The sequence below is a fragment of the Venturia canescens genome, unplaced genomic scaffold (assembly GCF_019457755.1).
Source record: "Venturia canescens isolate UGA unplaced genomic scaffold, ASM1945775v1 PGA_scaffold_15__1_contigs__length_3012046, whole genome shotgun sequence".
In the NCBI taxonomy this organism is placed as follows: domain Eukaryota; kingdom Metazoa; phylum Arthropoda; class Insecta; order Hymenoptera; family Ichneumonidae; genus Venturia; species Venturia canescens.
Window position 1 is genome coordinate 2,682,584 of NW_025108584.1, and position 72,089 is coordinate 2,754,672.

General features: G+C 37.7%; 1 protein-coding gene across 2 annotated transcripts; it reads right to left on the reverse strand.

Annotated features, from left to right (window-relative positions):
• Window positions 1-46,297: 46,297 nt before the first annotated feature.
• LOC122418598 (uncharacterized) lies at window positions 46,298-50,557 on the reverse strand. Of its 2 annotated transcripts, XM_043432871.1 has the most exons (3): window positions 50,463-50,557; window positions 50,332-50,399; window positions 46,298-50,239 (listed from the first exon to the last, which is right to left on the reverse strand). In XM_043432871.1, the coding sequence occupies exons 2-3, from the start codon at window positions 50,369-50,371 to the stop codon at window positions 46,311-46,313; spliced, it is 3,969 nt and encodes a 1,322-aa protein (XP_043288806.1). In that variant the 5' UTR covers window positions 50,372-50,399; window positions 50,463-50,557; the 3' UTR covers window positions 46,298-46,310. The 2 variants fall into 2 exon arrangements, with proteins under 2 accessions (XP_043288806.1, XP_043288805.1); XM_043432870.1 differs by having other exon boundaries at window positions 50,332-50,475.
• Window positions 50,558-72,089: the final 21,532 nt, after the last annotated feature.

Genomic DNA, 72,089 nt, shown 5'->3' on the forward strand with positions numbered 1-72,089 from the left:
CTCACGGCCCTGGAGAGAAGCCAAGGCAATGTTTTTTCACTTCCAATTTCGTGGAAAAACGAGTTTTTATCATGAAATTGTATGTTATAAGGCGAAATTCATGCCTCCGCTGGAAATCGACCTTCCACCATGACCTTCAGTTCCAAATAGGCAAAAGAAACTGAAGAAACAGGGAAAAATTTGTCATTGCAATCGAGACACGCCAATGCAACGTGTTTTCACTTCGAATTTCGTGAAAAAACGAGTTTTTATCATGATATTGGATGTTATAAGCAGAAATTCATATCTCCGCTAAAAGTCGGGAATCTCCCATGATTTTCTATTTCAAATAGGCAAAAGGAACTCAAGAAACGGGGAAAAAATCCTCACGGCCCTGGAGAGAAGCCAAGGCAATGTTTTTTCACTTCCAATTTCGTGGAAAAACGAGTTTTTATCATGAAATTGTATGTTATAAGGCGAAATTCATGCCTCCGCTGGAAATCGACCTTCCATCATGATCTTCAGTTCCAAATAGGCAAAAGAAACTGAAGAAACAGGGAAAAATTTGTCATTGCAATCGAGACACGCCAATGAAACGTGTTTTCACTTCCCATTTTGTGAAATAACGAGTTTTTATCATGATATTGGATGTTATAAGCAGAAATTCATATCTCCGCTAAAGGTCGGGAATCTCCCATGATTTTCTATTTCAAATAGGCAAAAGGAACTCAAGAAACGGGGAAAAAATCCTCACGGCCCTGGAGAGAAGCCAAGGCAATGTTTTTTCACTTCCAATTTCGTGGAAAAACGAGTTTTTATCATGAAATTGTATGTTATAAGGCGAAATTCATGCCTCCGCTGGAAATCGACCTTCCACCATGATCTTCAGTTCCAAATAGGCAAAAGAAACTGAAGAAACAGGGAAAAATTTGTCATTGCAATCGAGACACGCCAATGAAACGTGTTTTCACTTCCCATTTTGTGAAATAACGAGTTTTTATCATGATATTGGATGTTATAAGCAGAAATTCATATCTCCGCTAAAAGTCGGGATTCTTCCATGATTTTCCATTTCAAATGGGCAAAAGGAACTCAAGAAACGGCGAAAAAATCCTCACGGCCCTGAAGAGAAGCCAAGGCAATGTTTTTTCACTTCCAATTTCGTGAAAAAACGAGTTTTTATCATGAAATTGTATGTTATAAGGCGAAATTCATGTCTTCGCTGAAAATCGACCTTCCATCATGATCTTCAGTTCCAAATAGGCAAAAGAAACTGAAGGAACAAGGAAAAATTTCTCATTGCCCCTGAGACACGCCAAGGCAACGTGTTTTCACTTCCAATTTTGTGAAAAAACCAGTTTTTATCATGAAATTGTATGTTATAAGGCGAAATTCATGCCTCCGCTGGAAATCGACCTTCCATCATGATCTTCAGTTCCAAATAGGCAAAAGAAACTGAAGAAACAGGGAAAAATTTGTCATTGCAATCGAGACACGCCAATGAAACGTGTTTTCACTTCCCATTTTGTGAAATAACGAGTTTTTATCATGATATTGGATGTTATAAGCAGAAATTCATATCTCCGCTAAAAGTCGGGATTCTTCCATGATTCTCAATTTCAAATAGGCAAAAAGAACTCAAGAAACAGGAAAAAAACCTCACGACCCTGGAGAGAAACCAAGGCAACGTATTTTCACTTCCAATTCGTGAAAAAACGAGTTTTTATCATGATATTTGATGTTATAAGCAGAAATTCATATCTCCGCTAAAAGTCGGGATTCTTCCATGATTTTCATTTCCAAATAGGCAAAAGGAACTCAAGAAACGGGGAAAAAATCCTCACGGCCCTGAAGAGAAGCCAAGGCAATGTTTTTTCACTTCCAATTTCGTGGAAAAACGAGTTTTTATCATGAAATTGTATGTTATAAGGCGAAATTCATGCCTCCGCTGGAAATCGACCTTCCATCATGATCTTCAGTTCCAAATAGGCAAAAGAAACTGAAGAAACAGGGAAAAATTTGTCATTGCAATCGAGACACGCCAATGAAACGTGTTTTCACTTCCCATTTTGTGAAATAACGAGTTTTTATCATGATATTGGATACTATGTAATATTTTATTTTCGTTTATACAGGATAGATTTCAGCACATTTTCTTATATGATAGTCAATTACTTATAATGTTGTGTGATTCAATTATTCAATAATAACTCGGAATGTGAGATCGAAAAATATTATAAATAATGGAAGAACGAGCGTGTACAAAATATCGTCATTGAATATGTGGTCAAATCCGGAGTATGCAAATATAATTTAGAATTGATGAAATTGATGATAAATAATACATTTGTTGATATCATTCAAATTATATAATACATATCTTTGGATAATACATATCTTTTCTTTCCTTTTTTGTGGTTTTTGTGAGAAGTTGTAATTGAAGAACCTTCTATTTGAGTGCCAGGCCTGGGCTACGATGATTAACACGAAGGAACTCAATTCTTAACTGATAATGCTTGTTTCGATCTCGATTGTCGACGACCAACTGCCTAAAATCTCGATCCGGGATTCTAGGCTCGGATGGTGATTCGGCGAATTGAGGAGTGGGGAAGAAGCAGCGAGTTAGGCTCGTTACATGATCCCCCTTATTTTGACGTTAATAAATCAACATGTTAACGACAAAATACCGGATATATATAAACATTTTTTTTTTTTTTTTTTTTTTTTTTTTGCATTAGACTACGATGTAATGACTCCATCCCACGAAGGATCTCGTCCTAACTTAAAACTACTGATCGTGACTCCATCCCACTAAGGATCTTGTCCTAAAATGAAATTAATCGTGCGAGATTCAGTTCATTACAAATGACATACATGAAATACAGATATAGTAAAACCACAGGATTTGGTCGATTAGAGAAATAAATGACAAAATTTGACCCATGAGCCAATAGCGCTTCGAGGTATCAATTGCTTAGAATTTCGTCAACGATACGGATATAATACAACAATCAGATAAATTCGTTTAACCGCCGAAAGTTAGTCCTGAGCCAACTGGTAATATTTTCGCAGACTAATTCGATTATAGGTACCTTTTATTTTCGTTGGGTCATCAACAGTACCAAGAACAAATGTATTACGTCCCAATACCCGCACAATAATGTAGGGGCCTTCGTATAAATGAAAAAATTTATGCGTAACCCGATCGGAATTACTAGAGATATGAGGAACTCGCAACAATACTAAATTATCGACTCGAATATCAATTAGAGATCGAGATTTTTGTTGATTTTTTCGTCTTTCAAAATTTTCAAGAAGTCGTTCTTTCGCTAAGATGAGTTTTTGATTATGCGAATTTTCGTCACCTTGCGGAAAGCTAATCAATTCCTTGATTTTGTCATATGGTTTCTCACCATAATGTAGTTCATACGGAGAATAACCCGTGCTACAATGCGTCGCATAATTGAGCATCGTTTCAATTGTTTGTATATATTTGGCCCAACGAGTGTGTTGATCCGCACATAAAGTTCGAAATAATCTTCCTAATTCTCTCATCACTCTTTCAGTCGGATTCGACTGGGGGTGACGAATGGATGAATGAACGACTCTAATGCCTGACTGTTCTAATTTATGATTCCATGCAGCGGAAGTAAATTGAGAACCATTGTCAGATAAAATACGTTTTGGACTTCCGAATTTCACGATAAAGTGATCAAAAATCTTTCTCAGCACGATAAGAGTGGTGGCTTTTTTAATAGGGTATAAAGAGACCATTTTTGAAAAAGCATCTATGACTACAAATATATACTGGACGCCGCCAATCGATCGTGGCAAGGGACCATAAAAATCGACGGTGATAAGATCATTCGGATGCTCTGATTTTACGAAACAATATTCACCTTCAACTGCACGTGACAAATATTTCACCCTTTGGCATAAATCGCATGCAAGAACATATCGCTTTACGTCTTTGGTCATTCCTTTCCAGTAGAAAAACTGTTTTAAATGGCCAAGAGTTTTATACACACCCATATGACCAAAACGATCATGTTCCGATACGACCACCAATCTTTGAAGACTCGCCGGTACGACTAAACTCCAATTTTCTTTAGCTGAATTTCTATGAAACCATATGTCGTTATAGCGACAAAATTCTTGACCATCACCACTGGCACTCCCCTGAACACAAAATCTTTGCAACTCCATATCATCCTGCTGTAATTTGATTAAATTTTTTAATTGCGTTTTCAATATTGGATCAAGCTCCAAGTGACAAATCAGTGCCAGTGCATCGACCCCAAAATTGTGCTTTTCATCAACACCCCGAGAGACGATCGCAGAAACAATAATCTTATCACCGGAATCATCTTGAAATGCTTTGTTAGGATTTCTGCTCAAAAAATCAGCCACGATATTATCTTTGCCGCTACAATGAATAACAGTGAATGTGTATTCTTGCAGCAACAGATTCCATCTTGATAGTCTGGCTGTTTGAAATTGTGTTGTATTGAGAAATGTCAACGCTTGATGATCAGTAATTATGTCAAAAGGATTGCCAATGAGGTAAATCCTGAACTTGGTAATCGAATACACGATTGCGAGCAATTCCTTTTCGGTCGTATTATAATGAATTTCCGCGGATGTAAGGCAACGACTTACTACAGAGATCAACCGATGATCTCCATTAATTTCTGTTTGAAACAAAATCCCGCTTATACCAGCGTCAGACGCGTCGGTTTGAACTCTAAATCTTTTAGAGGGATCGTAATGTGCTAATTCGACAATACTCAAGAAGTTATTTTTTAGAGCCTCGAAAGCTTTCGAGTGTTCACGATTCCATGCCCATGGGCTATTTTTTCTTAACAGTTCCCTAAAAGGTTCAAGAAAACGTGAATGACACAAGCTAAACTGCCGATAATAATTACATACGCCTAAAAACTTTTGTAATTGTAATTGATTGTGCGGCTCAGAAAATTTTCTAATTACATCCAATTTGTTCGGATCAGGTTTAATTCCACGAGGTGAAAGCACGTACCCAAGAAACGGAATTTCAGATTGACACACCATTGCTTTGTTAAGCCGTAACGTGAAATTCGATTCTTGTAGCTTTCTAAATATCAGGTCTAAATGATAGAGGTGCTGCTCAAAATTGTTTGATGCTACAAGCACGTCATCTATATAGAATGTGACAAATTCGTGGAAATCCGTGCCCATAGCCAAATCTAGGGCGCGAATAAAACCACTCCCCGCGGTTTTCAAGCCGAATGGAATACGTTTGAATTGGTATAAAGTGGAGCCATGCAAGAAAGCGGTGTATTGACGCGATTCTTCGGCTAATGGGATCTGCCAATAACCATGCGTTAGGTCAAGTGACGAGAAAATTTTCTTTCCATAATGTTTTTGCATAATTTCGTTAATCGGTGGTGGTGATTCATTGTCACCCTCTATCGCGTCATTGAGGAACCGGGCGTCGAGACATACACGAACATTACCGTCCTTTTTCTTAACAATGCGTAACGGATTACAATATTGACTCGACGATCTCTCGATTATCCCCCCTCTGAGCATGGAATCTATCTCCCTCTCCACCGCAGCACGATATGACAATGGAATAGGATACGAACGCCGTATATAAGGTTTTATTTTTCTTAATTTTATGTGATGTTCATACACTGTGGTACACCCAGGTTTGTTTGAAAATAATGGGCGATATTTTTGTATGACGTCTAACACGGTGCTCGATTGAGTCGGGGTCAATGACGTGAGCATTCGCGCGACAGAGCCGAGATCTGCAGGGAAAGATTCATCGCTACCAATGCATGTTTTATTCTTCTGATCAATCGAACTTTCTCGGTTTACACTAACGAATTCAACTTTAACATTATTGCATGCAATATTTTGTTCATGCATTAAGTCCAGATTAACATGTTCCACGATTTCTTCACAATTTTGATCAAAAATACATTGTAAATCCGTTGAAAAATCATTATCTATATTCACATCCCCCTTTTCACCTGGGGTTATTGTTTTGTTGACATCGATTGGAATACAGTCGTCTGTCTTGTTGATAGTATTCGACTCGTATTCAGAACAACTTTCACTATTTCGAATAATTCGAATGTTTATTTCGCTATTATTGAGCGTAGTTTGAATCCTCTCTACCGATCTCCGCTCAAACGAAACGGCCCCGGAACTCAATCGAACGTTTCTAATTTCAATCATATTCTCTTTATAATTTATTACTGCTTCATTTCTTTTTAACCAATCATTTCCGAAAATTATCTCGGAGGTAAGATATGGCACGACTAGAAAAATAGTTTTCATTTTCAAACAATCCACCACTGTGTCTATCCAAATCTGGCGTTTTACCGATGTTTTCTTTTCCCCAACAGCGGTTGTAACATAAATGTTTGTTACGGGCAGCTCTCCAACTGTTTCATTTTTGATTCTATTATAAAAGTTTTCGGAAACACACGTTATTTGGCTACCAGTATCTACTAGCGCATTTGTGTAATTATTATTAATTTTCACTTTAATCTGCGGGCATATTCCAATCGGTATATCTGAGTCAGGTAAGTATGCTCCGTCTATATCTGATTGTAAGTCCTTAACCAAATCATCATAACTATGGCACGGAACTGGACTTTTTTGGACCGCGCCGACCTTTAGTTTAAATGTTCTGTATTCTTTAACGACTTTTGTTGAGATTGGCTAATAATATTGGGCGGAGGAAAACGAGTGTCGGGCAAATTTTGTGAGAATCCATAGCTATAGTATGTTCCGGGCATTATTGGCAGATTTGTTTGTGGTTGAAACGCATAAGGAGGATAACCTATATTTTGATTTACGTAAGGATTATACTGACTTGTATTCACGCGTTGAAGATGATTAAAATCCTCATTATTTCGCTTATCGTTAACACCGCGACGTTTATTCCGACCATTTTTTTCATTACCGTCACGTGTTTCATATTGCATCTGCATGCTGTTGACTTTAGTTTCTCGTTTCCCGTTATTAGCGTACATATTATTTCCGTCACTCGATGCTCTCCAATTGCGTGAATCGATATTATTTTGTTCGCCTTGCACTCTATCGAGCTGAGAAAGAGCCTGTGCGACCATATTCGTATCCGCAAAATCTACTACTGCCAATGCGGTTTGAACTTTATGTGAGAATTGTTGCACAATCGTAAAATTTATTTCATATGGAGTTAACTGTGGTTCAAAATATTTTGTCTCTTTCAACTGTTTATAAAAATACGAATGCATGCTACCCTCATGCGCTCTATAGCGACGCGTTGCCCACTGGCTTTTTACACGCACTCTCGTTTGAACGGAGTAAAATTCATCTTTGAACGCTTTCTTGAAATCATTGAAACTATTAATATCGACTTTGACAACCTCATACCATATTTTCAGTCGATTTTCCATTAAACTTTCCACGACCAACATTTTTAGCTCTTCGCGTACGTTTTTAAATTTAAAATATCGTTCGAGTTCCTCGATAAATTCGATCGGGTTATTCTCTTCTACAAATTTAGGTAGCTTAATATTTATATGAAAATTTTGCAAATGGTTTACCAGTCCGCTCACTAACTGCTCATTCGGCGCGCCATCTTCTCGATCTTGCACGTTTTGCACAGGTGGTGTTGGCATCTGGGTTATACGGCTGCGTAGCTGAGTTATTATTTCGGTTTGTCTATCTTGTTGCTGCTTCAGTATTTCGGCCTGCATGGCTTCTACTTCAGCTCTCTGTTCGGCGATGTCTTTCTGCATTTCTTTCAAACGTCGCCACTCCTCTTCCATATCCTCACGTGTTAATACTGTTTCTCTTTCTTTGGTCATGTTTGTTTCGTTTAATATTTCTGGTGAGGAATTCGATTTACTATTATTATTCTTATTAGATAGATTATTCTTATTATTGGCAACGCTCTTCAAAATTCTGTCTGAATTTTCACTTTGAATTATTACTTGATCACGTATATTACTATTCAATCTAGACTTCGCTCTAGTTACTCGATCACACGTTACTTTTTCATTTGTATACATCTATTGTACCTTGTGATTGAAGAGCTCAAGGCCAAACTTCGTGTTCACGTTCGGGCGCCAATGTAATATTTTATTTTCGTTTAAACAGGATAGATTTCAGCACATTTTCTTATATGATAGTCAATTACTTATAATGTTGTGTGATTCAATTATTCAATAATAACTCGGAATGTGAGATCGAAAAATATTATAAATAATGGAAGAACGAGCGTGTACAAAATATCGTCATTGAATATGTGGTCAAATCCGGAGTATGCAAATATAATTTAGAATTGATGAAATTGATGATAAATAATACATTTGTTGATATCATTCAAATTATATAATACATATCTATGGATAATACATATCTTTTCTTTCCTTTTTTGTGGTTTTTGTGAGAAGTTGTAATTGAAGAACCTTCTATTTGAGTGCCAGGCCTGGGCTACGATGATTAACACGAAGGAACTCAATTCTTAACTGATAATGCTTGTTTCGATCTCGATTGTCGACGACCAACTGCCTAAAATCTCGATCCGGGATTCTAGGCTCGGATGGTGATCCGGCGAATTGAGGAGTGGGGAAGAAGCAGCGAGTTAGGCTCGTTACAACTATAAGCAGAAATTCATATCTCCGCTAAAAGTCGGGATTCTTCCATGATTTTCAATTTCAAATAGGCAAAAGGAACTCAAGAAACGGGGAAAAAATCCTCACGGCCCTGGAGAGAAGCCAAGGCAATGTTTTTTCACTTCCAATTTCGTGGAAAAACGAGTTTTTATCATGAAATTGTATGTTATAAGGCGAAATTCATGCCTCCGCTGGAAATCGACCTTCCACCATGACCTTCAGTTCCAAATAGGCAAAAGAAACTGAAGAAACAGGGAAAAATTTGTCATTGCAATCGAGACACGCCAATGCAACGTGTTTTCACTTCGAATTTCGTGAAAAAACGAGTTTTTATCATGATATTGGATGTTATAAGCAGAAATTCATATCTCCGCTAAAAGTCGGGAATCTCCCATGATTTTCTATTTCAAATAGGCAAAAGGAACTCAAGAAACGGGGAAAAAATCCTCACGGCCCTGAAGAGAAGCCAAGGCAATGTTTTTTCACTTCCAATTTCGTGGAAATTACAAGGCGAAATTCATGTCTCCGCTGTAAATCGACCTTCCACCATGATCTTCAGTTCCAAATAGACAAAAGAAACTGAAGAAACAGGGAAAAATTTGTCATTGCAATCGAGACACGCCAATGCAACGTGTTTTCACTTCTCATTTTGTGAAAAAACGAGTTTTTATCATGATATTGGATGTTATAAGCAGAAATTCATATCTCCGCTAAAAGTCGGGATTCTCCCATGATTTTCTATTTCAAATAGGCAAAAGGAACTCAAGAAACGGAAAAAAAACCTCACGACCCTGGAGTGAAACCAAGGCAGTGTTTTTTCACTTCCAATTCGTGAAAAAACGAGTTTTTATCATGATATTTGATTTTATAAGCAGAAATTCATATATAAAAAAAATACAGAACAATTCGAAAAAAATTTCACAAATCTTGAAAAAGCATTATCTTTAAAAAAAACTAAACTGTATCTATTTTTTAAAGTGTTAAAAGAATCAAATAACAAGTAAAAAATAAAAACCGAAAAATCGCGCTTGAAATCATTTTGGAAACCGATGCCTCATTCTTCTTATTTGATTCGAAGGGCTAAATCAATTTAAAAGAATTCCATCTAATTTACGTACAGCATTAAAATTTATTATATCAATTCGAGGCCAAGTATTTTCTAATAAATTGAAAAAAGTTACCATTTGAGTTACGTGCAGCACTAAAATTTATGATATCAATCGAAGGACAAGTAATTTATGAGTAACTCCAAATTTCAACATTATGGAACTTTTTTAAGAAGCTTTTAAATCCAAAAAAATCACATGCAAGCTAGTCATTTCTTACTCTATGGTGGCAGAGACAATCGATTTTTTTCAGACTTTCAGGAGCTACTGATATTATTCACAATATTCGACGTCGATTGGATCGATAGAAATTATGTTTAAATATGAGTTAAAAGTACTTGTCCGGCCCATCACTTTTCATTTAAATCAAATAAAAATCAATCATAAAAAAACGAAACTGTACGGGAGAATCCGGTAAAAAATTTATTGAAATGCGATTTAGGTTAGTTATGCCGAATGAAATTCGTTCGCTAGAAGAAGTGAGAAGTAAAAACTGCCGTCATAGCAATACAAACTGGGGAGTTCATTTGGAAGCTTCAACATATTTAATGTGCAAAATGTTTTTTATTTATCGATGCACAATAACATCTTTTGTATATTACAGGAAAATTTGTTTCCATTCTTATTAAATTAGTGCAAATAAGAGAAAATTACTTGAAGATAACTCTCTAAATTCCCTCTGCATGAATATTTGTGCTCCAACAATTCTAAAAAAGCCCTGATTTTTATTTAAATATAATAAGTTAAATGGAAAGTGATGGGCCGGACAAGTACTTTTAACTCATATTTAAACATAATTTCTATCGATCCAATCGACGTCGAATATTGTGAATAATATCAGTAGCTCCTGAAAGTCTGAAAAAAATCGATTGTCTCTGCCACCATAGAGTAAGAAATGACTAGCTTGCATGTGATTTTTTTGGATTTAAAAGCTTCTTAAAAAAGTTCCATAATGTTGAAATTTGGAGTTACTCATAAATTACTTGTCCTTCGATTGATATCATAAATTTTAGTGCTGCACGTAACTCAAATGGTAACTTTTTTCAATTTATTAGAAAATACTTGGCCTCGAATTGATATAATAAATTTTAATGCTGTACGTAAATTAGATGGAATTTTTTTAAATTGATTTAGCCCTTCGAATCAAATAAGAAGAATGAGGCATCGGTTTCCAAAATGATTTCAAGCGCGATTTTTCGGTTTTTATTTTTTACTTGTTATTTGATTCTTTTAACACTTTAAAAAATAGATACAGTTTAGTTTTTTTTAAAGATAATGCTTTTTCAAGATTTGTGAAATTTTTTTCGAATTGTTCTGTATTTTTTTTATAAAATAATTTTTTTGCCCATTTTTTATAAAAATTTTGTTTTAAAGTTTTTTTCATGGATGGAATTATCAGCAAACAAGGGACCATCAATGTACTTGTCCCAACCTTTTTTTTCCTAGGGGAAGTTTATGGTTTGATATCACGTCTTTTTTCTCAAAAGTTCCTTATTTATGTTCAGTTGACTATGGGATTTTAGTTTAAATTTCTATGAATTATTTATGATTTTCGTCTTATAATGTTGGTTTTCACGAAAAAAAACCTATTTTTCGTCAAAATTGTACTGGACATATTTCGTCACAGGTCTGTCCTCGGACTTCGGCGATTTTTTCCCTTGTACTCTAATATGTTTTGTCAATTAGGAACCCAAGAGCACGGCCGCAAGCGGGTTGGAGGCCGGGATATGAATTTCGGCTTATAGCGTAGGTTTCCACGAAAAAAGACCTATTTTTCGTAAAAATTGAACTGGAAATATTTCGTCACAGGTCTGTTCTTGGACTTTGGCGATTTTTTTCCTTGTACTCTAATATGCTTTGTCAATCAGGAACACAAGAGCACGGTCGAAAGCGGGTTGGAGGCCGGGATATGATTTTCGACTTATAACGTTGGGTTCCACTAAAAAAGACTTTTTTTCCGTAAAAATTGAACTGGAAATATTTCGTCACAGGTTTGTTCTTGGACTTTGGCTATTTTTTTCCTTGTATCTTAATATGTTTTGTCAATTAGGAACCAAAGAGCATGATGGAAAGCGGGTTGGAGGCCGAGATATGATTTTCGGTTTATAACGTTGGTTTCTACGAAAAAAGACCTATTTTTCATCCAAATTGTACTGAAAATATTTCGTCACAGGTCTCTCCTTGGACTTTGGCGATTTTGTTCCTTGTACTCTAATATGTTTTGTCAATTAGGAACCAAAGAGCACGGTGAAAAGCAGGTTGTAGGTCGTGATATGATTTTCGGCTTATAACGTAGGTTTCCGCGAAAAAAGACCTAAATTTCGTCAAAATTGTACTGGAAATATTTCGATAGAGGTTTGTTCTTGGACTTTGGTGATTTTTCTCCTTGTCTTCTAATATGTCTTGTCCATTGGAAACTCAAGAGCATGTAGCAATGCGTGTTGCGGGCTGAGATATGATTTCCGGCTTATAACGTTAGTGAAAAGAAAGGAAAAGAGAAAAGATAGATCAAATTCAAGACACAACGAATACAACAGAATTGGCCATTTTTAAATGTCGTTTTTGCATTCTGAATCTAGACATTTTCGTGTCATCCAAAATATGCCCCCGATGAAATATATTTCCAAAGTTTGCAAGTGGCCGCGGAGATCCAATTATCTACAGTTTGATAGTTGCAGAAAAAAGGCACCCGGAAACATTTATTATGTCAGAATTCAAAGAAGTAAAAAAAACTGAGCGTACTTGATTCAACAGAGCAACGGAATTCAAAGACGTTTAAGGTACCTGCATTGGTTGTGGAGGAAAACAATTTCATTTCAGGATAATTTAGAAATAAATTAGGAAATTCAGAAATTTAGCATAGAATTTAGAAAAAGGAAAATTAAGATAATTAGTAAAGTTGAAAACTTTTGTGATGAATTTTTGAAATTACATGTTACGGTTGGAGTAAAAAATTTAAATAATTGGCACACATGCTGCAACACAAAAATATCAAAGTTTGAATGTATTCGCTCCATACCGCAGTAATACAAACTTTAATACTATTTGAAAAGAAATACTTTAAAACTTGCTGAACAAAGTTCCATTACATATTACCATAAAGATAGGGGGTGATACTTAGCACATATACTTATCCACAGAAATTTCCAAATTCGCAGGTATCTGCTGCAATTCAATGTATCTGCGCAATGAGTTTGGAAGACAGCAATTTCAAATCCATCCATAAATGAGCAACTGAAGACTTTTGTAATGAATTTTTCACTTCATATTTATGTTACGGTGCGAGTCAAAAAATAAAATGAATGGCACAGTATATAAATTTTATAGTTTGCAGATTTTTGCTGTATTTCAATGATCCAAATCTATAGTATTAGAGTGGAAAGTTGTTAGAAGTCATGATGTTACATTGAAATGACATAGCGCACATAACATTCAAAAATTCTGTAGGTTTCCATGATGTTGGCAGGTATTATACTAAATCGCATCGAAAACTGAGCAACTGTACACTTATCGTAATGAATGTTTTCACCAATAATTCCACATTTGCAGTTTGCAGAATAGGAATACTCAACATACACGTCATTTCATAAGTATTGTTGTCAATATTTGTGTTTGCCTACCGCATTCCGAAGATTCAACTTTTCATATTATCAGCAAAAAAAGCATCCAAAGACTTTTTGGAACAAGTTTCAAAACTTATTACTCGACAGACCAGGTGGAAAAAGAATAACTACACTTATATCAAGACCAGAAACTGTTTTGAGAATCTGTTGTACAAAATGTGCGATTGATGATCATAATTGGAAACCTCTTGAATCACGTTACCACAATCAGCATGAAGAAATAGTAGAAAATCCTAGGACACACATATTAGACAACCAATTAATAATATGCATCGATCCGCTGCAAACCGATGGAGTCAAAACAAGGATCGGCAAGAGCAGAGCCATAGTTAAAAAGAAAAAAGACAGCGCAATTGAAAGAGAACAGAAATCAAAATTGTTTCATGTATCTGTGCATTAGTTTCTGAAGACAGTAATTTCAGATCTATTCAGAAATAAGTAGGTGAAGACTTTAGTAATGAATATCTTCGTTAATCAAGAGACTCGGTAGAGTCTCGGGACAAGTACATTGACAGCCCTGTCGTCTGCTGGCCCGAGGCTCTCGCCGAGTATACTTTCTCTGAATAAAACGATTCGCCGTGGTGGGGGTAAAATTGGCAAGTGATTTTTTTGAATTACCGAAGTTATGAGTCATCTGAGGCTTTGAAAATCGAACTTTCAGCTAATTAAGAAATTCTCTTTAGATTGCGCCCAAAATCAACACGATCGGTGGCGTAATTGCTGAGAAAAAACTTTGCACGGGCTCAAGATTATGCAAAAGTTACTGACACATCACGAGTTCGACGTATACGTATACGCGTTTTGACGTAGTTAGTGGTAGTAGAGTTGTTGCCTCTACGCATTCTGATTGGCTCAACGATGTCGGCTCCTTCAGCTGCTAGGCCGACCGCGGGTGAGGCTCAAGTGTTAGAAGGCCTAAAATAGCGAACCGGCATTCTGTATATCTATATATGCGTTATACAGAATGCCTGTTCGCCATTTTAGGCCGTCTAACACTGTGTGGAATATATAAAAAAAACTTTCGTCATCTAACGAAGTGCATAGTACTAAAACCTGTGGAATGCTAAACTAAACCCGTATAAAAGCAGGCGCGTAAATGTAGTCTGGTGTGTGAAAAAGAATAAAATAAAAAAATACGCGGTGCATGTCAACGAAACTTTTTAAGATTTCATTAATTCGTTTGACTGAAAATAAGTTTATCATTTATATCATTTGTGAATATAGGTTATAAGATATCAATACATCGATACGCACATCCGAAACCACCCGAGACTTGTTTTCATACTGAACGTCATTTTGACAGGTGAGGTTATGATCCCCAAAGTGCTGTTGTGTGCGGACTCTAATTAATAAATGAAAATGGTTAGTGAAAATTGGTTCAAGAGACTCGGTAGAGTCTCGGGACAAGTACATTGACAGCTCTGTCGTCTGCTGGCCTGAGGCTCTCGCCGAGTATACTTTCTCTGAATAAAACGATTCGCCGTGGTGGGGGTAAAATTGGCATGTCATATTATTCAAATACGAAACTCATAAGTCATCTGAGACTTTGAAAATTGAACTGGAGATTAATTAATAAATTCTCTTTCGATTCCGCCCAAAATGAGCATGATCGGTGGCGTAATTGTTGAGAAAAAACTTTGCACGGGCTCAAGATTATGCAAAAGTTACTGACACATTACGAGTTCGACGTATACGTATACGCGTTTTGACGTGAGTTAGTGGTAGTAGAGTTGTATCTCAACGCATTCTGATTGGCTCACTCCATCTGACAGACCACGTTTAAACTCCATAAACGTATCCACGGTCACACTCCATGAACGTAACCACGCTCAGACTTCGTCAACGTATATATGTACAACCATCTGTCAGTTTTTGATAGCATCATGAACAAACGTAGTTTCGACATAATAAAGTGCGGTCTAAATTCAATTTTAAAAAATGTTTGTTGTTTAGTAGAGTGCATAATATTTATTATTTTAGTAAAAATAGTGATGTGGTGTCATAATATTAAGAAAACCGGTCTTTTAGTGAATTAAACCGGTATAAAAGCGGCCGCGTAAATCTAGTCTGTGATCCGTGTGTTTTTGGGTGATGCAGATTTTATTATTTCGTTCGATTGGAAATAAGTATTAATTCCTTCAATTGAACCAGTGTGCGAGGGATATTGTCCAGTGTAAATATATCGTCAGTTAAAGCATGGTTATATGTCATGTGTGTAATTAGATTATGTATACGAGTTCGCTTTGATAGTTGTGTGTTAACGAATCAGCCGGCGTTTGACGTTACGAAGGCGCGACAAATGTAACGAACGTCCGTATAGTTGGTAAATAATATAAACTTTCTAAGTCAAATCAGTTAATCGAAAAGAGTTCTAAAAGTTCAAAGTTGTGAGGAAAAACGTGTGTCAACCTATAACCTCAAATTTTCTTTTTGATCTGAAATGACATGGTTGATAAATAATTAATAAAACAAAAACACACGGAACTGTTAGTATGATGTTAGAAACTTCAATTGAATAAATGTTTTCTAATTTATTTCTTGTGTCATCATTATTTTTGAATATTCCCATATTTTGCTTCCTATTGAGTTTGGCTCTGCTCTATCCGATCCTTGTTTTGACTCCATCGGTTTGCAGCGGATGGATACATATTATTAATTGGTTTCCTAATATGTGTCCTATGATTGTCTAATATTTCTTCATGCTGGTTGTGGTAACGTAATTCAAGTGGTTTCCGACTATGATCATCAATCGCACATTTTGTATATCTGATTCTCAAAACAGTTTCTGATGTTGATATAAGTGCAGTTATACTTTTTCCACCTGGTCTGTCGAGTAATAAATTTTGAAACTTGTTCCAAAAAGTCTTTGGATGTTTTTTTTGCTGATAGTATGAAAAGTTGAATCTTCGGAATGCGGTAGGCAAACACAAATTTTGACAACAATACTTATGAAATAACTCGTATGTTGAGTATTCCTATTCTGCAAACTGCAAATGGGGAATTATTGGTGAAAACATTCATTACGATAAGTCTACAGTTGCTCAGTTTTGGATGCGATTGAGTATAATGCCTGCCAACATCATGGAAACCTACAGAATTTCTAAATGTTATATGCGCTATGTCATTTTAATGGAACATCATGACTTTGAACAACTTTTCACTATAATACTATATAGATTTGGATCATTGAAATACCGCAAAAATCTGCAAACTATAAAATTTATATACTTTGCCATTCATTTTACTTTTTGACTCTCACTGCAACATAAATATGAAGTGAAAAATTCATTAGAAAAGTCTTCAGTTGCTCATTGATGCTTTGAAATTTGATTTGAAATTGCTGTTTTCCAAACTCATTGCGCAGATACATTGAATTGCAGCAGATAGCTGCGAACTTTAAAATTTCTGTGGATAAATATATGTGCTAAGTATCACCTCCTATCTTTAATTATGGTAATATTGAGTATTCTCACTTTGCAAACTACAAATGTGGAATTATTAGTGAAAAGATTCATTACGCTAAGTCTACAGTTGCTCAGTTTTGGATGCGATCAAATATAATGCCTGCTAACATCCATGGGAACATACAGAATTTCTGAATCCAATGTTCGCTATGTAATTTCAACATAACATCATGACTTTTACCAACTTTTCTCTATAATACTATAGATTTGGATTATTGAAATACAGCAAAAATCTGCGAATTCTAAAATTGATATACTGTGTCACGCATTTTACTTTTTAAAACTAACTGTAACATATATATGAAGTAAACACTCATCACAGAAGTCTTCAGCTGCTCATTTATGGATAGATTTTAAATTGCTGTCTTCAAAATTTATTGCGCAGATACATTGAATCGCAGCAGATACCTGCGAACTCTGAAATTTCTGTGCATAAATATGTGTGTTAAGTATCACCCCCTATCTTTGATTATGAGAATGAGTAATAGAACTTGGTTTAGTAAGTTTTAAAGTATTTCTTTTTAAATACTATTGAAGTTTGTATTACTGCGGTATGAAGCGAATACCTCCAAACTTTCATATTTTTGTGTCGCAGCATGTGTGCCAATCATTTAAATTCTTTACTCCAACCGTAACATGTAATCTCAAAAATTCATCACAAACGTCTTCAGCTTCTCTAAATTCCTAAATTTTCCGTTTTCTATTTCATTCTGAGTTTTTAAACTTTTAAATTCATTAATGAATTCTCCTGAAATTGTTTTTCGCCAAAACAAATGTAGATACCTTAAACGTCTTTGAATTCGGTTGCTCTGTTGAATTAAGTACGCTCAGTTTTTTTTGCTTCTTTGAGTTCTGACATAATAAATGTTTCCGGGTGCCTTTTTTCAGCAACTATCCAACTGGATAATTGGATCTTAGCGGCCACTTGCAAACTTTGGAAATATATTTCATCAGGGACACGTTTTGAATGACACGAAAATGTCTAGATTCAGAATGCAAAAGCAACATTTAAAAAGGGCCAATTCTGTTGGATTTGTTGTGTCTTGAATTTGATCTATCTTTCCTCTTTTCCTTTCTTTTTCCGAACGTTATCAACCGAAAATCATATCTCGGCCCGCAACACGCATTGCTCCATGCTCTTGAGTTCCCAATGGACGAAACATATTAGAAGACAAGGAGAAAAATCACAAAAGTCCAAGACTAAACCTCTATCGAAATATTTTCAGTACAATTTCGACGAAAAATAGGTCTTTTTTCGTGAAAACCAACGTTATACGCTAAAAATTATAAACAATTCATAGAAATTTAAACTAAAATCTTACAGTCAACTGAACATAAATAAGGATCTTTTGAGAAAAAAGACGTGATATCAAACCATAAACTTCCCCTAGGGAAAAAAAAGGTTGGGACAAGTACATTGATGGTCCCTCGTTTGCTGATAATTCCACCCATAAAAAAAACTTTAAAAAAAAATACAGAACAATTCGAAAAAAATTTTACAAATCTTGAAAAAACATTATCTTTAAAAAAAAAGTAATCTGTATCTATTTTTCTAAGTGTCAAAAGAATCAAATAACAAGTAAAAAATAAAAAATCGAAAAATCGGTCTTGACATCATTTTGGAAACCGATGCCTCATTCTTCTTATTAGATTCGGACAGCTAAATCAACTGAAAAAAATTCCATCTAATTTACGTGCGGCATTAAAATTTATTATATTAATTCGAGGCCAAGTATTTTCTAATGAATTGAAAAAAGTTACCACTTGAATTACGTGCAGCATTAAAATTTATGATATCAATCGGTGGACAAGTATTTTATTAGTAACTCCAAATTTTGACATTATTAAATTCTTTTAAGAAGCTTTCAAATCCAAAAAAATCACATGAAAGCTAGTCATATGTTACTCTATGGTGGCAGAGACTTATAAGAAAATCGACTCTTCTCAGACTTTCAGGATCCTCTGGTATTATTCACAAAATTCGACGTCGATTGGATCGATACAAATTATGTTTAAATATGTGTTAAAAGTACTTGTCCGGCCCATCACTTTCCGTTTAAATTGTTTATCCAAATAAAAGTCAGGGCTTGTCTAGAACTGATGGATCACAAGTATTCATGCAGAGGGAATTGAGAGAATTATCTTCAAGTAATTTCTACTTAATTGCACTAATTTAATAAAAAACGGAAACAAATTATTCCGCAATATAGAAGGGATATTATTGTGCATCGATAAATGAAAAAAATTGTACATAATGTATATGTTCAAGCTTCCAAAATAACTCTGCAGTTTACATTCGATGACGGCAATTTTTACTTCCCACTTATTCTTCCAGCGAACGAGTTCCATTCGGAATAAGAACTAACCTATAATATTATTAAGAACATTAAATTAATAATGAATCGCATTTCAACAAACTTTTAACGAGATTCTGCCGTGCCATTTCGTTTTTTTATGATTGATTCTTTATTGAATGAATAGTGATGGGCCGGACAAGTACTTTTAACACATATTTAAACATAATTTGTATCGATCCAATCGACGTCGAATTTTGTGAATAATACCAGAGGATCCTGAAAGTCTGAGAAGAGTCGATTTTCTTATAAGTCTCTGCCACCATAGAGTAACATATGACTAGCTTTCATGTGATTTTTTTGGATTTGAAAGCTTCTTAAAAGAATTTAATAATGTCAAAATTTGGAGTTACTAATAAAATACTTGTCCACCGATTGATATCATAAATTTTAATGCTGCACGTAATTCAAGTGGTAACTTTTTTCAATTCATTAGAAAATACTTGGCCTCGAATTAATATAATAAATTTTAATGCCGCACGTAAATTAGATGGAATTTTTTTCAGTTGATTTAGCTGTCCGAATCTAATAAGAAGAATGAGGCATCGGTTTCCAAAATGATGTCAAGACCGATTTTTCGATTTTTTATTTTTTACTTGTTATTTGATTCTTTTGACACTTAGAAAAATAGATACAGATTACTTTTTTTTTAAAGATAATGTTTTTTCAAGATTTGTAAAATTTTTTTCGAATTGTTCTGTATTTTTTTTTAAAGTTTTTTTTATGGGTGGAATTATCAGCAAACGAGGGACCATCAATGTACTTGTCCCAACCTTTTTTTTCCCTAGGGTATATTCCAGTCGGAACCAAAAAGTTAAAAGATTGGCATACCTGCTACTTCACAGAAATATCAAAGTTCATAGGTACTTGCTACGTATCAGTTATACAGACTTTGGTGCTATAGGGAAAAACACTTCAAAATTACATGAACCACATTTTTGAAACTTATTATGACACATTCAAAAAAAAAGTGACAGATACGATGCATGTTGAAGCAAGCAAAATGCTGTAATTTTGTATGTCTCCATGGTTATCCGCGGATAAAATATTTGATCACATCCAAAAATGATCAGGTGTAGACTTACAGACATGAATTTTTCAACCCACAATGCCAATCGCAAACATGGTCTGGAAATATTCAATATACATGTCACTTCATCACTTTGTCGAACTTTAGAGGTGTTCATTGCATTTCGAAGATACAAATTTTGATATCATGAAAATTAAGCACCCAATGACTTATTGAAATAAATTTCCAAATTTATCATGTAACAACTCAAGTGAATATATCTATGCATTTACATGGCCCAAAGATTTTTCAAAACTTGGGTGTATAAACAAGCAATCATGAAGGCATTTTGTTATAAATATTTCAAATTATCTTGTTGAAATTAATATAAAAAAATAGAAATACGAATATCTCTCGTATTGTCTGGAGAACAAATAGAAATTGGTATGACAATACACTGTAAGCTAAGGAGGTGGAAAAAAGGGACCGGTGAACACAGCCAAACTAAATGAAAGAAATTATGACAACAATACATTGAATTACTTGACCAAAGTTTTTTAAAATTTATTTGAATTCGTTTAAACACAACCATCCACATCTTTCTTTAATGTAATTACACAACATAGAATTTCTGTTTGGAAAGAATGTTTTAGAGGTTATAATGAACGAAATTTTTTTTTCTCATTGTTATTATTATTATTATTCAACACTAATTAGTCACGTCATTAATAATATCGATTCCTTCCACTTTTCAATAACCACTTTTATTTTTTTACACTCTGCACGCAACAGCACTCCGGCGGTCATAACCTCAAACGTCAACATGACGCGAAATCTCGCAAATTTGCTATCTATGTATATATTACGATATCGAAGTAGAACAGATAATTCTTAATTTTCACGACACACATTATTCACCTTTTCACTTCTCAACATTAAATTTTACTCACTTTCAGTACACTGTATGAGATCAATTAATCCACTTTTGAGGTTTTATTTATTATAGATATTATTGTCGTGAATTGGGCTCGAAACTTATTGAAACTTCTTTTATGAAAAAAATAAAATTGATTATATCCACTGCTATTTCCAATAATGTTTTATTTATTTAAACGAAATTTGCAAATCTTGCACCGTTGATCCACGGGGCTACGATCGCAATCACTTTATAATAACATAACAGACGATAACAGACGGTATACAAGAAAACATTGAGGACTATCAGAAACTTTCTCATAGGCGATTGGTCGAGAGGGATAGATTCTCACCGGTGATTGGTTATGATGGGCATCAAGAAGCCCTTGTATGTATCGGTCTGAACCCATATACGGATACGTCAGCTGCGTAAATGTGTTGGTACTTTTTGCATAATCTTGAGCCCGTGCAAAGTTTTTTCTCAGCAATTACGCCACCGATCATGCTGATTTTGGGCGCAATCGAAAGAGAATTTCTTAATTAGCTGAAAGTTCAATTTTCAAATTGCGACATAACTCCTGAGCTTCGCAATTCAAGAAAATGACATGTCGGTTTTACCCCCACCACCGCGAATCGTTTTATTTAGAGATAATATAGTCTCGGCGAGAGCCTCGGGCCAGCAGACGACAGGGCTGTCAATGTACTTGTCCCGAGACTCTACCGAGTCTCTTGATCTCCGCTAAAAGTCGGGAATCTCCCATGATTTTCTATTTCAAATAGGCAAAAGGAACTCAAGAAACGGGGAAAAAATCCTCACGGCCCTGGAGAGAAGACAAGGCAATGTTTTTTCACTTCCAATTTCGTGGAAAAACGAGTTTTTATCATGAAATTGTATATTATAAGGCGAAATTCATGTCTCCGCTGGAAATCGACATTCTCCCATGATCTTCAGTTCCAAATAGGCTAAAGAAACTGAAGGAACAGGGAGAAATTTCTCATTACCCTCGAGAGACGCCAAGGCAACGTGTTTTCACTTCCCATTTTGTGAAATAACGAGTTTTTATCACTATATTGGATGTTATAAGCAGAAATTCATATCTCCGCTAAAAGTCGGGATTCTCCCATGATTTTCTATTTCAAATAGGCAAATGGAACTCAAGAAACGGGTAAAATATCCTCACGGCCCTGGAGAGAAGCCAAGGCAATGTTTTTTCACTTCCAATTTCGTGGAAATTACAAGGCGAAATTCATGTCTCCGCTGTAAATCGACATTCCACCATGATCTTCAGTTCCAAATAGACAAAAGAAACTGAAGAAACAGGGAAAAATTTGTCATTGCAATCGAGACACGCCAATGCAACGTGTTTTCACTTCTCATTTTGTGAAATAACGAGTTTTTATCATGATATTGGATGTTATAAGCAGAAATTCATATCTCCGCTAAAAGTCGGGATTCTCCCATGATTTTCTATTTCAAATAGGCAAAAGGAACTCAAGAAACGGGGAAAAAATCCTCACGGCCCTGGAGTGAAACCAAGGCAATGTTTTTTCACTTCCAATTTCGTGGAAAAACGAGTTTTTATCATGAAATTGTATATTATAAGGCGAAATTCATGTCTCCGCTGGAAATCGACATTCTCCCATGATCTTCAGTTCCAAATAGGCTAAAGAAACTGAAGGAACAGGGAGAAATTACTCATTGCCCTCGAGAGACGCCAAGGCAACGTGTTTTCACTTCCCATTTTGTGAAATAACGAGTTTTTATCACTATATTGGATGTTATAAGCAGAAATTCATATCTCCGCTAAAAGTCGGGATTCTCCCATGATTTTCTATTTCAAATAGGCAAATGGAACTCAAGAAACGGGTAAAATATCCTCACGGCCCTGGAGAGAAGCCAAGGCAATGTTTTTTCACTTCCAATTTCGTGGAAAAACGAGTTTTTATCATGAAATTGTCCGTTATAAGGCGAAATTCATGTCTCCGCTGGAAATCGACATTCTCCCATGATCTTCAGTTCCAAATAGGCAAAAGAAACTGAAGGAACAGGGAGAAATTTCTCATTGCCCTCGAGAGACGTCAAGGCAACGTGTTTTCACTTCCCATTTTGTGAAATAACGAGTTTTTATCATGATATTGGATGTTATAAGCAGAAATTCATATCTCCGCTAAAAGTCGGGATTCTTCCATGATTTTCAATTTCAAATAGGCAAAAGGAACTCAAGAAACGGGAAAAAAACCTCACGACCCTGGAGAGAAACCAAGGCAACGTTTTTTCACTTCCAATTCGTGAAAAAACGAGTTTTTATCATGAAATTGTATGTTATAAGGCGAAATTCATGCCTCCGCTGGAAATCGACCTTCCATCATGATCTTCAGTTCTAAATAGGCAAAAGAAACTGAAGAAACAGGGAAAAATTTGTCATTGCAATCGAGACACGCCAATGAAACGTGTTTTCACTTCCCATTTTGTGAAATTACGAGTTTTTATCATGATATTGGATGTTATAAGCAGAAATTCATATCTCCGCTAAAAGTCGGGATTCTTCCATGATTTTCAATTTCAAATAGGCAAAAGGAACTCAAGAAACGGGGAAAAAATCCTCACGGCCCTGAAGAGAAGCCAAGGCAATGTTTTTTCACTTCCAATTTCGTGGAAATTACAAGGCGAAATTCATGTCTCCGCTGTAAATCGACCTTCCACCATGATCTTCAGTTCCAAATAGACAAAAGAAACTGAAGAAACAGGGGAAAATTTGTCATTGCAATCGAGACACGCCAATGCAACGTGTTTTCACTTCTCATTTTGTGAAAAAACGAGTTTTTATCATGATATTGGATGTTATAAGCAGAAATTCATATCTCCGCTAAAAGTCGGGATTCTCCCATGATTTTCTATTTCAAATAGGCAAAAGGAACTCAAGAAACGGGGAAAAAATCCTCACGGCCCTGGAGTGAAACCAAGGCAATGTTTTTTCACTTCCAATTTCGTGGAAAAACGAGTTTTTATCATGAAATTGTATATTATAAGGCGAAATTCATGTCTCCGCTGGAAATCGACATTCTCCCATGATCTTCAGTTCCAAATAGGCTAAAGAAACTGAAGGAACAGGGAGAAATTTCTCATTGCCCTCGAGAGACGCCAAGGCAACGTGTTTTCACTTCCCATTTTGTGAAATAACGAGTTTTTATCACTATATTGGATGTTATAAGCAGAAATTCATATCTCCGCTAAAAGTCGGGATTCTCCCATGATTTTCTATTTCAAATAGGCAAATGGAACTCAAGAAACGGGTAAAATATCCTCACGGCCCTGGAGAGAAGCCAAGGCAATGTTTTTTCACTTCCAATTTCGTGGAAAAACGAGTTTTTATCATGAAATTGTATGTTATAAGGCGAAATTCATGTCTCCGCTGGAAATCGACATTCTCCCATGATCTTCAGTTCCAAATAGGCAAAAGAAACTGAAGGAACAGGGAGAAATTTCTCATTGCCCTCGAGAGACGTCAAGGCAACGTGTTTTCACTTCCCATTTTGTGAAATAACGAGTTTTTATCATGATATTGGATGTTATAAGCAGAAATTCATATCTCCGCTAAAAGTCGGGAATCTCCCATGATTTTCTATTTCAAATAGGCAAAAGGAACTCAAGAAACGGGGAAAAAATCCTCACGGCCCTGGAGAGAAGCCAAGGCAATGTTTTTTCACTTCCAATTTCGTGGAAAAACGAGTTTTTATCATGATATTGGATGTTATAAGCAGAAATTCATATCTCCGCTAAAAGTCGGGATTCTTCCATGATTTTCAATTTCAAATAGGCAAAAGGAACTCAAGAAACGGGGAAAAAATCCTCACGGCCCTGGAGAGAAGCCAAGGCAATGTTTTTTCACTTCCAATTTCGTGGAAAAACGAGTTTTTATCATGAAATTGTATGTTATAAGGCGAAATTCATGCCTCCGCTGGAAATCGACCTTCCACCATGACCTTCAGTTCCAAATAGGCAAAAGAAACTGAAGAAACAGGGAAAAATTTGTCATTGCAATCGAGACACGCCAATGCAACGTGTTTTCACTTCGAATTTCGTGAAAAAACGAGTTTTTATCATGATATTGGATGTTATAAGCAGAAATTCATATCTCCGCTAAAAGTCGGGAATCTCCCATGATTTTCTATTTCAAATAGGCAAAAGGAACTCAAGAAACGGGGAAAAAATCCTCACGGCCCTGGAGAGAAGCCAAGGCAATGTTTTTTCACTTCCAATTTCGTGGAAAAACGAGTTTTTATCATGAAATTGTATGTTATAAGGCGAAATTCATGCCTCCGCTGGAAATCGACCTTCCATCATGATCTTCAGTTCCAAATAGGCAAAAGAAACTGAAGAAACAGGGAAAAATTTGTCATTGCAATCGAGACACGATAATGAAACGTGTTTTCACTTCCCATTTTGTGAAATAACGAGTTTTTATCATGATATTGGATGTTATAAGCAGAAATTCATATCTCCGCTAAAGGTCGGGAATCTCCCATGATTTTCTATTTCAAATAGGCAAAAGGAACTCAAGAAACGGGGAAAAAATCCTCACGGCCCTGGAGAGAAGCCAAGGCAATGTTTTTTCACTTCCAATTTCGTGGAAAAACGAGTTTTTATCATGAAATTGTATGTTATAAGGCGAAATTCATGCCTCCGCTGGAAATCGACCTTCCACCATGACCTTCAGTTCCAAATAGGCAAAAGAAACTGAAGAAACAGGGAAAAATTTGTCATTGCAATCGAGACACGCCAATGCAACGTGTTTTCACTTCGAATTTCGTGAAAAAACGAGTTTTTATCATGATATTGGATGTTATAAGCAGAAATTCATATCTCCGCTAAAAGTCGGGAATCTCCCATGATTTTCTATTTCAAATAGGCAAAAGGAACTCAAGAAACGGGGAAAAAATCCTCACGGCCCTGGAGAGAAGCCAAGGCAATGTTTTTTCACTTCCAATTTCGTGGAAAAACGAGTTTTTATCATGAAATTGTATGTTATAAGGCGAAATTCATGCCTCCGCTGGAAATCGACCTTCCACCATGATCTTCAGTTCCAAATAGGCAAAAGAAACTGAAGAAACAGGGAAAAATTTGTCATTGCAATCGAGACACGATAATGAAACGTGTTTTCACTTCCCATTTTGTGAAATAACGAGTTTTTATCATGATATTGGATGTTATAAGCAGAAATTCATATCTCCGCTAAAAGTCGGGATTCTTCCATGATTTTCCATTTCAAATGGGCAAAAGGAACTCAAGAAACGGCGAAAAAATCCTCACGGCCCTGAAGAGAAGCCAAGGCAATGTTTTTTCACTTCCAATTTCGTGAAAAAACGAGTTTTTATCATGAAATTGTATGTTATAAGGCGAAATTCATGTCTTCGCTGAAAATCGACCTTCCATCATGATCTTCAGTTCCAAATAGGCAAAAGAAACTGAAGGAACAAGGAAAAATTTCTCATTGCCCCTGAGACACGCCAAGGCAACGTGTTTTCACTTCCAATTTTGTGAAAAAACCAGTTTTTATCATGAAATTGTATGTTATAAGGCGAAATTCATGCCTCCGCTGGAAATCGACCTTCCATCATGATCTTCAGTTCCAAATAGGCAAAAGAAACTGAAGAAACAGGGAAAAATTTGTCATTGCAATCGAGACACGCCAATGAAACGTGTTTTCACTTCCCATTTTGTGAAATAACGAGTTTTTATCATGATATTGGATGTTATAAGCAGAAATTCATATCTCCGCTAAAAGTCGGGATTCTTCCATGATTCTCAATTTCAAATAGGCAAAAAGAACTCAAGAAACGGGAAAAAAACCTCACGACCCTGGAGAGAAACCAAGGTAACGTATTTTCACTTCCAATTCGTGAAAAAACGAGTTTTTATCATGAAATTGTATGTTATAAGGCGAAATTCATGCCTCCGCTGGAAATCGACCTTCCACCATGACCTTCAGTTCCAAATAGGCAAAAGAAACTGAAGAAAAAGGAAAAATTTGTCATTGCAATCGAGACACGCCAATGCAACGTGTTTTCACTTCGAATTTCGTGAAAAAACGAGTTTTTATCATGATATTGGATGTTATAAGCAGAAATTCATATCTCCGCTAAAAGTCGGGAATCTCCCATGATTTTCTATTTCAAATAGGCAAAAGGAACTCAAGAAACGGGGAAAAAATCCTCACGGCCCTGGAGAGAAGCCAAGGCAATGTTTTTTCACTTCCAATTTCGTGGAAAAACGAGTTTTTATCATGAAATTGTATGTTATAAGGCGAAATTCATGCCTCCGCTGGAAATCGACCTTCCATCATGATCTTCAGTTCCAAATAGGCAAAAGAAACTGAAGAAACAGGGAAAAATTTGTCATTGCAATCGAGACACGCCAATGAAACGTGTTTTCACTTCCCATTTTGTGAAATAACGAGTTTTTATCATGATATTGGATGTTATAAGCAGAAATTCATATCTCCGCTAAAGGTCGGGAATCTCCCATGATTTTCTATTTCAAATAGGCAAAAGGAACTCAAGAAACGGGGAAAAAATCCTCACGGCCCTGGAGAGAAGCCAAGGCAATGTTTTTTCACTTCCAATTTCGTGGAAAAACGAGTTTTTATCATGAAATTGTATGTTATAAGGCGAAATTCATGCCTCCGCTGGAAATCGACCTTCCACCATGATCTTCAGTTCCAAATAGGCAAAAGAAACTGAAGAAACAGGGAAAAATTTGTCATTGCAATCGAGACACGCCAATGAAACGTGTTTTCACTTCCCATTTTGTGAAATAACGAGTTTTTATCATGATATTGGATGTTATAAGCAGAAATTCATATCTCCGCTAAAAGTCGGCATTCTTCCATGATTCTCAATTTCAAATAGGCAAAAAGCACTCAAGAAACGGGAAAAAAACCTCACGACCCTGGAGAGAAACCAAGGCAACGTATTTTCACTTCCAATTCGTGAAAAAACGAGTTTTTATCATGAAATTGTATGTTATAAGGCGAAATTCATGCCTCCGCTGGAAATCGACCTTCCACCATGACCTTCAGTTCCAAATAGGCAAAAGAAACTGAAGAAACAGGAAAAATTTGTCATTTGCAATCGAGACACGCCAATGCAACGTGTTTTCACTTCGAATTTCGTGAAAAAACGAGTTTTTATCATGATATTGGATGTTATAAGCAGAAATTCATATCTCCGCTAAAAGTCGGGAATCTCCCATGATTTTCTATTTCAAATAGGCAAAAGGAACTCAAGAAACGGGGAAAAAATCCTCACGGCCCTGGAGAGAAGCCAAGGCAATGTTTTTTCACTTCCAATTTCGTGGAAAAACGAGTTTTTATCATGAAATTGTATGTTATAAGGCGAAATTCATGCCTCCGCTGGAAATCGACCTTCCATCATGATCTTCAGTTCCAAATAGGCAAAAGAAACTGAAGAAACAGGGAAAAATTTGTCATTGCAATCGAGACACGCCAATGAAACGTGTTTTCACTTCCCATTTTGTGAAATAACGAGTTTTTATCATGATATTGGATGTTATAAGCAGAAATTCATATCTCCGCTAAAGGTCGGGAATCTCCCATGATTTTCTATTTCAAATAGGCAAAAGGAACTCAAGAAACGGGGAAAAAATCCTCACGGCCCTGGAGAGAAGCCAAGGCAATGTTTTTTCACTTCCAATTTCGTGAAAAAACGAGTTTTTATCATGAAATTGTATGTTATAAGGCGAAATTCATGTCTTCGCTGAAAATCGACCTTCCATCATGATCTTCAGTTCCAAATAGGCAAAAGAAACTGAAGGAACAAGGAAAAATTTCTCATTGCCCCTGAGACACGCCAAGGCAACGTGTTTTCACTTCCAATTTCGTGGAAAAACGAGTTTTTATCATGAAATTGTATGTTATAAGGCGAAATTCATGCCTCCGCTGGAAATCGACCTTCCATCATGATCTTCAATTCCAAATAGGCAAAAGAAACTGAAGAAACAGGGAAAAATTTGTCATTGCAATCGAGACACGCCAATGCAACGTGTTTTCACTTCGAATTTCGTGAAAAAACGAGTTTTTATCATGATATTGGATGTTATAAGCAGAAATTCATATCTCCGCTAAAAGTCGGGAATCTCCCATGATTTTCTATTTCAAATAGGCAAAAGGAACTCAAGAAACGGGGAAAAAATCCTCACGGCCCTGAAGAGAAGCCAAGGCAATGTTTTTTCACTTCCAATTTCGTGGAAATTACAAGGCGAAATTCATGTCTCCGCTGTAAATCGACCTTCCACCATGATCTTCAGTTCCAAATAGACAAAAGAAACTGAAGAAACAGGGAAAAATTTGTCATTGCAATCGAGACACGCCAATGCAACGTGTTTTCACTTCTCATTTTGTGAAAAAACGAGTTTTTATCATGATATTGGATGTTATAAGCAGAAATTCATATCTCCGCTAAAAGTCGGGATTCTCCCATGATTTTCCATTTCAAATAGGCAAAAGGAACTCAAGAAACGGGAAAAAAACCTCACGACCCTGGAGTGAAACCAAGGCAGTGTTTTTTCACTTCCAATTCGTGAAAAAACGAGTTTTTATCATGATATTTGATTTTATAAGCAGAAATTCATATCTCCGCTAAAAGTCGGGAATCTCCCATGATTTTCTATTTCAAATAGGCATAAGGAACTCAAGAAACGGGGAAAAAATCCTCACGGCCCTGGAGAGAAGACAAGGCAATGTTTTTTCACTTCCAATTTCGTGGAAAAACGAGTTTTTATCATGAAATTGTATATTATAAGGCGAAATTCATGTCTCCGCTGGAAATCGACATTCTCCCATGATCTTCAGTTCCAAATAGGCTAAAGAAACTGAAGGAACAGGGAGAAATTTCTCATTGCCCTCGAGAGACGCCAAGGCAACGTGTTTTCACTTCCCATTTTGTGAAATAACGAGTTTTTATCACTATATTGGATGTTATAAGCAGAAATTCATATCTCCGCTAAAAGTCGGGATTCTCCCATGATTTTCTATTTCAAATAGGCAAATGGAACTCAAGAAACGGGTAAAATATCCTCACGGCCCTGGAGAGAAGCCAAGGCAATGTTTTTTCACTTCCAATTTCGTGGAAAAACGAGTTTTTATCATGAAATTGTATGTTATAAGGCGAAATTCATGTCTCCGCTGGAAATCGACATTCTCCCATGATCTTCAGGTCCAAATAGGCAAAAGAAACTGAAGGAACAGGGAGAAATTTCTCATTGCCCTCGAGAGACGTCAAGGCAACGTGTTTTCACTTCCCATTTTGTGAAATAACGAGTTTTTATCATGATATTGGATGTTATAAGCAGAAATTCATATCTCCGCTAAAAGTCGGGATTCTTCCATGATTTTCAATTTCAAATAGGCAAAAGGAACTCAAGAAACGGGAAAAAAACCTCACGACCCTGGAGAGAAACCAAGGCAACGTTTTTTCACTTCCAATTCGTGAAAAAACGAGTTTTTATCATGAAATTGTATGTTATAAGGCGAAATTCATGCCTCCGCTGGAAATCGACCTTCCATCATGATCTTCAGTTCTAAATAGGCAAAAGAAACTGAAGAAACAGGGAAAAATTTGTCATTGCAATCGAGACACGCCAATGAAACGTGTTTTCACTTCCCATTTTGTGAAATTACGAGTTTTTATCATGATATTGGATGTTATAAGCAGAAATTCATATCTCCTCTAAAAGTCGGGATTCTTCCATGATTTTCAATTTCAAATAGGCAAAAGGAACTCAAGAAACGGGGAAAAAATCCTCACGGCCCTGAAGAGAAGCCAAGGCAATGTTTTTTCACTTCCAATTTCGTGGAAATTACAAGGCGAAATTCATGTCTCCGCTGTAAATCGACATTCTCCCATGATCTTCAGTTCCAAATAGGCAAAAGAAACTGAAGGAACAGGGAGAAATTTCTCATTGCCCTCGAGAGACGTCAAGGCAACGTGTTTTCACTTCCCATTTTGTGAAATAACGAGTTTTTATCATGATATTGGATGTTATAAGCATAAATTCATATCTCCGCTAAAAGTCGGGAATCTCCCATGATTTTCTATTTCAAATAGGCAAAAGGAACTCAAGAAACGGGGAAAAAATCCTCACGGCCCTGGAGAGAAGCCAAGGCAATGTTTTTTCACTTCCAATTTCGTGGAAAAACGAGTTTTTATCATGATATTGGATGTTATAAGCAGAAATTCATATCTCCGCTAAAAGTCGGGATTCTTCCATGATTTTCAATTTCAAATAGGCAAAAGGAACTCAAGAAACGGGGAAAAAATCCTCACGGCCCTGGAGAGAAGCCAAGGCAATGTTTTTTCACTTCCAATTTCGTGGAAAAACGAGTTTTTATCATGAAATTGTATGTTATAAGGCGAAATTCATGCCTCCGCTGGAAATCGACCTTCCACCATGACCTTCAGTTCCAAATAGGCAAAAGAAACTGAAGAAACAGGGAAAAATTTGTCATTGCAATCGAGACACGCCAATGCAACGTGTTTTCACTTCGAATTTCGTGAAAAAACGAGTTTTTATCATGATATTGGATGTTATAAGCAGAAATTCATATCTCCGCTAAAAGTCGGGAATCTCCCATGATTTTCTATTTCAAATAGGCAAAAGGAACTCAAGAAACGGGGAAAAAATCCTCACGGCCCTGGAGAGAAGCCAAGGCAATGTTTTTTCACTTCCAATTTCGTGGAAAAACGAGTTTTTATCATGAAATTGTATGTTATAAGGCGAAATTCATGCCTCCGCTGGAAATCGACCTTCCATCATGATCTTCAGTTCCAAATAGGCAAAAGAAACTGAAGAAACAGGGAAAAATTTGTCATTGCAATCGAGACACGCCAATGAAACGTGTTTTCACTTCCCATTTTGTGAAATAACGAGTTTTTATCATGATATTGGATGTTATAAGCAGAAATTCATATCTCCGCTAAAGGTCGGGAATCTCCCATGATTTTCTATTTCAAATAGGCAAAAGGAACTCAAGAAACGGGGAAAAAATCCTCACGGCCCTGGAGAGAAGCCAAGGCAATGTTTTTTCACTTCCAATTTCGTGGAAAAACGAGTTTTTATCATGAAATTGTATGTTATAAGGCGAAATTCATGCCTCCGCTGGAAATCGACCTTCCACCATGATCTTCAGTTCCAAATAGGCAAAAGAAACTGAAGAAACAGGGAAAAATTTGTCATTGCAATCGAGACACGCCAATGAAACGTGTTTTCACTTCCCATTTTGTGAAATAACGAGTTTTTATCATGATATTGGATGTTATAAGCAGAAATTCATATCTCCGCTAAAAGTCGGGATTCTTCCATGATTTTCCATTTCAAATGGGCAAAAGGAACTCAAGAAACGGCGAAAAAATCCTCACGGCCCTGGAGAGAAACCAAGGCAACGTATTTTCACTTCCAATTAGTGAAAAAACGAGTTTTTATCATGAAATTGTATGTTATAAGGCGAAATTCATGCCTCCGCTGGAAATCGACCTTCCACCATGACCTTCAGTTCCAAATAGGCAAAAGAAACTGAAGAAACAGGAAAAATTTGTCATTGCAATCGAGACACGCCAATGCAACGTGTTTTCACTTCGAATTTCGTGAAAAAACGAGTTTTTATCATGATATTGGATGTTATAAGCAGAAATTCATATCTCCGCTAAAAGTCGGGAATCTCCCATGATTTTCTATTTCAAATAGGCAAAAGGAACTCAAGAAACGGGGAAAAAATCCTCACGGCCCTGGAGAGAAGCCAAGGCAATGTTTTTTCACTTCCAATTTCGTGGAAAAACGAGTTTTTATCATGAAATTGTATGTTATAAGGCGAAATTCATGCCTCCGCTGGAAATCGACCTTCCATCATGATCTTCAGTTCCAAATAGGCAAAAGAAACGGAAGAAACAGGGAAAAATTTGTCATTGCAATCGAGACACGCCAATGAAACGTGTTTTCACTTCCCATTTTGTGAAATAACGAGTTTTTATCATGATATTGGATGTTATAAGCAGAAATTCATATCTCCGCTAAAGGTCGGGAATCTCCCATGATTTTCTATTTCAAATAGGCAAAAGGAACTCAAGAAACGGGAAAAAAACCTCACGGCCCTGGAGAGAAGCCAAGGCAATGTTTTTTCACTTCCAATTTCGTGGAAAAACGAGTTTTTATCATGAAATTGTATGTTATAAGGCGAAATTCATGCCTCCGCTGGAAATCGACCTTCCACCATGACCTTCAGTTCCAAATAGGCAAAAGAAACTGAAGAAACGGGGAAAAATTTGTCATTGCAATCGAGACACGCCAATGCAACGTGTTTTCACTTCCCATTTTGTGAAATAAGGAGTTTTTATCATGATATTGGATGTTATAAGCAGAAATTCATATCTCCGCTAAAAGTCAGGATTCTTCCATGATTTTCCATTTCAAATAGGGAACAGGAACTCAAGAAACGGGAAAAAAATCCTCACGACCCTGAGAGAAGCCAAGGCAACGTGTTTTCACTTCCAATTTCGTGAAAAAACGAGTTTTTATCATGAAATTGTATGTTATAAGGCGAAATTCATGTCGCTGCTGAAAATCGACCTTCCACCATGATCTTCAGTTCCAAATAGGCAAAAGAAACTGAAGAAACAAGGAAAAATTTCTCATTGCCCCGAGACACGCCAAGGCAACGTGTTTTCACTTCCAATTTCGTGAAAAAACGAGTTTTTGTCATGGTATTGGATGTTATAAGCAGAAATTCATATCTCCGCTAAAAACCGGGAATCTCCCATGATTTTCTATTTCAAATAGGCAAAAGGAACTCAAGAAATGGGGAAAAATGCCTCACGGCCCTGGAGAGAAGCCAAGGCAATGTTTTTTCACTTCCAATTTCGTGGAAAAACGAGTTGTTATCATGAAATTGTATGTTATAAGGCGAAATTCATGCCTCCGCTGGAAATCGACCTTCCACCATGATCTTCAGTTCCAAATAGGGAAAAGAAACTGAAGAAAAAAGGAAAAATTTCTCATTGCCCCCGAGACAAGCCAAGGCAACGTGTTTTCACTTCCAATTTCGTGAAAAAACTAGTTTATATCATGAAATTGAAGGTTGTAATGCGAAATTCATGTCTCCGCTGTAAATCGACCTTCCACCATGATCTTCAGTTCCAAATAGACAAAAGAAACTGAAGAAACAGGGAAAAATTTGTCATTACAATCGAGACACGCCAATGCAACGTGTTTTCACTTCTCATTTTGTGAAAAAACGAGTTTTTATCATGATATTGGATGTTATAAGCAGAAATTCATATCTCCGCTAAAAGTCGGGATTCTTCCATAATTTTCAATTTCAAATAAAAATAAGGAACTCAAGAAACAGGGAAAAAATCCTCACGACCCTGAGAGAAGCCAAGGCAATGTTTTTTCACTTCCAATTTCGTGAAAAAACGAGTTTTTATCACGAAATTGTATGTTATAAGGCGAAATTCATGTCTCCGCTGAAAATCGACCTTCCATCATGATCTTCAGTTCCAAATAGGCAAAGAAACTGAAGGAACAAGGAAAAATTTCTCATTGCCCCTGAGACACGCCAAGGCAACGTGTTTTCACTTCCAATTTCGTGGAAAGACGAGTTTTTATCATGATATTGTATGTTATAAGGCGAAATTCATGTCTCCGCTGGAAATCGACATTCTCCCATGATCTTCAGTTCCAAATAGGCAAAAGAAACTGAAGGAACAGGGAAAAATTTGTCATTGCAATCGAGACATGCCAATGCAACGTGTTTTCACTTCCCATTTTGTGAAATAACGAGTTTTTATCATGATATTGGATGTTATAAGCAGAAATTCATATCTCCGCTAAAAGTCGGGATTCTTCCATGATTTTCAATTTCAAATAGGCAAAAGGAACTCAAGAAACGGGAAAAAAACCTCACGGCCCTGGAGAGAAGCCAAGGCAATGTTTTTTCACTTCCAATTTCGTGGAAAAACGAGTTTTTATCATGAAATTGTATGTTATAAGGCGAAATTCATGCCTCCGTTGGAAATCGACCTTCCACCATGACCTTCAGTTCCAAATAGGCAAAAAAAACTGAAGGAACAAGGAAAAATTTCTCATTGCCCCTGAGACACGCCAAGGCAACGTGTTTTCACTTCCAATTTCGTGGAAAAACGAGTTTTTATCATGAAATTGTATGTTATAAGGCGAAATTCATGTCTCCGCTGGAAATCGACATTCTCCCATGATCTTCAGTTCCAAATAGGCAAAAGAATCTGAAGGAACAGGGAGAAATTTCTCATTGCCCTGAGACACGCCAAGGCAACGTGTTTTCACTTCCAATTTCGTGAAAAAACGAGTTTTTATCATGATATTGGATGTTATAAGCAGAAATTCATATCTCCGCTAAAAGTCGGGAATCTCCCATGATTTTCTATTTCAAATAGGCAAAAGGAACTCAAGAAACGGGGAAAAAATCCTCACGGCCCTGGAGAGAAGCCAAGGCAATGTTTTTTCACTTCCAATTTCGTGGAAAAACGAGTTTTTATCATGAAATTGTATGTTATAAGGCGAAATTCATGCCTCCGCTGGAAATCCACCTTCCACCATGATCTTCAGTTCCAAATAGGGAAAAGAAACTGAAGAAAAAAGGAAAAATTTCTCATTGCCCCCGAGACACGCCAAGGCAACGTGTTTTCACTTCCAATTTCGTGAAAAAACTAGTTTATATCATGAAATTGAAGGTTGTAAGGCGAAATTCATGTCTCCGCTGAAAATCGACCTTCCATCATGATCTTCAGTTCCGAATAGGCAAATGGAACTCAAGTAACGGGTAAAATATCCTCACGGCCCTGGAGAGGAGCCAAGGCAATGTTTTTTCACTTCCAATTTCGTGGAAAAACGAGTTTTTATCATGAAATTGTATGTTATAAGGCGAAATTCATGTCTCCGCTGGAAATCGACATTCTCCCATGATCTTCAGTTCCAAATAGGCAAAAGAAACTGAAGAAACAAGGAAAAATTTCTCATTGCCCCGAGACACGCCAAGGCAACGTGTTTTCACTTCCCATTTTGTGAAATAAGGAGTTTTTATCATGATATTGGATGTTATAAGCAGAAACTCATATCTCCGCTAAAAGTCAGGATTCTTCCATGATTTTCAATTTCAAACAGCGAACGGGAACTCAAGAAACGGGAAAAAAATCCTCACGACCCTGAGAGAAGCCAAGGCAACGTGTTTTCACTTCCAATTTCGTGAAAGAACGAGTTTTTATCATGATATTGGATGTTATAAGCAGAAATTCATATCTCCGCTAAAAGTCGGGAATCTCCCATGATTTTCAATATCAAATAGGCAAAAGGAACTCAAGAAACGGGGAAAAAATCGTCACGACCCTGAGAGAAGCCAAGGCAATTTTTTTTCACTTCCAATTTCGTGAAAAAACGAGTTTTTATCAAGAAATTGTATGTTATAAGGCGAAATTCATGTCTCCGCTGAAAATCGACCTTCCATCATGATCTTCAGTTCCAAATAGGCAAAAAAAACTGAAGGAACAAGGAAAAATTTCTCATTGCCCCTGAGACACGCCAAGGCAACGTGTTTTCACTTCCAATTTCGTGGAAAGACGAGTTTTTATCATGAAATTGTATGTTATATGGCGAAATTCATGTCTCCGCTGGAAATCGACCTTCCACCATGATCTTCAGTTCCAAATAGGGAAAAGAAACTAACGAAACAAGGAAAAATTTCTCATTGCCTCCGAGACACGCCAAGGCAACGTGTTTTCACTTCCAATTTCGTGAAAAAACGAGTTTTTATCATGATATTGGATGTTATAAGCAGAAATTCATATCTCCGCTAAAAGTCGGGATCCTTCCATGATTTTCAATTTCAAATAGGCAAAAGGAACTCAAGAAACGGGAAAAAAACCTCACGACCCTGAGAGAAGCCAAGGCAATTTTTTTTCACTTCCAATTTCGTGAAAAAACGAGTTTTTATCATGAAATTGTATGTTATAAGTCGAAATTCATGTCTCCGCTGAAAATCGACCTTCCATCATGATCTTCAGTTCCGAATAGGCAAATGGAACTCAAGAAACGGGTAAAATATCCTCACGGCCCTGGAGAGAAGCCAAGGCAATGTTTTTTCACTTCCAATTTCGTGGAAAAACGAGTTTTTATCATGAAATTGTATGTTATAAGGCGAAATTCATGTCTCCGCTGAAAATCGACCTTCCACCATGATCTTCAGTTCCAAATAGGCAAAAGAAACTGAAGAAAAAAGGAAAAATTTCTCATTGCCCCCGAGACACGCCAAGGCAACGTGTTTTCACTTCTCATTTTGTGAAAAAACGAGTTTTTATCATGATATTGGATGTTAGTAGTATGTGGGCCACTATGGCGACCCCCACTCCCATCCCCACTCCTACCCCCACTCCTCGGCCTCCCCTGCCAGCTCGATTTTTTCGAGTGGTGGGGGGAGGTGATGGAGGTGGGGGTGGGTGTGGAGGTGGGGTGTGTGGAGCCGTCATAGCAGCCCGCATGATTTTTTTATCATTTTATTGCTTTTACATACAATTTGAAGATACATGAAATGTTTATAAATTATAAGTATGATTATGAATATGTATTAAGAATATTGGTAACAATATGATTAAAATGGTTGGTCATGAGATCGTCAATTAAAGACGCTTTAGATGTAGCAGACAGACCGCAATTAGCATCTGACATTGCTAATTTCTGGCTGATTTTTTCCCGTATTGTTAAACGCCTTCTCTTAATTTTCCGTCGTAAACGCTGCTTAGAGATTTTTGGGATTTCCATCGCAATAGTTTTAATCAATGTGTCCCGACATGTTTTAACATCATTTCCGATGCCCATAAGCCATGATCTGTGCGTGTTAATACTATGACTTACTGCTCGTAAACTAGAGAACTCGACCTCCGTAAGCTGGACTTGAAACAGGTTGTTACGCCATACAGTTTCTACGTCATGATTTGTTTCGTTTTGAATAATAATTACGGGTTGGTTAGCATGTTCCTCAAACTTCAATAAATAACGAACACCTTTCATGACGGTGTGCTGTGACGGTGTAGATGATCTTTTTTCTAATTGAAAACCTGCATGGTCCTCTTCGTCCTCAGACCATTCTTCTTTTTTTCCGTTATGTAGCGACGATAGAACGCAGCTACTGTAGGCCGGTAATACTGTTTTTCTATTTTTTCTAAAAAACCGAGAAATAATCATAAAGTGCTCTTCAAAATCAACCCACGCAGCAGGACCCAGCACAATCCAGCCACTGTTGTCACAAGTAATATGTATTACTATTTTCGGATCACTATTGTTATGAGCGTCCAAGCCAACCCATACACATTTCGACGCCTCCGTATTTAAGGGGTATAATGCTGATAATAATGACAGCCTCGGTTTCAAACCTAATGACCGTAATCTCTTCTTCTTCTTTTCATTTATCTTCTCGTTCAGATCCATGATATTTCTCGTAATAACAACGGTCAAAGTCAATTCTGGGCCGGCTTGAACTCGATACTATGGTATGGACCACCGTGATAGCGTATAAGCAAAGCACCGTCACGCGCACATTTCACCATTTGTTTGAAAAACTCTTCGTCTTCATCAAATGCTTTTGTAAAACGAGCTGGTAAATAACATGTGAATTCGTTTTTCACATCGATCATATAATTTACACCATGCGCTGTATTAACTCGTCGAATATCCGAAAGGCGGTAGTCTTGATCGGTAGACAGTGCAGATAATTTTTTCACGTCCAAGGAGGCACGAATGAGACTGATTTTGTTGATGCGTGAAAAGTCCATCGCTGATTTTTAAGCTTGTTAGTTCACGTGATAAAAAATTTAATTCCGCTCTGTGCCGTATGATATTTTTGATATGGGCGATATCTTTTATGAGGCGATTCACACGTAATTTCAGCTCGCGTCGTTTTTTATGCATACGATCTGAATAGACTATTTTTCCGGTTTTTTGGTCCGGTGTCTTCGTATCGTACTACGGTACAAGATAGATGCGCTCCTTGCTGCGAATCATTTATATACGGACAGCCCCCCTCTTAAGAGCGAATATTCCTCCACCAACCCACCACAGATAGATCATATTTTTTGCGAAGCATGCAAAATTATGAAATACGAGACACCCACAAAAAGCGCGAGCGTGAACAACAGTTTTGAATGCAGTATACCTTTTTTTCTTCAAACTGATCACGGTTATTAAAACTTCTAATCTTATTAGAAACAGAATCAACCATCGCGCTTTTATCACAGCGGCCAATAAAGTCTTTGTAATAATTATCCACTATTCGGTCATTGCGCGACAAGTCGCTTGAAAATATGCTTCTGAACTTATCAATACCGAACCCAGAACACATATAATGAAGAAACATAATGCAATACTGTCCGCAACATTGTGAATCCGCACTCTGAAGTTGAGAAGTGTTGCATCTGAAGATTCTACAGTTCCTTCGGAGGCTGCTGAGATGCTGCGGGATGATCGGGGGCAATCCGTAGCTATCGAAGAACCAACCGACTCCATCTCGATTGACGTAGAAACCGACCCAGTGGGTACCTGGTTGTTTGTGTCCATCAGTATTAGCCACAAAGGCTGTTGGTTTACCCCACACCTTAGGGATACGGTCAGCCGGGTATACGCCTACTGTATGATCCTTGATGCCTTGAAGAGCGTGTAGAATTTGAAGACTGTTCATAATAATCGACCGTTAATCAAGACCGCTATTTCTCTTCACAGATCACCGCGATGGGCCGCATCGTTCTTTGGTAGTTCTATATTTCCGTAAAGAACCAATACGATCGTTGTGAGATAGCCATGCTTTAATTCTTAAAGCATTGTCGAGAGAGCATGCGTACACGGTATTTTTTTTTTCACGTAGCATCCCATGATGAATACACGTTGTTATAGATTCAGAAAGATTGTGAAATGACGGCTCCTCAAAGTCATTTTCCAGATTTATAATGAAGCACCCTGTGAGCTGTTCTAGATATTTTGATTTGGTTGAGCCTCTAGTGAAGACTCGATCAGCACTCAGCACAGCCTCTTTCAAAATATTGTTTATGTCTTGCAGGCTTGTAGAGCCTTCAGACCACTTAACCCCGTGGTAATACCGTTGTAACCACGAATTTTCTCTTTTCAAATTATTCGGTAGTTCATTATAGTTATGAGGAGGTTTTATTAGCCAGTGGCCCGTGTACGAGCACTGCACAGACGCTATTGCAACTTCTTTTGGTATGAAAGAGCGCTCTTTATCTTTTAAGCCCTGTATATCTACAATGATGTTCATGGTAGCTCTCTTCAGCAGCAACTAACCATTTCACTGTTTAGAGAAGCTCTTTTTTATTCAACCGCTGAAGTCCACAATTACTTGCCGTGACGCATCAATCTCCAACACATTATCATACTCAGCATACACAACGCAGTTAACAGTTGTACTTAACGCTTCCTCAAAACGGACCTCAATTCTGACACTACCATGGCGTACCAGATTCCAGTGGGTGTTACTATTTGCCGAAAAATCGGGTGTAAGATCAAAAGCAAAGAGACAATATCCTAGAGGGTAATTACTACGCGAGACCGTGTTCCCTTGATTTAAAAAATGAATACCTGTACCTGAAAATAAAGTATGATAAGCATCTACGTATAGCCCCGAGGTACCAAAGCGCGGCTGTAGAGGTTTTGACGGTATTTGATTACCGTCCAGATACAGAGAAAGATAATTAATTTTATAATTATCGAAATTGAAGGGGTTCAGCGCTCTATTACCGTTGAAAGCCTTATTATCGACAAATCCTATAATGATTCGCTTAGGTAACTGCCCTAATATGACGTTGTCTAAGGTATCACCATGTACCCCTGCATGCATTGATATAGCTTTAACCTCTACGCGTGTCAGCGGGTACTTTGCGGTTGTTTTGGTCAGAGCCCGGGCGTGAGCTAAAAGAACACCTGGAGCTATTTTTGCCCTTCTTACAAGAAGAGACGCCTCACTAACATGAATATTATAATCAGGTGAGTTTGTCATAAGACAAAAAGCCTCATTTGTGCGTACAAGGCGTAAGCGCATTTCGACGCCGTTTATCAAGTACCTTTCTTGATTGAAGATATCGCGGTGCAGATGGCCAAGAAGGTCAATCTCACCACTACCTGTTAGGATATCTCTACGAGCAGCAAAACCTGTATTAGAAGACCCTAAAGTATCCATTTTACCAGCTGTATCACTATACCATAGAACAGTCGTAAGGTGTGACGATTTTGCACCAACACCATAATTCAATAATGTTTCAATGTATGCTCTGTACGCGTACGCGTTATTTGGAGGCGATACGAGTTTTTGGTTCAAGAAAATATCGACTTGATTAAACAACGAATGCAGTAAATTATTAACAGGGGCTACTTCCGATATTAATTCGGGCTTCGCATTTGTTGAAGTAATTTTAACCTTTAAGCTCAACATAGTATGCGCTAGATCAATGTACTCATCCCCCTGCCCTGGCACTACGAATTCAATAGGTGCATCATCAGTGAGAGATGATATAGGCTTATAGTACACCCACTGTGTTCCTTCTATAGTTGTTTGCGTTGGTGGTAACGTAAACAATTCAAGCTCTGATTTCATACACTCGCATGAATGTGTGTGTAAAAAAGCCATTTTTTCAATGAATAGATCTAAGAGAAAATATCAGACACTGTTCTTGATTTAGTTTTTACCTTCCTCTTTTTTCTTCTTATTGTTTTAAGACTGCCAGAAGATCTTGTCCTTCTAGCCGCTTTTTTTTTCTTTATACAACCGCTTCGCTTTCGTTGGGTAGAACGTGTGTTTCGCTTCTTCTTCTTTTTGCGAGCGATACGTCGCTGTGTACTGTCGTTGAAGGAATGCATCAGTTTACGAATTTTCGAGTCTTTATAACCTGAGCCACGCATCAGTTTATTAATTTTTTCTTCAGCTTTATGTTTTAAATTTTCACCCGATTCACGCAGCCTCGTTTTGAAGGCCTCTCGCGGCCGTACGCCAGTCTCTATATCGTTTATGACGTTGATACCGGACCTTAAAGCTTCTTTACCTACCGTTTGTGCTCCTTGTCTTAAGAGAGGTATGATACGTCGAAAAAGACCCCCTAAGAAACTACCGATCCCATGGCCCCGTTGGTTCGGGGAGCCAATGTATACATGGCTAATCCCGCCATAACCTGTTCTGGAACCGGCACCCGTCTGTGTATCAAAATATAAATCGTAATGATTCATTTTATTAGGTGTTAACCTACACGTTTGAACTGTAGCGTCACCGTCAGCGTTCCTCCCTCGAATGGTATAGGTTCCCCAAACTCGTCTCTTATATCAATATCTATTGTTTGAAAATTCGTACGTAACAAGGGTATGTAACGAGGTGGTGAGAAACTACGGATTTTCATAGAACCGTAGCTATAATTGTTAGAGGCGTCAGATGAAACGACACGTAATAAGGGTGTGTGTACATCTCCTGTAATATATGGTTCACAAATATCTGTATACACAAAGAACATATCAGGAATTCTGTTAGTCAAACTTGCAAGCCTTGGTGCTGTGTATGGTGATTTATGTTGTACCACAAGACCTATTGAATGCGTAAAACCTAAAATTTTGTTTAATATAGGAGAGAAGCGGAAAGAATGCTCTATATTTGTACAATTACGGCAGATGCGTGTTACAGTAATATAACCATTGCGCTCATATCGAAATTGAAGATGACCGGATACACAAGCCATTTCGTTAATCGTATCTAGTAGCGCATCTATGCTACGGTACACACCTGGTGGTACGCATACGTAATCGTCTATGAAATCAACATCAGCTTTCGTACCAGGAGTCACAACGTTTGTTACGATATTGATAAAATTTTCTTCGCCATCTTTCGGTATATGTAAAATAGTCATGGGTATATGTATTTCTGCTAAAGACACAGCCCATTTACCGTGCAAAGACATGCTTTGTGGTAAATTTGTAGTGTAGCGTGTTGTTGTATTTTCAGGGTAGTATTTCATACTGCTATTGCTAGGTAAAACGATATGGAATTCATCCTTCATTATGCCACCTTTTATTATACTTTCGACCTGATTGATGCAGTTACGCGAACTCTTGATAATTCCGGTTCATAAAAAATACCATCAATCTCTTCACCATGAAGATCGTGTAAAATATATACGAAAGGCTGCCGCGTTGTTGATACACGGTGTACTTTGAACAGCTCTTCACTCCAATTACCCTTGTAGCCTTTTGCAAAGGCTGCCTTCGCGCTACTGATACGTACAGTATCACCTACGCTGTATTTAGGAGCCCCTTGACTGCAGTGCTTTTTATACCGATGCATGAGATTCGCACGAGCTCTAGCAGCTGTGTGAAACGTTACAGAAGCTGGTGCCATTTTTATACCACTATGTAACGCATGATTATACGCGTGGATAATATTTTGTAAAACATCAATGTATCGTTTTTCCCTGCTAAAAGTAAAATAGCGCCACATTCTTTCTTTAAGTGTGCGGTTGAAGCGCTCAACGATCGAGGCTTTAATATCAGGGTTCCTCACCGTACGAAACCGAATGTTTTTACGCTTCAAAAGAGTTTGAAATGCATTACCCATAAATTCTTTACCTCTATCCGATTGTAAACAAATTGGTGATCTGCATGTATTACGCTTGTGAAGTACACGGGCAAAAGCTTTTGCTACAGATTCGGTTTTCTTATCGAATAGCGGTTCTACCCAGACGTATTTACTTAAAACATCTATAACCACAAGAAGATACACATAGCCATCGTTGTAATTTTTAATTGAACGAAGATCTACGAGATCCACCTCCCACACATCGTCTACGTTTCGCACATTATAACACCTACGCGGGAAACGATGCCTCACCACTTTATGCTTCGTGTAAGCATCCTGGGCTTCAAGCCAGTGCAACACTTTTTCACGAGGAATTTTTTTCTTCTTTCCTTCCTGTAATAATCTTCTTGCACCTGAAAAGGATGCTTCATGGCTAGTGTTATAGTAAACGCGTTTCAGCATCTTTCAGCTTATAATTTAATTTTTACCCAGTTTATGCGTTTTCTTTTACACTGATAACCAGAACCGTTTTGCGTACTTTGAACTGACCTATTGCTCTCGTTACCGCTGTAAAATTCAGAATGATCTTCTTCCTCTTCAACATCTTCTCTACTACTATCGCGACTCGGTCCTGCTTGTAATGTAGGGCTTCTGAGTGTTGAATTAGCTGTTGACGCTGCCCACAGCTCCTCATTACCAATGAACTCACGCGGCGTTTTTACAGATCTTAAAAACTGCGCAAATGTTTTACGGCCGACAGGTTTAGAGGTTTTTCGTGCTCGCATTGCGTCGTTGATCAGATCAACTATGTTTGAATCCTTCAGAGGTTTACCACGTATAGAAACAACACCCTCAGTATCCCAGGAAAAAAGGGACAAAGGTGTATTGTGCAAGCGACGTAATAAAAGTTTTGCTTTGTTACGAAATTTTCGTGGGACACTTTCGATTATAAGAGAGTCGTTCAAGCTTTCCCGGTTCATTTTTTTCTCCATGTTCTCCATGTTCTTGTCATTCTTCTTATCGTTCTGACCCGTTTTTTCTTTCTCTTTTAAATCTGTGATACCCTGCAGAGCTCTCTCACTAGTTGCAAAATGCAGGTAACGTTGTAGCACAGCCAGATAAGCACGCCATTTCTCCCGTGGGTCTTCGTACGATTCGTCTTGTAAAATTTTACTCATCTCAGCATCTAATCTAGCTAATGTTGCTTCAATAGTTTTGCCGATTAGCGAACCATGATGACACTCCTTAGAATCATTTTCATTATTATTAGGAATGAAACGATGCTTGTTATCTTTTTGTAGGGCTAAATGCGATAAGCTCTCTTCGGGAACGAGAATCATTTTTCGAGCATGTTCCATTATCAACGGTTACCTATGATATTAGACAAAAAACTACCCAATATCGGGGCTAATAAAAGGGGTAAAAAGCCGCCGCTTTGAACGACAATTTTTTTTTTACTTTTCCAACAACCTTTCCGTACAGCTAATTTACGTATTAAAGGTGCGTATCTTCTGAGTTTTTTTCTCTGACTGTTTTTGAGCGGTACATTACCTTTTAGTATATTCAAAGCACACTCACATATACAACGTGTTATACGTGTGTCGGCCTTACGCAAAAGAGCCCGGCGTTGCTCTGTGTTCAAATGCGGCAAAGCATGCAAAATAGTAAAATACTTTTTGCAAAAAGGTGATCCGCGACCCTCCATCACAATCGTATAACTGGTAGCTCGCCTGTTGTGTTACAGGTTTTAATCTTTTTCCGTGGTACGTAAACGTAATGGTATTGATCATCAGGAAAAATATTTGTACGGAACCTGCAGTTTTCAGGTGTTGATTGCTTCAAGTCCAGCAACAGATAACCGTGCGGCTTAGCTGTAGCATCGTAATATACCTCTTGCAAAAAGCGAGGATTTTCAGGACAAACCTGACGAGCCAAATGTTGTATTTGGGCACGATCACGAGGGTTTTTAAATATAACTATGTAATTAGCGTTAAGAGATATATCACGCTGCCCGCGACCCTGATGGAATAAGTTTTGTGTTAAAAAAACAACACTTAAATTTTTATGGTGGCTCCCCTTTGTGAATAGATCAACTACACTGTTATTCGACGCCTCGCGCATTAAATCGTCAATAATTATGAGCTTCGCACGCACATCATTAGCGTAATCTGAAGACTGCGGTAACCCCTCACGAAATTCAATCGTATCATATTCTGTATAAGCCATCTGCCACTCAGAATAATAGAAAATAATTCTTTCGAATGGCACGCTACTCATACGCGTAATAAATTTAAGAAATTTTTTAACGAAATATGTTTTACCGCAGCCTGTAGGTCCAGAGATTACAGATGTCCAGGGGTGTGACCACCGTGTGTCCAACATTATGAATGAGTAAAATGCTGTACGCTTACTTATAAATAAGCGAGGGGGGTTTTTTTATCAGATGGTAATGCAGACGCCTCACAAAGGAATGAATCAAAAACAGAAAAGTAATTATTTTATTTTCTCATTCAGTTTTATTATTTCATAGGCCCCTACGTATAAAAATTACCTACAAACAATAGCCATAAGGAAGCGACCCGTATTCACCATCACGCCGGCGTTTCACGCTCGCTGGTTTACATTTTTTAGTTTCCGTGCGCGTTATCACGTGGTGAAAAGCTGTGCGTCTTATAGCATCATATTGTAATAAAACAGGCTCTTCTCTTTCCCCCACAATAAAAGAACGTATTGATTTATAGTTAATTAGTGCGCTATTACTAAAATTAAGTGTTATACCTTTGACCTTACAAACTTCTGTTTCTGACCCGTTAGGATTGTGAACAACGAAAGCATAAAATTTAGGACCGCCAGAAACGAAACTCTTTATGTAACACCCCTTGCCATAGCAAGTCAACTCATCGGTCAAATCCCCTAACATTTGACCCGTTGGTGGTTCGAATTCGTCAGGACAGTTTTTCGTCACATATATAACCGAATCAGTATCACAGTACAGTGCTCTTTTATCAAGCAACTCAAGATAGCTGTAGAGCTTCAAGCGAGCTTGAGCGGTAGTATAAGCAGCTATCACGCTGCTCGCTATACCCGATGGTTCGATCGTATCATTAGTTTTAACGTGATTAACGTATAATATATCATTATTTACAGGCAGAATACCTGTAATTATGGTTTCAGGGCTTGTCAACATTTCCATTAATTTTTTTCTCGTTGAAACAATGGTCGTTTGGGGTAGATTTTCACGCTGACCGAACTTACCCCAAAATGAATTTAAACACAGCTTAGCAACGGATCTTAAACCAGGGTTTTTTTCAATTGAATCATGATTCATTTTAATTCCTTCCGATTTTTCAAATTCTTCAATATAAGCTTTACGTGCAGCATCACTCGTTAAGCAGTTTTCAGGCCAACCGCTCGCCTCCTGTTTGATTTTCAAAAAGGTATTAATATAGTCCGTAAAATGGCCGCCTTCCTGTGTATCACGGTTCAATTGCGTTACCTCATACTGCCATATCTCGCTCACGCTCATTATGATGTAGCCTACGGAGATAGCTTTCTGTAATTCATCAACTACCCAGGTACCTTCAAACACCCTATCATCTGTATCATCATGCATACAATCGTTTTGGTTCATAATTTCACAGCAAGTGCGACACAATGCGAATAGTAGACGGTTATGCATGCGTACTGGTAAAACAGGGTGATAAAGATTCCTCGGTGGTAGTACAGTGCATTTCACGATACCCTCAACTCTAGAGAGATCTGTATTATGCGGTCCCGTCAGAACCTTACACTCATCGCCGACATATACTTTTGGATGGCCTACAGGGTACTTTCCAAATTTACAAATATACGGGTAAAGGGAGCAGACGTCAACATAACGTATTTGCTCCATATCGTTTGCGTCATATAGTGTTACCATATTCTCTGTACGACCACCAAAAAAAGCATCGCGGGGGTCTAGGGGGTCTGTTCTAACCAAAGGGTGGTTACATAAAAAAGAGCTCATTCGCGTGTTTTCTTTTATCATTTGATCATACTCGCATTCCCAAATTTCTTTCAAGTTATGATTACCCGAAAGGATTCGATTACGTATGATGACTGTTTTCTCAAAGCGTTCATGCATAGACAAACCATCGCTTTGTTTCAGATCTCTGTTTGTGGGGTAACAGCGCAAACAACCGTGCCAATAACATCCATGAAACTGTAACACATGTGATATACCGTTAGTTTCGTAGTACCCATCAACTAATAAGTTTTGAGGTAGTTTAAATTCACGACCTCTACACGCGTGTACTATAGGGTGTCCGAGAACATGCTCCATCCAAACTAGCCATGCAATTGCTTTTTTTGACTGATTATGAGCCCATCTATAACCGCCTGTTGGTATAATACCTATCGTGTTATCTTTCAAAAAGTTTTTACGATAAATACGAAAACAAGCTGATGCTATCGTTGTACTTTCATCAAAAGGGCACACACGGCCGCTCGTCATAAACATATCACGAAAAACCATACAAGCGCGTCTCAGTATCGTTACATCGTCCCGACAATAGTTAACTATTTCCTTTGCAAAGTCAAAAATATAGCCGTTTTCTTTTGATTGCCGATACCACGTCATAAGCTTTTCGCGGTCGTTCTTACTCATCGTTTCAGGCGAATAGTAATCTATAGTTGGTAATTCACCAACATAATTCTGATTTTCGGGTTTGTTAAATAAATGAGGGAATATACCTTTTGCTATTGGTCCTGTAAGGCCGAAAGCTTTCGGTAAAGCACTCAGCGGCATGTGAAAGTAGTTTAAGCTGTCGAGAAATACAAGTTTTTCAAGGCGCATAGAAATTATTTTGGTGCCATTCATTATTAAAGAGGGCAGTTGTGTTTTTTTTTCTTCAATTAGATATCGCAAAATAAACTGTGCGTCAAAACCACCGGCGTTGTGTGCTATACAAATAGTGCGCGAAAAACCTTTGACTTTTTGCATTGCTAGGTTGACTAACGAGCCTACAGGGTTATACCGAAAGATAAATTCGCGTTGCCCGCAATATACACAGGGCTCCGAAATATTGTTGTTACTACTGCAAAATGCACAGACACGCTGTGCTACACATAAATTAGGAACATGCAAACGTGTAGATTCAGCACCACGTACAGGCGTGCATTGCTGTGTTTCGAAATCGTAAAAAATGAAAAGTACTTTTCCTTGTTTTTCAAATAAGTGTACAGGTCTCATGAAACAAAGATGATTGTCTACCTGCACGCTTCTACATGTCTTGCAAAAAGCTGTTCCACATAAATGCTTCTTTTTTTCCGCCGGTCTTACAGTTTTGAAGCACACGGTACAACGCTTGACCGTAGCGCAAACACTGGTTTTAGCTTTTTTTTTCCCGGGCAAGATAACTGAAACGTGATTATTAAAGCAGGCTATACCATAAAATTCTCGTTCACAATCATTGCATTCTATAATGTTATTTGAAGCAGTATCACACGGAGGCGTAGTGAAGCAACGAGGGCATTTTTTTTTTTTACATCGGTGATCAAGACGTCTGCACTGAGCGTTACAAGACGAGCAGAAATCTCTGCACCCCACAGCCCCTCTAAGATTCAGGATCGGTTGAAAATGATTCGATCTTTCATAATACAAAATATTCAATGTGTGCCGAATGGTACCCCGCAACTCTAAAACCTGATGTGTACCATCGAATAAAGGTTCTGCGCGCCGACCCAGGGTCAAAAATTCGTAAACAATGATTGCAACACCGTCTTGAGCCAGATAATTTTGATAACGAGTGATTTCATATACGCCGGCGCCACGTAACGGAATAGTAATACCTGCTGCGTTAGTCAGTTCCGTTGCCTCTAACAGCTGCATAGAGCCATTAAGCTGTCTTATTTTTTGCCATTTAGTGTGTAAAGCACCGGTGCGTATTTCACCCCGTTCAGCATACGCAAGAGCCGTTACTAATGATCGTGGTAAACACAGGTTATCATTATTTCTAATTGTCAGAATGGATTTTTTAGCAACATCCTCATGGGTTAGCCCTTTTCTACCCGACCCTTCAACACCTTTGACAATACATGTTTTAATTTCAAATTTTTCAATAATATCGAGTGATGCCGCGCTTTGAGCTATACTAGTTATCAGGTCCCATATATCAGCGAACGTACAATCCCGCACAGGTCTGAAGGATAACCACGCAGATCCCTGCGGTAAACTATCTGATGAAAACGACATCCCCACGAAATCTTCACCGTTGCAGGAGCCTGTTATGAACGTTAAAAGATCGCGAAACGCTCCTTCTAACCAGTGTAACACGTTACACCCTGGTGGTGGCGGTACAATCCGTGCTATTATTTCCTTGCCTCGTACTTTGAATCGCTTAAAATAACGTCTTGAATCAGCCAGAAGTTCAATACGTATACCGGGTGGGCGTACATCACCAAAAGCATCGTCTTGATGCGCACCACCGCCTGTTTGTATTTCTGAAAAAAGAACATATATTAAAAACTGTAACAGGCCAATACTCTTAACGGTTTCTCTTGTCAGTCTTTGTTATTATATTACAAATACCTACGGTCAATAGCATGATTAGTAATATTAGATCCAGAAGGCATCAAATTAAAGTCTCGCTTGTGTCACAACCTGTTATGTAAAAAAGGCAACCTTATTTCTCTGTTGAATCTGTTCATAAAAATTAATATTTACCAGTATTGTTAGAAGAGGACGCATTACTGTGCAAATTATTATCAACTGCAAGCTGTTCAAGCAACGCTTCAGCACACAAACGGGTTTCTCGTTCTTCTTCTTCGGTTTGTTGTGTGAGATCAACTTCTATAGGATACACCCAAGCCTGATTTTCACGGTGATCAAAATACACATCTCTTATATTGTTTTCGAACTGCGTTGTTTGGGCCTGTTCGTCATCAGCAGCGTTAAGAGTGTGCAAACCCTCACCTCCACAGTCAGCTGTTATTTTGATCATGTATTAGTTATTATTAAAGCAGTGATTAAAATATTGGTGTTATCGGTACTTACAAGCAACATCGTCGTTGGCTGTTCTAGGAAGCGCAGCTGAAAAGTCCGATAAGTAATCAATAATACGATTCACAATTGCCGTCTTTTCCTCAATATGTCCGCTAGGCATACGTATTACAGAGCTATTGCTCTCATCAGAAATCTCCGAATAATCAAGGTCAATGATAGGCCGTCTTGTTTCTTTTTCTATGTTACTCGATGTACTGGTGCTCGGTTCTACTACTTCCGGTTGTGCCCGTAAAACCTCTTCTTCCGCAATCAGGGCGCTTTGAATAAGAGCCTCTTCTTCGTCACGTGAGGCGTTGAAGAAACACCTATAATCTTTAGCGATTCAAATTACTCATTGAGCTTCACCGTGATACACAACACAGTGTGCTTTAAGCACTTACTTCTGTACTCCTGAACGAGGTCTTTGACGGCCGGTAAACTTTCGTGATTTCGGCGCACAAGCTCATTGTACACGCACTCTAGTACACAATACCCCTTAAAAAAACCTCTGTTGTAAGCCGTTATTATACCGCGTAGAGGCATCCACCATATAACATATTTTAAGCGCGTAATTAAGCACTTTTTCCGAAGATGATATAAATCGTTACGCCATCTTTCATCAACACGGCGCCTAAGTTGACTACTACAGCATATAGCCAAACGCAAGAGCTTCAAAATGCATGTACGAATAAGGACTGCATCTGTCATCGTGATTTAGCAGTGAAATTATTTATCGCGACACGGTTGAACGAAGACTGGCTCTCCGCCCGTTTTTACCGCTCGCTCATTTTTTACCTATCTCTCTGCTTATGTGTGTATGTGCTCTTATATGCTTATTCAAGGGTACATACTTAATAGCAAAAATGTTTTCTTTTCCGTGAGAGGATTCATTTCTGCAGACACAACGAATACATCTCTTTTTCATTAAACTAAGGTTGCGTTTACATTTTGCGCGGATCTCTTTTTCAGTAAGCTAGGCCTGCCTTATATTATCAGCAGCTAATCGCGCAAAGCGGTCCTCTATTGAATTAATTGCAGAGCAAAAACGCTGCCTCTTTTACACTTTCTTTTCTAAAATACATAGAGGTGGGCTTGCAGAATCTGCAGAATCTACTATATGAAAGAGAGGCGCTGCATGCACCGTACCGATAGTTCTTCTGTATTTCTTTCTCCCTCCCGCTTATCGGTATGTAAGGGTGTAGCCTTTGTTATAACTCTGCCTTTATCACCATCGCTGGCTCCGCTGTATTTCTTGCTCGCTCCCTCTCACAGGTATATGCGTATGCAGAATTTACTATAGGAAAGAGAGACTCTGTATGTATCGCACCGATGACTCTTCTGTATTTCTTTCTCCCTCCTACTCATCGGTATATAAGAGCACAACCTCTCTGTCTTTATCATATGCACCAACGTGTAAGAGTGGAAAAGAGATACGACGGCATCGTTGGCGTGATAGAGACAGGGTTATTTTCCTCTCAAACAACAAAACGTCATGCTGGGGGCGTATATCTCGCGAGACGCTGGCGGCTGTAACTTGAGCATTAAGAGCTGAGCGCAGGAAAGAGACGGTGGGAGAAAGAAAGAGAAAGGAGTATTGATAATCGTATAGATGTGCTTCCTTTTTATTCCTGTTTTTTCAAATATCTCGAGAACGGTGCGAGATACGCGAAAACCGAGAAAATTTTGGGGGTTTTCTAAAGGGGGAACCAAAGAGGTCCAGTGGTTCGAATGGCGTAACAGTTTTTCAAAATTCTCTTTTTTTTTTAAAAATATCTCGAAAACGGTGCGGGGTATGGAAAATACAGACGGGCCTTCTGAAACGCAGCGTTTTGAAAAATCATTTGAGCCGACAATTTATTCCAGCAGAGTCTTTAAGATGTTCGACATTTTTGTTGTTTTATACATATATTGAGCCAATCTCAAAACACCCGAAAAGAGAGAATTTTGAAAAAGTTGTTAGGCTATTCGAACCACCGGGCCTCTTTGGTTCCTCTTTAGAAAGCACCACAAAATTTTCTCAATTTTCGCGTATCTTGCACTGTTCTCGAGATATTTGAAAAACAGGAATAAGAAGGAAGCACATCTATATGGTTATCAATACTCCTTTCTCTTTCTTTCTCTCACTGTCTCTTTCCACGTGAGTTCTTCTTCCAATGCCCCGTGCCGGTGCTAGGGTTACACGAGCCAGCATCTCGCGAGATATACTTCTCCTGGCGCCTTATTGCCGGCGCATAACCAAAACACTGAGTTTTCGCTACCGCGTGGTATATATTATTCGAAGCTCGTGGCTTGGATCAGCTGCTTTTGTAATGAAGCTCTTTTGATCAGAGCTCCTCGACAAAAATGTCGAACGCCCTAAAGAGAGCGTTTTGAAAAATTTTTATACCATTCTCTTAAATTTTCTCAATTTTCACGTATCTTGCACCGTTCTCGAGATATTTGAAAAACAAGAATAAGAAGGAAGTACATCTATACGGTTATCAATACTCCTTTCTCTTTCTTTCTCTCACTGTCTCTTTCCACGTGCGTTCTTCCTATGGTCCGTGCTGGTGCTAGGGTTACACTCGCGAGATATACTTCTCCTGACGCCTTATTGCCGGCGCATAACCAAAACATTGAGTTTGCTACTGCAGGGTATATATTACTCGAAGCTCGCGGCTTGGATCAGCTGTTTTTGTAATGAAGCTCTTTTGTCCAGGGCTCCTCATCGAGGAGCGAGAGCCTACTATAAAGAGTATATTACATACCGCTCGTGATAGATCTTCTACATACAATACACTCTCAATGTGAAGAAAGGTGTGAAATTATCACCATCCACTTAACCTCTGAGCTCATCATCAAGGAAGACCTCCGTATTCCCCTCCCCCTCGCTTTGCCCGTGGCTTATTCGAGACAATCTTTTAATCACTCATCAAGTCAGTCTCAAAAGAACGCTCGTACTAATTACACCTCCCCGAGTTTTTCGCTATTATTATTATTATTTACAAATCTCTGTGCCATGTACCCGCGTTATTCAGATTTTTTGTTCATCGAGAATTTTTTCCGCTGCCGTGTCGTGTTAGTAAATAACACCCGAAGTGTATTTATCCGCACACGAGCTTTGGAGAAAACGCTGAAGCATTACACGCGCCTCATGCAGCAGTACTATGGGGACCTCAAAGCTGGGACGCATCTGAGTGCTCGCGAAATCAAAGCGGGTGTGAACTGTGTTGTGTCGACGCCCTGGAGCCCTGCAGTATACCGTGGCGAAGTCATAAATATTGACAGCTACGGATGCGTCGAGGTCTATCTCGTGGATTTCGCCGAGAGCGCCTTTTACGATATGAACAGTTTGTATGAACCCGTAACGCTTTTGACCGTCATACCGGCGCTTCTTATAGAGTGCGCTATTGAAGGTCTGTTCAATTATTGTGAGCATGAATACGTGACGCGCGCTCTTTCCGCGATGTGCGAGGGACATTTTTTTAGAACCCAGGTGGTCACGCATACAGATGGTGAACATCTTAGTGTTTTGCTCTCCGACACCGTCGAAGAACGCGATATAACAACCGAGATTATTCAGAATGTCGTGCACCCCGATGACGTTTTGTTTGGCGATGAGGGATACGACGACACCGAAGAGTGAGCGCGCGCGCGCGTGTGTGTGTGTGTGTGTGTGTGTGTGTGTGTGTGTGTGTGTACGTGCGTGTAAAAATAAAACGGACTCTGGCTAAATCATGAACAAGGCGCAGAAAAAGCGGTTGCATCGAAATGGTGAGTTTTTGATTTTTCGGTTTGAAAATTAATAAAATGACAAAACATATGGGTTACTATGACGGCTCCACGCGCCCCACCTCCACACCCACCCCCACCTCCATCACCTCCCCCCACCACTCGAAAAAATCGAGCTGGCAGGGGAGGCCGAGGAGTGGGGGTAGGAGTGGGGATGGGAGTGGGGGTCGCCATAGTGGCCCACATACTACTGATGTTATAAGCGGAAATTCATATCTCCGCTAAAAGTCGGGATTCTCCCATGATTTTCTATTTCAAATAGGCAAATGGAACTCAAGAAACGGGTAAAATATCCTCACGGCCCCGGAGAGAAGCCAAGGCAATGTTTTTTCACTTCCAATTTCGTGGAAAAACGAGTTTTTATCATGAAATTGTATGTTATAAGGCGAAATTCATGTCTCCGCTGGAAATCGACATTCTCCCATGATCTTTAGTTCCAAATAGGCAAAAGAATCTGAAGGAACAGGGAGAAATTTCTCATTGCCCTGTGACACGCCAAGGCAACGTGTTTTCACTTCCAATTTCGTGAAAAAACGAGTTTTTATCATGATATTGGATGTTATAAGCAGAAATTCATATCTCCGCTAAAAGTCGGGAATCTCCCATGATTTTCTATTTCAAATAGGCAAAAGGAACTCAAGAAACGGGGAAAAAATCCTCACGGCCCTGGAGAGAAGCCAAGGCAATGTTTTTTCACTTCCAATTTCGTGGAAAAACGAGTTTTTATCATGAAATTGTATGTTATAAGGCGAAATTCATGCCTCCGCTGGAAATCGACCTTCCACCATGACCTTCAGTTCCAAATAGGCAAAAGAAACTGAAGAAACGTGGAAAAATTTGTCATTGCAATCGAGACACGCCAATGCAACGTGTTTTCACTTCCCATTTTGTGAAATAAGGAGTTTTTATCATGATATTGGATGTTATAAGCAGAAATTCATATCTCCGCTAAAAGTCAGGATTCTTCCATGATTTTCCATTTCAAATAGGGAACAGGAACTCAAGAAACGGGAAAAAAATCCTCACGACCCTGAGAGAAGCCAAGGCAACGTGTTTTCACTTCCAATTTCGTGAAAAAACGAGTTTTTATCATGAAATTGTATGTTATAAGGCGAAATTCATGTCGCTGCTGAAAATCGACCTTCCACCATGATCTTCAGTTCCAAATAGGCAAAAGAAACTAAAGAAACAAGAAAAATTTCTCATTGCCCCGAGACACGCCAAGGCAACGTGTTTTCACTTCCAATTTCGTGAAAAAACGAGTTTTTATCATGGTATTTGATGTTATAAGCAGAAATTCATATCTCCGCTAAAAACCGGGAATCTCCCATGATTTTCTATTTCAAATAGGCAAAAGGAACTCAAGAAATGGGGAAAAACGCCTCACGGCCCTGGAGAGAAGCCAAGGCAATGTTTTTTCACTTCCAATTTTGTGAAAAAAAGAGTTTTTATCATGAAATTGGATGTTATAAGGCGAAATTCATGTCTCCGCTGGAAATCGACCTTCCACCATGACCTTCAGTTCCAAATAGGCAAAAGAAACTAAAGAAACAAGGAAAAATTTCTCATTGCCTCCGAGACACGCCAAGGCAACGTGTTTTCACTTCCAATTTCGTGAAAAAACGAGTTTTTATCATGATATTGGATGTTATAAGCAGAAATTCATATCTCCGCTAAAAGTCGGGTATCTCCCATGATTTTCAATATCAAATAGGCAAAAGGAACTCAAGAAACGGGGAAAAAATCGTCACGACCCTGAGAGAAGCCAAGGCAATTTTTTTTCACTTCCAATTTCGTGAAAAAACGAGTTTTTATCATGAAATTGTATGTTATAAGTCGAAATTCATGTCTCCGCTGAAAATCGACCTTCCATCATGATCTTCAGTTCCGAATAGGCAAATGGAACTCAAGAAACGGGTAAAATATCCTCACGGCCCTGGAGAGAAGCCAAGGCAACGTGTTTTCACTTCCAATTTCGTGGAAAGACGAGTTTTTATCATGATATTGTATGTTATAAGGCGAAATTCATGTCTCCGCTGGAAATCGACATTCTCCCATGATCTTCAGTTCCAAATAGGCAAAAGAAACTGAAGAAACAAGGAAAAATTTCTCATTGCCCCGAGACACGCCAAGGCAACGTGTTTTCACTTCCCATTTTGTGAAATAAGGAGTTTTTATCATGATATTGGATGTTATAAGCAGAAATTCATATCTCCGCTAAAAGTCAGGATTCTTCCATGATTTTCAATTTCAAATAGCGAACGGGAACTCAAGAATCGGGAAAAAAATCCTCACGACCCTGAGAGAAGCCAAGGCAACGTGTTTTCACTTCCAATTTCGTGAAAGAACGAGTTTTTATCATGAAATTGTATGTTATAAGGCGAAATTCATGTCTCCGCTGGAAATCGACCTTCCACCATGATCTTCAGTTCCAAATAGGGAAAAGAAACTAACGAAACAAGGAAAAATTTCTCATTGCCTCCGAGACACGCCAAGGCAATGTTTTTTCACTTCCAATTTCGTGGAAAAACGAGTTTTTATCATGAAATTCTATGTTATAAGGCGAAATTCATGTCTCCGCTGGAAATCGACATTCTCCCATGATCTTCAGTTCCAAATAGGCAAAAGAAACTGAAGAAACAAGGAAAAATTTCTCATTGCCCCGAGACACGCCAAGGCAACGTGTTTTCACTTCCCATTTTGTGAAATAAGGAGTTTTTATCATGATATTGGATTTTATAAGCAGAAATTCATATCTCCGCTAAAAGTCAGGATTCTTCCATGATTTTCAATTTCAAATAGCGAACGGGAACTCAAGAAACGGGAAAAAAATCCTCACGACCCTGAGAGAAGCCAAGGCAACGTGTTTTCACTTCCAATTCGTGAAAAAACGAGTTTTTATCATGATATTGATATTTGATGTTATAAGCAGAAATTCATATCTCCGCTAAAAGTCGGGAATCTCCCATGATTTTCAATTTCAAATAGGCAAAAGGAACTCAAGAAACGGGGAAAAAATCGTCACGACCCTGAGAGAAGCCAAGGCAATTTTTTTTCACTTCCAATTTCGTGAAAAAACGAGTTTTTATCATGAAATTGTATGTTATAAGGCGAAATTCATGTCTCCGCTGAAAATCGACCTTCCATCATGGTCTTCAGTTCCAAATAGGCAAAAGAAACTGAAGGAACAAGGAAAAATTTCTCATTGCCCCTGAGACACGCCAAGGCAACGTGTTTTCACTTCCAATTTCGTGGAAAGACGAGTTTTTATCATGATATTGTATGTTACATAGAAAAAAGACTCAGAACTAGGAAAAAAATTCTATAGAAATAATAAACGAAAAATTGAAAAGTTCAAAAAAATTCAACAAAAATAAAAAATAATCGAAAAAAATTCTGTAAAGAAAAATAAAAAATTTTCAAAAAATTCATAAATATTGGACAAATGGAAAAATGTACTATCCAAGTTACATGCAGTATAAAAATGTATGATATCAATTGGAGGCCAAGTTTTTATTGATAATTTGGAATATTTATCCAACAAATCGGAAACTTTAATTGAAATTTATGATAATTATTTTCAAGAAAAAAGTTAATGAAAAAAAGTCATAACGGAAGTTACGTGCAGTACTAAAATGTATTATATCAATTCGAGGTCAAGTATTTATCAGTTATTCGAAATATAATCTCCGGCAACAAATGAGCGTTGAGAATCCTTGTCGGGCTCACAACGTTTTATCAAAATTACTAAAAAATGAATGAAAATAAAATCATTAAAAATTCACATGAAAATCATTCGTTACTTCAATAAGGTACACACTTTAAAGAATCGATTCCCCTCCGACTTTCAGGATCTCCTGGTATTATTCACAACATTCAACTTCGATTGGATCGGTACAAATTATGTTCAAATACGTCTTAAACGTACTTGTCCGGCCCATCACTTTTTATTCAAATTGCTCATTCGAAAACAAATCAGGACTGTTCTATAATGACAAATATAATAAAATCGATAGAAATAAAAATAATATCTCCAAGTAATTTGAACTTGATTGTTCGCAAGTTCGTATAGCAATATCCACTTCTCATTTTCTTCAGTGAACACATACCATTCGGTAAGAACCAATGAAAATGAGAAATAATCAGGCACATTACTAGAAATTTTCGAACCTACTCAGCCATGAAATGTTTTTTTTTTCTATAGTCACGTACACATTTTGATAAATATCACTAGTCGAGTACGACACGTGGATTCCTGGAATTTGGAGAAAAATGATTTTGTTGTGAATTATGACTCCATACAATATAAATAGATTAATCAACTTCATCTTTCATTTTCGTTTCATTTTGACAAGAGTGATTCGAAGGAAAATTATTTTCTCGGGAATTACTGTTCCTTAATATTAACACATGCATTAACTTCGTTTTTGATTTGTTTTCGAATGAGCAATTTGAATAAAAAGTGATGGGCCGGACAAGTACGTTTAAGACGTATTTGAACATAATTTGTACCGATCCAATCGAAGTTGAATGTTGTGAATAATACCAGGAGATCCTGAAAGTCGGAGGGGAATCGATTCTTTAAAGTGTGTACCTTATTGAAGTAACGAATGATTTTCATGTGAATTTTTAATGATTTTATTTTCATTCATTTTTTAGTAATTTTGATAAAACGTTGTGAGCCCGACAAGGATTCTCAACGCTCATTTGTTGCCGGAGATTATATTTCGAATAACTGATAAATACTTGACCTCGAATTGATATAATACATTTTAGTACTGCACGTAACTTCCGTTATGACTTTTTTTCATTAACTTTTTTCTTGAAAATAATTATCATAAATTTCAATTAAAGTTTCCGATTTGTTGGATAAATATTCCAAATTATCAATAAAAACTTGGCCTCCAATTGATATCATACATTTTTATACTGCATGTAACTTGGATAGTACATTTTTCCATTTGTCCAATATTTATGAATTTTTTGAAAATTTTTTATTTTTCTTTACAGAATTTTTTTCGATTATTTTTTATTTTTGTTGAATTTTTTTGAACTTTTCAATTTTTCGTTTATTATTTCTATAGAATTTTTTTCCTGGTTCTGAGTCTTTTTTCTATGTCATCCAGAAACAAGAGACCATCAATGTACTTGTCCCAACCTTTTTTTCCCTAGGGGAAGTTTACGGTTTGATATCACGCCTTTTTTCTCAAAAGTTCCTCATTTATGTTATGACGGTTATAGGATTTTAGTATAAATTTCTATGAATTATTTGCTTAGTATATTTTTATAGATTCCATTCTCATACGAACAATTTTTATGGGATAATCTTTTTCATGAAATTATCAGCAAATAAGGGACCATAAATGTACTTTTCCCAATCTTATTTTCCCTCGGTATGATGTTTGGCTTATAAAGTTGGTTTCCACCATAAAAGACCAATTTTTCGTAAAAATTGTAGTGAAGATATTTCGTCACAAGACTGCCCTTGAACTTTGGCGATTTTTTTCCTTATACTCTAATATGTTATGCCTATTAGGAACTCAACAGCATAGAGGAATCCGGGATGATAGGCCCGAGAAATGAATTTCGGTTTATAATATTGGTTTCCACGTAAAAGACCAATTTTTCTTCAAAATTGTACTGAAAATATTTCGGCACTGGTTTGGTCTTGGACTTTGGTGATTTTTCTCCTTGTCTTCTAATATGTTTTGTCTATTGGGAACCCAAGAGCATGAAGAAATGCGTGTTGTGGGCCGTAATATGATTTTCGGCTTATAACGTTGGTTTCCACGAAATAAGATCTATTTTTCGTCAAAATTGTACTGGAAATATTTCGTCACCGGTCTGTCCTTGGCCTTTGCCGATTTTTTCCAAGTCTTCATACCAAGAAACAACTGACGTAAAGATTTCCTTAATAGAACAGACTTTATTTATAACTTTTCTTCAAAATTCAAATGAAAGATAGATCACATTCAAAACACGAAAAATCCAACAGATTTGCCCACTTTGAATGTCGCTTTTGCATTCTGAATCTAGAGATTTCATTTCATCCAAAACGTGCCCCCAATGAAATATATTTCCAAAGTTTGCAAGTGGCCGCTGAGATCCAATTATCCACAGTTTGATAGTTGCTGAAAAAAAGTACCTGAAAACTTCTAACATTTATTATGCCAGAACTCAAAGCAGCAAAAAAAACTAAGCGAACTTAATTCAACAGAGCAACAGAATTCAAAGACGTTTAAGGTACCTGCATTGGTTTTGGAGGAAAACCATTTCAGGACAATTCAGAAATGAATTTAGAAATTCGAAAACTCACAATGGAGTAGAAAAAGGAAAATTGAAGTATTTAGAAAAGCGGAAGACTTTTGTGATAAATTTTCTAGATTACATGATACGGTTGGAGTAAATGATTTGAATGATTGGCACACATGCTGCAACACAGAAATATCAAAGTTTGGAAGTATTCGCTGTGTATCAGTCATACAAACTTCAATACTATTTGAAAAGGAACACTTAAAACCTTGCCGAACCAAGTTCCATTACATATTACCATAATCAAAGATAAGGGGTGATCCGTCGCATATATATTTATCCACAGAAATTTCAGAGTCAATGTATCTGCGCGATGAGCTTCGAAGACAGCAATTTCAAATCTATCCATAAATGAGCAACTGAAGACTTTTATAATCAATTTTTTACTTCATATATATGTTACAGTTAGAGTCAAAATGTAAAATGAATGGCACAGTATTTAAATTGTATAGTTTGCAGATTTTTGCAGTATGTCAATGATCCGAATTTACAGCATTATAATGAAAAGTTGTCAAAAGTCATGATGTTACATTAAAATGACATAGCGCACATTGCATTCAGCAATTCTGTAAGTTTCTGGGGATGTTGGTTGGCATTATATTTGATCGCATCCAAAACTGAGCAACAGTAGACTTATTCGAATGAATTTTTTTTATAATAATTCCATATTTGTAGTTTGCAAAGTGGAAATACTCAACATACATGTCATTCCATAAGTTTTGTTATCAAAATTTGTGTTTGCATACAGCATTCCCAAGATACGACTTTTCATATCATCAGCAAAATAAGCATCCAAAGACTTTTTGGAAGAAGTTTCAAAATTTATTACTCGACAGACCAGGTGGAAAAAGTATAACAACACTTATATCAACACCAGAAACTGTTTTAAGAATCTGATATATAAAATGTGCGATTGATGATCATAGTCGGAAACCACTTGAATCATGTTACCACAATCAGCATGAAGAAATAGTAGAAAAGTATAGGACACATATTAGGCAACCATTTAATACTATGTATCGATCCGCTGCAAACCGATGGAGTCAAAACAAGGATCGGAAAGAGCAGAGCCAAACTCAATAGGAAGCAAAATGTGGGAATATTCAAAAATACCGATGACACAAGAAATAAATTAGAAAACATTTATTCGATTGGAGTTTCTTACATTATATATATACTAACAGTTCTGTGTGTTCTTGTTTTATTAATTATCAACCATAATATTTCAGATCGCAAAAAGAAAATTTGACGTTATAGGTTGACGAACATTTTTTCTTACAACTTCCAGACCTATTTTGATAAACTGATTTGCCTTATTTATATTATTCACTAACTATGCGAACGTTTGCTACATTTGTCCCACACTTCGTAACGTCAAACCCCGGCCGGTTCGTTACCACACAGCTATCAAAGGGAACTCGTATATATGACCTACATTATTACACATGATATGTAATCACGCAACTGATGATATATTTACACTGGACAATATTCCGCGAACTCTGGTTTAATTGAAAGATTATCTCAGTTGACACTTATTTCCAATCGAACGAAATAATGAAATCTTGAAAAGTTTCGTTGACATATATATGAATCGCGCATTTTTTTATATGTTTTATTTGCACACACAGATCACAGTCTACATTTACGCGGCCGCTTTTATACCGGTTTAGTATACCACAAGTTTTAACAAAATATACATTAACCAATTTTCACTAACCATTTTCATTTATTAATTAGAGTCCGCACACAACAGCACATTGGGGATCATAACCTCACCTGTCAAAATGACGTTCAGTATGAAAACAAGTCTCGGGTGGTTTCGGATGTGCGTATCGATGTATTGATATCTTATAACCTATATTCACAAATGATATAAATGATAAACTTATTTTCAGTCAAACGAATTAATGAAATCTTAAAAAGTTTCGTCGACATGCACCGCGTATTTTTTTATTTTATTCTTTTTCACACACCAGACTACATTTACGCGACTGCTTTTATACCGGTTTAGTTTAGCATTCCACAGGTTTTAGTACTATGCACTTGGTTAGATGACGAAAGTTTTTTTTATATATTCCACACGCATTCCATAATGACAAAACTCCGTTTGTTTATACGATGATCGAAAACTGACACATGGTTTATATATATATATAATATTTACGGAGTCTGAGCGCGGTCGGGGTAAGACTCAAAAGTTAGAAGGCCTAAAATGGCGAACAGGCATTCTGTATAACGCATATATAGATATACAGAATGCCTGTTCGCTATTTTAGGCCTTCTAACACTTGAGCCTCACCCGCGGTCGGCCTAGCAGCTGGAGGAGCCGACATCGTTGAGCCAATCAGAATGCGTAGAGGCAACAACTCTACTACCACTAACTACGTCAAAACGCGTATACGTATACGTCGAACTCGTGATGTGTCAGTAACTTTTGCATAATCTTGAGCCCGTGCAAAGTTTTTTCTCAGCAATTACGCCACCGATCGTGTTGATTTTGGGCGCAATCGAAAGAGAATTTCTTAATTAGCTGAAAGTTCAATTTTCAAAGCCTCAGATGACTCATAACTTCGGTAATTCAAAAAAATCACTTGCCAATTTTACCCCCACCACGGCGAATCGTTTTATTCAGAGAAAGTATACTCGGCAAGAGCCTCGGGCCAGCAGACGACAGGGCTGTCAATGTACTTGTCCCGAGACTCTACCGAGTCTCTTGATAAGGCGAAATTCATGTCTCCGCTGGAAATCGACATTCTCCCATGATCTTCAGTTCCAAATAGGCAAAAGAAACTGAAGGAACAGGGAAAAATTTGTCATTGCAATCGAGACATGCCAATGCAACGTGTTTTCACTTCCCATTTTGTGAAATAACGAGTTTTTATCATGATATTGGATGTTATAAGCAGAAATTCATATCTCCGCTAAAAGTCGGGATTCTTCCATGATTTTCAATTTCAAATAGGCAAAAGGAACTCAAGAAACGGGAAAAAAACCTCACGGCCCTGGAGAGAAGCCAAGGCAATGTTTTTTCACTTCCAATTTCGTGGAAAAACGAGTTTTTATCATGAAATTGTATGTTATAAGGCGAAATTCATGCCTCCGTTGGAAATCGACCTTCCACCATGACCTTCAGTTCCAAATAGGCAAAAAAAACTGAAGGAACAAGGAAAAATTTCTCATTGCCCCTGAGACACGCCAAGGCAACGTGTTTTCACTTCCAATTTCGTGGAAAAACGAGTTTTTATCATGAAATTGTATGTTATAAGGCGAAATTCATGTCTCCGCTGGAAATCGACATTCTCCCATGATCTTCAGTTCCAAATAGGCAAAAGAATCTGAAGGAACAGGGAGAAATTTCTCATTGCCCTGAGACACGCCAAGGCAACGTGTTTTCACTTCCAATTTCGTGAAAAAACGAGTTTTTATCATGATATTGGATGTTATAAGCAGAAATTCATATCTCCGCTAAAAGTCGGGAATCTCCCATGATTTTCTATTTCAAATAGGCAAAAGGAACTCAAGAAACGGGGAAAAAATCCTCACGGCCCTGGAGAGAAGCCAAGGCAATGTTTTTTCACTTCCAATTTCGTGAAAAAACTAGTTTATATCATGAAAATGAAGGTTGTAAGGCGAAATTCATGTCTCCGCTGAAAATCGACCTTCCATCATGATCTTCAGTTCCGAATAGGCAAATGGAACTCAAGAAACGGGTAAAATATCCTCACGGCCCTGGAGAGGAGCCAAGGCAATGTTTTTTCACTTCCAATTTCGTGGAAAAACGAGTTTTTATCATGAAATTGTATGTTATAAGGCGAAATTCATGTCTCCGCTGGAAATCGACATTCTCCCATGATCTTCAGTTCCAAATAGGCAAAAGAAACTGAAGAAACAAGGAAAAATTTCTCATTGCCCCGAGACACGCTAAGGCAACGTGTTTTCACTTCCCATTTTGTGAAATAAGGAGTTTTTATCATGATATTGGATGTTATAAGCAGAAACTCATATCTCCGCTAAAAGTCAGGATTCTTCCATGATTTTCAATTTCAAACAGCGAACGGGAACTCAAGAAACGGGAAAAAAATCCTCACGACCCTGAGAGAAGCCAAGGCAACGTGTTTTCACTTCCAATTTCGTGAAAGAACGAGTTTTTATCATGATATTGTATGTTATAAGGCGAAATTCATGTCTCCGCTAATAGTCGGGAATCTCCCATGATTTTCAATTTCAAATAGGCAAAAGGAACTCAAGAAACGGGGAAAAAATCCTCACGGCCCTGGAGAGAAGCCAAGGCAATGTTTTTTCACTTCCAATTTCGTGGAAAAACGAGTTTTTATCATGAAATTGTATGTTATGAGGCGAAATTCATGTCTCCGCTGAAAATCGACCTTCCACCATGATCTTCAGTTCCAAATAGGCAAAAGAAACTGAAGAAAAAAGGAAAAATTTCTCATTGCCCCCGAGACACGCCAAGGCAACGTGTTTTCACTTCTCATTTTGTGAAAAAACGAGTTTTTATCATGATATTGGATGTTATAAGCAGAAATTCATATCTCCGCTAAAAGTCGGGATTCTCCCATGATTTTCTATTTCAAATAGGCAAATGGAACTCAAGAAACGGGTAAAATATCCTCACGGCCCCGGAGAGAAGCCAAGGCAATGTTTTTTCACTTCCAATTTCGTGGAAAAACGAGTTTTTATCATGAAATTGTATGTTATAAGGCGAAATTCATGTCTCCGCTGGAAATCGACATTCTCCCATGATCTTCAGTTCCAAATAGGCAAAAGAATCTGAAGGAACAGGGAGAAATTTCTCATTGCCCTGAGACACGCCAAGGCAACGTGTTTTCACTTCCAATTTCGTGAAAAAACGAGTTTTTATCATGATATTGGATGTTATAAGCAGAAATTCATATCTCCGCTAAAAGTCGGGATTCTTCCATAATTTTCAATTTCAAATAGAAATAAGGAACTCAAGAAACAGGGAAAAAATCCTCACGACCCTGAGAGAAGCCAAGGCAATGTTTTTTCACTTCCAGTTTCGTGGAAAAACGAGTTTTTATCATGAAATTGTATGTTATAAGGCGAAATTCATGTCTCCGCTGGAAATCGACCTTCCACCATGATCTTCAGTTCCAAATAGGGAAAAGAAACTAACGAAACAATGAAAAATTTCTCATTGCCTCCGAGACACGCCAAGGCAACGTGTTTTCACTTCCAATTTCGTGAAAAAACGAGTTTTTTTCATGATATTGGATGTTATAAGCAGAAATTCATATCTCCGCTAAAAGTCGGGAATCTCCCATGATTTTCAATTTCAAATAGGCAAAAGGAACTCAAGAAACGGGGAAAAAATCGTCACGACCCTGAGAGAAGCCAAGGCAATTTTTTTTCACTTCCAATTTCGTGAAAAAACGAGTTTTTATCATGAAATTGTATGTTATAAGGCGAAATTCATGTCTCCGCTGAAAATCGACCTTCCATCATGATCTTCAGTTCCAAATAGGCAAAAGAAACTGAAGGAACAAGGAAAAATTTCTCATTGCCCCTGAGACACGCCAAGGCAACGTGTTTTCACTTCCAATTTCGTGGAAAGACGAGTTTTTATCATGATATTGTATGTTATAAGGCGAAATTCATGTCTCCGCTGGAAATCGACATTCTCCCATGATCTTCAGTTCCAAATAGGCAAAAGAAACTGAAGGAACAGGGAAAAATTTCTCATTGCCCCCGAGACACGCCAAGGCAACGTGTTTTCACTTCTCATTTTGTGAAAAAACGAGTTTTTATCATGATATTGGATGTTATAAGCGGAAATTCATATCTCCGCTAAAAGTCGGGATTCTCCCATGATTTTCTATTTCAAATAGGCAAATGGAACTCAAGAAACGGGTAAAATATCCTCACGGCCCCGGAGAGAAGCCAAGGCAATGTTTTTTCACTTCCAATTTCGTGGAAAAACGAGTTTTTATCATGAAATTGTATGTTATAAGGCGAAATTCATGTCTCCGCTGGAAATCGACATTCTCCCATGATCTTCAGTTCCAAATAGGCAAAAGAATCTGAAGGAACAGGGAGAAATTTCTCATTGCCCTGAGACACGCCAAGGCAACGTGTTTTCACTTCCAATTTCGTGAAAAAACGAGGTTTTATCATGATATTGGATGTTATAAGCAGAAATTCATATCTCCGCTAAAAGTCGGGAATCTCCCATGATTTTCTATTTCAAATAGGCAAAAGGAACTCAAGAAACGGGGAAAAACCTCACGGCCCTGGAGAGAAGCCAAGGCAATGTTTTTTCACTTCCAATTTCGTGGAAAAACGAGTTTTTATCATGATATTGGATGTTATAAGCAGAAATTCATATCTCCGCTAAAAGTCGGGAATCTCCCATGATTTTCTATTTCAAATAGGCAAAAGGAACTCAAGAAACGGGGAAAAAATCCTCACGGCCCTGGAGAGAAGCCAAGGCAATGTTTTTTCACTTCCAATTTCGTGGAAAAACGAGTTTTTATCATGAAATTGTATGTTATAAGGCGAAATTCATGCCTCCGCTGGAAATCCACCTTCCACCATGATCTTCAGTTCCAAATAGGGAAAAGAAACTGAAGAAAAAAGGAAAAATTTCTCATTGCCCCCGAGACACGCCAAGGCAACGTGTTTTCACTTCCAATTTCGTGAAAAAACTAGTTTATATCATGAAGTTGAAGGTTGTAAGGCGAAATTCATGTCTCCGCTGAAAATCGACCTTCCATCATGATCTTCAGTTCCGAATAGGCAAATGGAACTCAAGTAACGGGTAAAATATCCTCACGGCCCTGGAGAGGAGCCAAGGCAATGTTTTTTCACTTCCAATTTCGTGGAAAAACGAGTTTTTATCATGAAATTGTATGTTATAAGGCGAAATTCATGTCTCCGCTGGAAATCGACATTCTCCCATGATCTTCAGTTCCAAATAGGCAAAAGAAACTGAAGAAACAAGGCAAAATTTCTCATTGCCCCGAGACACGCCAAGGCAACGTGTTTTCACTTCCCATTTTGTGAAATAAGGAGTTTTTATCATGATATTGGATGTTATAAGCAGAAACTCATATCTCCGCTAAAAGTCAGGATTCTTCCATGATTTTCAATTTCAAACAGCGAACGGGAACTCAAGAAACGGGAAAAAAATCCTCACGACCCTGAGAGAAGCCAAGGCAACGTGTTTTCACTTCCAATTTCGTGAAAGAACGAGTTTTTATCATGATATTGGATGTTATAAGCAGAAATTCATATCTCCGCTAAAAGTCGGGAATCTCCCATGATTTTCAATATCAAATAGGCAAAAGGAACTCAAGAAACGGGGAAAAAATCGTCACGACCCTGAGAGAAGCCAAGGCAATTTTTTTTCACTTCCAATTTCGTGAAAAAACGAGTTTTTATCAAGAAATTGTATGTTATAAGGCGAAATTCATGTCTCCGCTGAAAATCGACCTTCCATCATGATCTTCAGTTCCAAATAGGCAAAAAAAACTGAAGGAACAAGGAAAAATTTCTCATTGCCCCTGAGACACGCCAAGGCAACGTGTTTTCACTTCCAATTTCGTGGAAAGACGAGTTTTTATCATGAAATTGTATGTTATATGGCGAAATTCATGTCTCCGCTGGAAATCGACCTTCCACCATGATCTTCAGTTCCAAATAGGGAAAAGAAACTAACGAAACAAGGAAAAATTTCTCATTGCCTCCGAGACACGCCAAGGCAACGTGTTTTCACTTCCAATTTCGTGAAAAAACGAGTTTTTATCATGATATTGGATGTTATAAGCAGAAATTCATATCTCCGCTAAAAGTCGGGATCCTTCCATGATTTTCAATTTCAAATAGGCAAAAGGAACTCAAGAAACGGGAAAAAAACCTCACGACCCTGAGAGAAGCCAAGGCAATTTTTTTTCACTTCCAATTTCGTGAAAAAACGAGTTTTTATCATGAAATTGTATGTTATAAGTCGAAATTCATGTCTCCGCTGAAAATCGACCTTCCATCATGATCTTCAGTTCCGAATAGGCAAATGGAACTCAAGAAACGGGTAAAATATCCTCACGGCCCTGGAGAGAAGCCAAGGCAATGTTTTTTCACTTCCAATTTCGTGGAAAAACGAGTTTTTATCATGAAATTGTATGTTATAAGGCGAAATTCATGTCTCCGCTGAAAATCGACCTTCCACCATGATCTTCAGTTCCAAATAGGCAAAAGAAACTGAAGAAAAAAGGAAAAATTTCTCATTGCCCCCGAGACACGCCAAGGCAACGTGTTTTCACTTCTCATTTTGTGAAAAAACGAGTTTTTATCATGATATTGGATGTTATAAGCGGAAATTCATATCTCCGCTAAAAGTCGGGATTCTCCCATGATTTTCTATTTCAAATAGGCAAATGGAACTCAAGAAACGGGTAAAATATCCTCACGGCCCCGGAGAGAAGCCAAGGCAATGTTTTTTCACTTCCAATTTCGTGGAAAAACGAGTTTTTATCATGAAATTGTATGTTATAAGGCGAAATTCATGTCTCCGCTGGAAATCGACATTCTCCCATGATCTTCAGTTCCAAATAGGCAAAAGAATCTGAAGGAACAGGGAGAAATTTCTCATTGCCCTGAGACACGCCAAGGCAACGTGTTTTCACTTCCAATTTCGTGAAAAAACGAGTTTTTATCATGATATTGGATGTTATAAGCAGAAATTCATATCTCCGCTAAAAGTCGGGAATCTCCCATGATTTTCTATTTCAAATAGGCAAAAGGAACTCAAGAAACGGGGAAAAAATCCTCACGGCCCTGGAGAGAAGCCAAGGCAATGTTTTTTCACTTCCAATTTCGTGGAAAAACGAGTTTTTATCATGAAATTGTATGTTATAAGGCGAAATTCATGCCTCCGCTGGAAATCGACCTTCCACCATGACCTTCAGTTCCAAATAGGCAAAAGAAACTGAAGAAACGTGGAAAAATTTGTCATTGCAATCGAGACACGCCAATGCAACGTGTTTTCACTTCCCATTTTGTGAAATAAGGAGTTTTTATCATGATATTGGATGTTATAAGCAGAAATTCATATCTCCGCTAAAAGTCAGGATTCTTCCATGATTTTCCATTTCAAATAGGGAACAGGAACTCAAGAAACGGGAAAAAAATCCTCACGACCCTGAGAGAAGCCAAGGCAACGTGTTTTCATTTCCAATTTCGTGAAAAAACGAGTTTTTATCATGAAATTGTATGTTATAAGGCGAAATTCATGTCGCTGCTGAAAATCGACCTTCCACCATGATCTTCAGTTCCAAATAGGCAAAAGAAACTAAAGAAACAAGAAAAATTTCTCATTGCCCCGAGACACGCCAAGGCAACGTGTTTTCACTTCCAATTTCGTGAAAAAACGAGTTTTTATCATGGTATTTGATGTTATAAGCAGAAATTCATATCTCCGCTAAAAACCGGGAATCTCCCATGATTTTCTATTTCAAATAGGCAAAAGGAACTCAAGAAATGGGGAAAAATGCCTCACGGCCCTGGAGAGAAGCCAAGGCAATGTTTTTTCACTTCCAATTTTGTGAAAAAAAGAGTTTTTATCATGAAATTGGATGTTATAAGGCGAAATTCATGTCTCCGCTGGAAATCGACCTTCCACCATGACCTTCAGTTCCAAATAGGCAAAAGAAACTAAAGAAACAAGGAAAAATTTCTCATTGCCTCCGAGACACGCCAAGGCAACGTGTTTTCACTTCCCATTTTGTGAAATAAGGAGTTTTTATCATGATATTGGATGTTATAAGCAGAAATTCATATCTCCGCTAAAAGTCAGGATTCTTCCATGATTTTCAATTTCAAATAGCGAACGGGAACTCAAGAATCGGGAAAAAAATCCTCACGACCCTGAGAGAAGCCAAGGCAACGTGTTTTCACTTCCAATTTCGTGAAAGAACGAGTTTTTATCATGAAATTGTATGTTATAAGGCGAAATTCATGTCTCCGCTGGAAATCGACCTTCCACCATGATCTTCAGTTCCAAATAGGGAAAAGAAACTAACGAAACAAGGAAAAATTTCTCATTGCCTCCGAGACACGCCAAGGCAACGTGTTTTCACTTCTCATTTTGTGAAAAAACGAGTTTTTATCATGATATTGGATGTTATAAGCGGAAATTCATATCTCCGCTAAAAGTCGGGATTCTCCCATGATTTTCTATTTCAAATAGGCAAATGGAACTCAAGAAACGGGTAAAATATCCTCACGGCCCCGGAGAGAAGCTAAGGCAATGTTTTTTCACTTCCAATTTCGTGGAAAAACGAGTTTTTATCATGAAATTGTATGTTATAAGGCGAAATTCATGTCTCCGCTGGAAATCGACATTCTCCCATGATCTTCAGTTCCAAATAGGCAAAAGAATCTGAAGGAACAGGGAGAAATTTCTCATTGCCCTGAGACACGCCAAGGCAACGTGTTTTCACTTCCAATTTCGTGAAAAAACGAGTTTTTATCATGATATTGGATGTTATAAGCAGAAATTCATATCTCCGCTAAAAGTCGGGAATCTCCCATGATTTTCTATTTCAAATAGGCAAAAGGAACTCAAGAAACGGGGAAAAAATCCTCACGGCCCTGGAGAGAAGCCAAGGCAATGTTTTTTCACTTCCAATTTCGTGGAAAAACGAGGTTTTTATCATGAAATTGTATGTTATAAGGCGAAATTCATGCCTCCGCTGGAAATCGACCTTCCACCATGACCTTCAGTTCCAAATAGGCAAAAGAAACTGAAGAAACGTGGAAAAATTTGTCATTGCAATCGAGACACGCCAATGCAACGTGTTTTCACTTCCCATTTTGTGAAATAAGGAGTTTTTATCATGATATTGGATGTTATAAGCAGAAATTCATATCTCCGCTAAAAGTCAGGATTCTTCCATGATTTTCCATTTCAAATAGGGAACAGGAACTCAAGAAACGGGAAAAAAATCCTCACGACCCTGAGAGAAGCCAAGGCAACGTGTTTTCACTTCCAATTTCGTGAAAAAACGAGTTTTTATCATGAAATTGTATGTTATAAGGCGAAATTCATGTCGCTGCTGAAAATCGACCTTCCACCATGATCTTCAGTTCCAAATAGGCAAAAGAAACTAAAGAAACAAGAAAAATTTCTCATTGCCCCGAGACACGCCAAGGCAACGTGTTTTCACTTCCAATTTCGTGAAAAAACGA

Bases quoted from the DNA above. Each gene is read 5' to 3' on its own strand.
- LOC122418598 (XM_043432871.1), bottom strand. From the start codon at position 50,371: ATGCCTTCTGGATCTAATATTACTAATCATGCTATTGACC. The intron at 50,240-50,331 runs GTAGGTATTTGT...TTCTTTTTTCAG, and splicing joins TACTAATCATGCTATTGACC to AAATACAAACAGGCGGTGGT.